The following is a 72089-nucleotide window of genomic DNA, read 5'->3' as shown; positions in this document are numbered from 1 at the left end:
CTGTAACCCCTATAAACACCCACTGTGTAACTTATGTAAGCCCCATCAGCACCCCCTGTAACCCCTATAAACACCCACTGTGTAACTTATGTAAGCCCCATCAGCACCCCCTGTAACCCCTATAAACACCCACTGTGTAACTTAAGTAAGCCCCATCAGCACCCCCTGTAACCCCTATAAACACCCACTGTGTAACTTAAGTAAGCCCCATCAGCACCCCCTGTAACCCCTATAAACACCCACTGTGTAACTTAAGTAAGCCCCATCAGCACCCCCTGTAACCCCTATAAACACCCACTGTGTAACTTAAGTAAGCCCCATCAGCACCCCCTGTAACCCCTATAAACACCCACTGTGTAACTTAAGTAAGCCCCAACAGCACCCCCTGTAACCCCTATAAACACCCACTGTGTAACTTAAGTAAGCCCCATCAGCACCCCCTGTAACCCCTATAAACACCCACTGTGTAACTTAAGTAAGCCCCATCAGCACCCCCTGTAACCCCTATAAACACCCACTGTGTAACTTAAGTAAGCCCCATCAGCACCCCCTGTAACCCCTATAAACACCCACTGTGTAACTTAAGTAAGCCCCATCAGCACCCCCTGTAATCCCTATAAACACCAACTGTGTAACTCATGTAAACCCATCAGCACCACCTGTAACCCCTGTAAGTAACCCCCATCAGCACACCTTGTAACCCCTATAAACACCCACTGTGTAACTTATGTAAGCCCCATCAGCACCCCCTGTAACCCCTATAAACACCCACTGTGTAACTTATGTAAGCCCCATCAGCACCCCCTGTAACCCCTATAAACACCCACTGTGTAACTTATGTAATCCCCATCAGCACCCCCTGTAACCCCTATAAACACCCACTGTGTAACTTATGTAAGCCCCATCAGCACCCCCTGTAACCCCTATAAGTAACCCCCATCAGCACCCCCTGTAACCCCTATAAACACCCACTGTGTAACTTATGTAAGCCCCATCAGCACCCCCTGTAACCCCTATAAGAAAGCCCCATCAGCACCCCCTGTAACTCCTATAAACACCCACTGTGTAACTTAAGTAAGCCCCATCAGCACCCCCTGTAACTCCTATAAGCACCCAATGTGTAAGTTATGTAAGCCCCATCAGCACCCCCTTGTAACCACCATAAGCACCCCCCCAGGCACAGCAAGTCGGTGGCGCACAATGGATCACTGAGGAGTAGGGCTGTGTGCGCATGCGCAGCATTGTTTGCGAATGCGCATTGCAGATGACGGTCCATAGAATTCCTCGACCCATTCTTAAATAAGTTGCCTTAAACAGCTGTTTGTAGGAGGTTGGGCCTCTAGCGCATGCGCAGTGAGCACCACACCCCTCCAACAGCTGATTACACGTCACTGGAAGTGACGTGGTATACACATTCCTATGGTATACAACTTTTTTTAGAACACCGGTGTTCTAAAATAAGTTGTATACCGCATAGGAATGTGTATACCGCGTCACTTCCGGTGACGTGAATCAGCTGCTGGAGGTTTGTGGCGCTCACTGCGCATGCGCTAGAGGCCCAACCTCCTCAAATCAGCTGATTTAAACTATGCAACGGGTCGAGGAAATATATGGCACCAAATTCCTGAGCGCACGTAGTATTGGGACCTGTACAGTGTGATGTGGTGAACAGCTGCACACATAAACATGTAGTCTCTTTTCCTACAGATTATAAAATGCCTAAATGTGGAAACATTTATACATGTAAATATGTAATCATTTTAACCGCTATGAACACCCACTGTGTAACTTATGTAAGCCCCATCAGCACCCCCTGTAACCTCTATAAGCACCCAATATGTAAGTCCCATCAGCACCCCCTTGTAACCCCCATAAGCACCCCCCGGGCACGGCAAGTCAGCGGTGCACGATGGATCACTGAGGAGTAGGGCCGTGTGCGCATGCGCATTGCAGATAACGGTCCATAGAATTCCTCAACCCGTTGTTCTCAAATAAGTCCCCTTAAACAGCTGTTTGTAGGAGGTTGGGCCTCTTGCGCATTCGAAGTGAGCGCAACACCCCTCCAACAGCTGATTCACGTCACTGGAAATGACGTGGTATAGACATTCCTATGGTATACAACTTCTTTGAGAAAACCCGGCCGCACTCCGGGAGAAATGCGTTGAGCTACTTTTATTCCATTTGGGCTTCTGTAGGTAACCGCAACTAGAGGCGTGGGATTGGAGTCTTGAGAAGTACGGAACCAATTTGCTGTTTGGTAGCCGACGGTGAAACTGGAAGCGGGACCTTTCGAGTTTTAAATAAAGGCTTAAAAGAACTTATGTCTAGTAAGTAGGTTTTTATATATGCATGATTGACTGATAAAATCTACTTTAAATCAGGCTTTTTCTGGCTTGTGAAGGAGGAAAACACAAGTTTAGAGAGTGGCAGCAACTGGAAAGGAATGTCATCCTTTATTGGATTTGTTCATCTGACGGTCTCTAGGATCTCCTTTGGGACTCTATATGTATTTTTGCTACTAGTAAGACTTTTTATGGCTCTATGATTTCATGATTTTTTAACATTCACAAGCGCTGCTATTTAACTCGGTGTTCCTTGAGTATATGTGTGTATTATTTGTTAGTTATGCAATTCTACTGCATTCACTGGTCCTTTAATCTCGAGGAGTAAAAACGACAGGCAGCTGTCATTAAGGGGTGAAACACATGGTTAAAACACTGCTTGAGAGCAGCAGATTACGGCTAGTCCAGAACAGAAGCTAAATAATGTATTGATGAAAAATATATAAGGTTTGGTGAATGGATGAATGAATAATGCATAGACAAATGAATAGATTTTTCCTCCAGTGCCAATTACTCTTCCAGCTGTGTGCGTATTCTCTTGGGAATGTCGGTCCAACAAAAAATAATGTAGTTACCATATCGCTGCCACAATGTATCAATGGAAAGAATACGGTGGATATAGGGATAATGGATGGCTACATAGAGAAAAGGACAGTAAACGTATTGCAGAAGGACCCTCCATTAAAGGGACATGAAACCTAAAATTCATGAAACAGAGACAGGTACCTACAATGTCTGATCCCCCTGCCCTTTAGTAATATGAGACAGGTACCTATACAAGCGGATCCCCCTGCCCTTTAGTAATATGAGACAGGTACCTAAAATGTCTGATCCCCCTGCCCTTTAGTAATATGAGACAGGTACCTATACAAGCGGATCCCCCTGCCCTTTAGTAATATGAGGCAGGTACCTATAGAAGCTGACCCCCTGCCCTTTAGTAATATATGAGACAGGCACCTATAGAAGCTGACCCCCTGCCCTTTAGTAATATATGAGACAGGTACCTATAGAAGCTGACCCCCTGCCCTTTAGTAATATATGAGACAGGTACCTATAGAAGCTGACCCCCCTGCCCTTTAGTAATATATGAGACAGGTACCTATAAAGTCTGATCCTCCCTACCCTGTACTAATATATGAGACAGGTACCTATACAGCCTAATCCATTAGTAATATATGAGACAGGTACCTATACAGCCTTATCCATTAGTAATATATGAGACAGGTACCTATACAGCCTTATCCATTAGTAATATATGAGACAGGTACCTATACAGTCTGATCCTCCCTACCCTGTACTAATATATGAGACAGGTACCTATATAGTCTGATCCCCCTTCCCTGTACTAATATATGAGACAGGTACCTATACAACCTTATCCATTAGTAATATATGAGACAAGTACCTATACAGTCTGATCCTCCCTTCCCTGTACTAATATATGAGACAGGTACCTATAGTCTGATCCCCCTTCCCTGTACTAATATATGAGACAGGTACCTATAGTCTGATCCCCCTGACCTGTACTTATATATAAGACAGGTACCTATACAGCCTTATGCCCCTGACCTGTACTTATATATAATACAGGTACCTATACAGCCTTATGCCCCTGACCTGTACTTATATATAAGTCAAGTACCTATACAGCCTTATGCCCCTGACCTGTACTTATATATAAGACAGCTACCTATATAGCTGTATCCCCCTGACCTGTACTTATATATAAGAAAAGTACCCATATAGCCTTATGCCCCTGACCTGTACTTATATATAAGACAAGTACCTATACAGCCGTATGCCCCTGACCTGTACTAATATATAAGACAAGTACCTATACAGCCGTATGCCCCTGACCTGTACTTATATATAAGACAGCTACCTATACAGCCTTATGCCCCTGACCTGTACTTATATATAAGACAGGTACCTATACAGCCTTATGCCCCTGACCTGTACTTATATATAAGACAGGTACCTATACAGCCTTATGCCCCTGACCTGTACTTATATATAAGACAGGTACCTATACAGCCTTATGCCCCTGACCTGTACTTATATATGACAGCTACCTATACAGCCTTATGCCCCTGACCTGTACTTATATATAAGACAGCTACCTATACAGCCTTATGCCCCTGACCTGTACTTATATATAAGTCAAGTACCTATACAGCCTTATGCCCCTGACCTGTACTTATATATAAGAAAAGTACCCATATAGCCTTATGCCCCTGACCTGTACTTATATATAAGACAAGTACCTATACAGCCGTATGCCCCTGACCTGTACTTATATGTGAGACAGGTACCTATACAGCCTTATGCCCCTGACCTATACTTATATATAAGACAAGTGCCTTATGCCCCTGACCTGTACTTATATATGAGTCAAGTACCTATACAGCCTTATGCCCCTGACCTGTACTAATATAGGAGACAGGTACCTATACAGCCTTATCCCTGTACTAATATATAAGACAGGTACCTATACAGTCTGATCCCCCTTCCCTTTACTAATATGAGACAGGTACCAATACAGCCTTATCCCTGTACGAATATATAAGACAGGTACCTATACAGTCAGATCCCCCTTCTCTTTTCTAATATATGAGACAGGTACCTATACAGTCAGATCTCTCCTTCCCTGTACTTATATATAACTTATAGATAGGTACCTATACAGCCTTATGCCCCTGACCTGTACTTATATGTGAGACAGGTACCTTTACAGCCTTATTCCCCTGACCTGTACTTATATATAAGACAGGTACCTATATAGCCATATGCCCCTGACCTGTACTTATATATAAGACAAGTACCTATATAGCCGTATGCCCCTGACCTGTACTTATATGTGAGACAGGTACCTTTACAGCCTTATGCCCCTGACCTGTACTTATATGTGAAACAGGTACCTATATAGCCATATGCCCCTGACCTGTACTTATATATAAGACAAGTACCTATACAGCCTAATGCCCCTGACCTGCACTTATATATAAGTCAAGTACCTATACAGCCTTATGCCCAGGACCTGTACTAATATATGAGACAGGTACCTATACAGCCTTATGCCCCTGACCTGTACTTATATATGAGACAAGTACCTATACAGCCTTATGCCCAGGACCTGTACTAATATATGAGACAGGTACCTATACAGCCTTATGCCCCTGACCTGTACTTATATATAAGACAAGTACCTATGCAGCCTTATGCCCAGGACCTGTAGTAATATATGAGACAGGTACCTATACAGCCTTATGCCCCTGACCTGTACTTATATATAAGTCAAGTACCATACAGCCTTATGCCCAGGACCTGTACTAATATATGAGACAGGTACCTATACAGCCTTATCCCTGCACTTATATATAAGACAGTTACCTATACAGTCTGATCCCCTTCCAGCCCCTGCTGTACCTGCAGTCTGACATTCAGCATCATGGAGGCGATAACGTACAAATAAGGGAATTTGATCCGCAGCCGCCAGGCCAGGTTGAAGAAGATAAGCAAGGTGCGGGTCAGGCCCTTGGAGAACACTCCGTATGAGCGGACAACAGCGGACTGTGAGAGCCAGGCAACCAGCTGGGACAGGGCCGCCATACACCCCGTGGCTGGGCCCGGGTTAACATTCAATGCGAGGCCTCTGAAGCAGGGATCTGGTAAACTAAGCTGTCCCGGGAGGTTGCATGATATGTCCCGGCCTCGGGGACTTGCTAAGCCGGCGATCAGCTGCTCACAGTAACCGGAAGCCTCTCTCTGAGCGCCGCCTTCTCTGACAAGGCCTCGGCGGGGGAGGGAGAAGGCCCGAAGATGGCATTAGGCGGTTGTAACCTCGTTAGACTGAGGCCTGGGGTTACATTAACCGTAAGCCTGGCTTTGTATTAGTTATCCGGCTGCATCAAACACAGATCCCCGTGCTTCGTTTGTCTCTATATTGCACATAGGCCCATGTGAACCCAATATAGCTATAAGCCTACCTGTATGTAATGAGTCTGAGAAAGCTGTCTATATTATACATAGCAACCTCTGTTTGTATTGCAAATAGACTCTTTCATTGTATATAGCAACACTTGTAAAACTATACTGTATATAGCAACACTTGTAAAACTATACTGTATATAGCAACACTTGTAAAACTATACTGCATATAGCAACACTTGTAAAACTATACTGTATATAGCAACACTTGTAAAACTATACTGTATATAGCAACACTTGTAAAACTATACTGTATATAGCAACACTTGTAAAACTATACTGTATATAGCAACACTTGTAAAACTATACTGTATATAGCAACACTTGTAAAACTATACTGCATATAGCAACACTTGTAAAACTATACTGCATATAGCAACACTTGTAAAACTATACTGTATATAGCAACACTTGTAAAACTATACTGCATATAGCAACACTTGTAAAACTATACTGCATATAGCAACACTTGTAAAACTATACTGTATATAGCAACACTTGTAAAACTATACTGTATATAGCAACACTTGTAAAACTATACTGCATATAGCAACACTTGTAAAACTATACTGCATATAGCAACACTTGTAAAACTATACTGCATATAGCAACACTTGTAAAACTATACTGCATATAGCAACACTTGTAAAACTATACTGCATATAGCAACACTTGTAAAACTATACTGCATATAGCAACACTTGTAAAGCTATACTGTATATAGCAACACTTGTAAAACTATACTGTATATAGCAACACTTGTAAAACTATACTGCATATAGCAACACTTGTAAAACTATACTGCATATAGCAACACTTGTAAAACTATACTGCATATAGCAACACTTGTAAAACTATACTGTATATAGCAACACTTGTAAAACTATACTGCATATAGCAACACTTGTAAAACTATACTGCATATAGCAACACTTGTAAAACTATACTGTATATAGCAACACTTGTAAAACTATACTGTATATAGCAACACTTGTAAAACTATACTGCATATAGCAACACTTGTAAAACTATACTGCATATAGCAACACTTGTAAAACTATACTGCATATAGCAACACTTTTAAAACTATACTGCATATAGCAACACTTGTAAAACTATACTGTATTTACAGACATCCCAACTCTCCCTGATTGTAATAGCAGCGCCCTGATGCCAGCAAATGGAATGAAATCTCCCTGAAATTCCAAGTACTATGATCCAATCCAATGTGGCCCAAATCCGTAAAAGTGGATGCCTTTAGTTGCTGGGACGTTATAGAACCCTTAAAGGGATAGTATAGTCAAAATTAAACTTTTATGATTCAGATAGAGCAGCAATTTTAAGCAATTTTCTAATTTACTCCTATTATCAATTTTTCTTTGTTTTCTTGATATATTTATTTTAAAAAGCTGGAAAGTAAGCTTAGGAGCAGGCCCATTTTTGGTTCAGCACCTGGATAGCGTTTGCTGATTAGTGTCTAAATGTAGCCATCCAATCAGCAAGCGCTACCCAGGTGCTGAACCAAAAATGGGCTGGCTCCTAGACTTACTTTCCAGCTTTTTTAAAGAAAGATACCAAGAGAACAAAAAAAAATTGATAATAGGAGTAAATTAGAAAGTTGCTTAAAATTGCATGCTCTGTCTGAATCATGGACGTTTATTTTTGACTAGACTATCCCTTTAAAGCATGCATCAGTAACCAAAAAGCCCCCACGGATTTAAATAAAATAAAAACACAAATACTACCTTATTTACTGCACGTAATTAAACTTCGTATTCTAAAATATTTAAGCATTCAACAAGCATACGGTCACTGAAAAATAGGTTTGCTGTATGTGGTTGTGCACTAAAGCTACTTTTTTTAATGTGACTTTAGTGGGAAGCTACTTTAATGATAAGTCTCTATCTTATTTAGGGTTTCAAGGTGTCCAATATATAACTGGGGGGGCCGCGGCGCAGTAGCGGGTGAAGCCATTTCCCTGAAATGAGTTTTTGAAGGTTGGGATGTCTGCTGTATGTAGCAACGTATTTGTGTAATAAAAAAAATCTTTACATTTAGGGTTGCCAGCTGTGCTCTTAACATGGGATGTAGCCGCGTTCACACAGTGGGGTCAATTTTTTAAGGGCCAAATGGCCCCTGAGGCCCCTGTTTCCGTGTGAGCCTTTAGGCTCGCTGGAAACAGCTGTTATAAAGTTATAAGACCACTGCTCTTTAACTGGTCTGCTGCCTCTGAGGCTGCAGACATCAATCCGCCCGATCCTATACGATAGGGCTGATCGTCACCCCCTGCTAGTGGCCGATTGGCCGCGAATCTGCAGGGGGCGGTATTGCACAAGCAGTTCACCAGAACTGCTTGTGCAATGTTAACCCTTTTATGACAGGGTCATAATGTCTACATTGGAACAACGTTCCGATGTAAACAAATTGAAATCCCACGATCATGCACGCGATTGCGATATTTCAAATATGGAAATGTCCCTATGACGCTACGCATGCCCTCCAGACCACGATCACATCCAGGAAGCGCTGTGGGCTTCAGGACAGTCAAACGTCTATGACATTGCAACAGTATGATATATATAGGAGCGCCACAGGGGGCTAAGGTATATCACAGGGCTAATCAAAATCAACTAGTACCCAGGAGAATAAACTTAGGAATCTAAGTGCAACAAATATCCGTTAAAATTCTGAAGATTCACATAGTTGACTGAAAGTAGTCCAAACCTGGACCTGTAGCTATAAGCTCAGTTTTAATACCGTATGAAAGATAGAATCTTGAGATTACAATTTTTTATTGTATTTTTATTGTATTTTATATTGTATTGTGATGACATGTATGTGATGGATTTGATTGTTTACAACCCATATTGATTAAAAGGAATTTTAACGGATATTTGTTGCACTTAGATTCCTAAGTTTATTCTCCTGGGTACTAGTTGATTTTGATTAGCCCTGTGATATACCTTAGCCCCCTGTGGCGCTCCTATATATATCAAACTGTTGTAATTCCTTCAAGATCTGATAGGGGATCTTCTTTATAGTGTAGCAGGTATATTATCAGTTAAGGCGCTGGAAACTTAATTTCTGTTGCTAATAGTCTATGACATTGCAGTCAAACGGCTATGACATCCCAGCGCTGTTTGGCTGGAATACAATCCATAACGGCGGTAAAAGGTTAAATGCTGACAGCGTATGCCCCAATGTCCCCACAAAAGCTCAACCTTAGGCCCCACCTTGATCCCACCACATATATTTTCACAACTAAGCTGTCATTTTATCCCCTTAGTTGCCAGTAACACATGTACATAGTAGTGATGTGACCCCCTTGGCTGCCTGAAGTAAACACCTAGCAATGATTGAAGGTGCTTTACAGCTATCACATATGACAATCCCCCATGGACTTCTGACCCATTCAGGCATCACACTTAGGGCGGCTAATGCTATTTAGGAGGAGCAGCTATGAAAGGAACACAGGTATTTGTTACTGACCGGTGGAGTTGGCCGATGGCGGTCAGCCTGTTGATACGTGTTACAGTGCACCTCCTTTACAGTGAGTGTGTCTTAATTGCCTTATAACATTTGGGTAGAAGCTTTGTACCTATTTGGATACCACTGGCAGTTTGTGCACACTTTTCATCAATCTGAACTTTATTATGCTACTACGCTGACACTTCCAACATCGTTGCAACTTTACAGAAACTGAGATCAGTGGTGCATCACAGTATGATCATTTATTGCTGGCTTTAGATCCAGGTTGTTACAATAGTGGGACCCATTATTATTTGTAATGTTATTTATTATTTATTAAATGTGTGATTTAGCAGACTAATGTCCTGTTTATCTCTTTATTTATCTATCAGTATGCATGCTATATCCTAGTCTTTTAGATAATCCTTATTTGGAATATCTACTCTTCTTTTTTTACTGTTTTAAAATGATTGAACACCCCATGGTTGCCTGTAACACATATAATAGAAGTTTCACTGTGTAACTTCTTTTTGAGCCATATTTCTAATGCATAAAGGCATAGAAGGCCCTTTACATTTAGATGACAGGGGTCTTTAAGTGTCCACTATTTTTAAACAGATTTTACTGTACAGCCTACTAAAATACTGGACACCCTATTGGTATGGTTCAGATCAACTATACTGTAATTAATATACAATTGATAGAGACATAAAGATTTCTAAATGTAGGGTATCTAGTATTAAATAATGACAGACCTAGCACCTGTAGTATCTTAGCTACACTGCATCATTACATATGGTAATTAGGACAGTAAACACATTGTAATTACAAGACATTTCTGTTACTGTCCTACAGAATAATCTATACACATAACAATGGCACTACAGGGGCAATCCCGTACAAAAATATTTGGTTTATAACTTTCAAATATGGAAGTGATGCTCTATATTATGTAAATGGGAGTGGTGCTCTGCATCTAAGAAACTAAAGCAATGTAGTGAACAAAAGAAAATCCACATAGGACGCATTAACAGCACTCTTAGCCCTGACTGATAGTGCTGTAAAAATATTTTTTCCGTCACTATAAGTCAGGACTGAGAGTGCTGTTAATGCATTCTACAGAATAACATATCAGCCGAGTGTAAACATCCTGTTTACTGCAATAGAAAAACCGCACCCAACACTCACCTTATTTGGAGGAGCCAAATAAGTTTGAGTTGGCAGACAACAAGGCTAATCATTGCCATTAAGTTAGTATAAAGTATATTGTTTTGCAGTTGTTATCTATTAAAGCCAATTAGTAAAATATGTGATGTAGAGTTAGCTCTGAAAAGTCAGAAAGATGCAGTTTCAACTCAATGTACAATTTTTAGAGCTAAATTACATGAAAAGAGCAAATAAAGACAAAAAAAATAATGAGTATATTACAAAGTTGCTTTATTATGCATAAACATCTTATGTTAAAGCTACACTAATAACAAAACTAAAGCCTAAGCTGACAGTCATGGTATAATGTTATGCCTGGTTGTTATGGTGACAGCCTTAGGGGAGTGGCTTATGTGATGCAGTAGTTATGTCACAAAACCAACTGACAACACAAAGCCACCACCCTCATAACTGCTGCTCACTTTACTATAGTTGCCAGACTGATCCTGTTGAGCTTCAGTAATCACTTACATGTAAATATTAGTTATCTAATATCTTTATTTCACAGCCAGCATATTACAGTTCAGCTAGTGCTTTAGAGCCACAGCTCTGTATATGTGCTGGTATGAAGAACAGTGACTAACTCCAACACAATGCAAATGGCATCCGGTGGGAGCTGCAGGTATGAACACCAATTGCTACAAGTAGTGTTACCATGATCACCCCAACTCAGTAACTGAATAATACTAAGTCACATTTATATACATTGTAAAATATTACAGATAAATTACAGACGTAACAGCTTAAACTCTGTAGGTTCCTATGGGAACCAGTACTCTGAGACAAAACATAGCATACAAACTGAACATAATAACGATCAATATTATCTTCACACTCTCTTACATATAATTTAATAACTATTTTAATTTTTAAAATAATTATTTTAAACATAGCATTATAAGTATTATAGCCATAACTATAGGACACACCAATGCCTTTCTGTGCTTCCTCTACATATCTTTATAAGACTTTCAGCTTGCAGTAAAGGCTTTAAACCAGCTTTAAGGCTGGTAAGAATTACTGCATCATTAATCTGCAAATGCTCTAAAACAAGGACTTTTAGTAAAGGCCCCACGGCATGGGTATGAAATTTATATGCTGCAAACTTACTGGTGTTGGGACCCTCATTAAACACTGTACTGTAAGGTGCAGCATCTGATGCAGCTGTTTTTCCTGCTTGACCCGGATAAAGAAAAGACAACCGGAGATCTGAAATAAATTCAAATCAAACTGATGCGTATCTGGCTAGCAGTATACTTGCTGATGGTAGATGTCCTTTAATTATTTTTATTTTACTGAACTGTAAGTATCTAAGGTAAGATTATCTGAGATTAACAAGCTTGTAAGCTCTTTGAGCAAGACATCTCATTACCACACTAGATTGTAAATACACATCCTGCTCCAAGAGCCTACAGACATGTGCAGTGAGATAATTTCTCACATTTCTATCATGCTTTTCCTGTACTTTCCCATTTCATAAAAATCTTTAGCTTTAATTTTGTTCTGTATATTTTAAGCTTTCTGTATATTTCAAGGCTTATTAATATAACATAGAAATCGATTCTATGACACTAGAACTTGAATCATAACACCAACAATAAAGAATAATTATACTTACACTGCTATAACTTTAATAAACGGATATTAAATCAAATTGAATGGCTTAAATCCACTCTCACTGCACACATCTGTATAATGTAATAATGTTAAGGATCTTGGCGAAGAGAATACAAATTGATTAATATGTTTGCACTTGTATCCTTAATGTAATGGCTTGGCATAGAGACATCAATACCAGCACTAGGTTATAAGCACCTTGCAGCTGGTTTACAATTTTATCTGAGAACTGCAGCACCCTGGAACAAGGACTACTATATCTGTGAAACTAAACTTGAATGTCTACAGTCACCGTGGGACAAGAACTACTGTTGGATTTTTGAAGCAGAGAGTCCTAGTGAAGCACAATATTTGATATGCCATGGGAAGGTCCTGTATTTTTTACCTCAGATTAGAAACTGAAAAAAATACTGCATTATGTGATACAGTGTGTCATGCACCTATCGTCTTGCATTGGATGAAAAATCCTTACAAGATGTGCATAGACTGATTCATATCTGGTAAGCAGTATAATAAAGACTGGAATACTCTATGGCAATGGCAAGAAGTTTGAAGATTTCAGAGGGACTAGTGGTATGTCACATGCTGAGTGTGGTCTTATATCAGGGATTTCTTTTATTTCTCTACACTGTAAGTACCCAGAGGTAAGTTCTCCTTAAACTAAACACAAGATTGTAAGCTCTTTGAGCAAAGCACTGAAACACTAGATTGTAAGCTCCTTTGAACAGGGTTTGCACTTACACCCATGGAAATCCTTTAGAGCAGGGACTCCCATTGTACCAAATAAATATATTGTTATTAATAGAGTGAGATAAACCCTCCATTTAATTTAGTTCAGCAAGGAATAAATATACAATGGCTAGAATATATAAATTATCCCACAGAGTGTATTACTAATTTAAAATGCATTTTTAATATGGCACCCCTTATGCTCCTGTCAGTTTAAACCAGTAGTGTAGCAATCTGTGAGATACATGAGGCTTAAATAACACAGCATCAACCATAGGCAGCCTGTTTCGCTACTTTGGGGCTCTTTCTCACTCAAGTCATTATGGTTGATGCTGATGTCCTCGAGCATTCCACCCTTTACTATGGGGCTGCCCATTATATTTAAATGGATTTTGAATTTTAAGTATTGCAATTTTGCACAGATAAGTATATATTTGTGTTTTGCTAAGATTAATATAATGGAGGGATGAGCCCAACAGGCTGTCTATGGTTGGTGCTGCTGTTCTGCTCAAGCATTTATTTGGAAGTGTGGTTACAAAATTAATGTATTCATCAGCAAAACTGGCATATAGCTGTAAACCTAAAATCAATGCTTGAGTCCAATAACATAAAACCTACATCATACTGAAGAGCCCCAAAGAGGGCGAAACAACATGCCTATAGTAAAAAAACACTTTACATTTGTTGTATTACCATGTATTATTCCCCTGCAAGACACCCCTCTTTTAGTACTTGGTTTGTATGTTAGCAGAACTAAAATAAATAGTGTAGAATACTATGGGTTCCATATATCATATGATTCGAGATTTTGCCTAATCTCCCAGTACCCGACATATTAAAAGGGTTACTATCTAAAACTATTAAATGGTCAGATGTTCTGCACATATTTGCAATAAATATGTTTGTATATTTATATATGGGGACACAAAGAATATATGTTAATGATAGCAGCAACTGGATCACCTGAAAACCCCATAGTAGTTATGTCCATGCTTATTTCAGTGCAGGCCTCCATTTGTCAAGTTGCCTATTTTCCTCATGTGTTAGTGCTGTAATGGTCTAGCTATCTATAATAAGACCACTACTGGGATAAACAGACAAGCCTATCTGTAAACTTCAAAATCCTCACATTTTCATATATAACGTAAAAAAAACAAGCTCATCATACTGTAACACACCTAGTGAGTAAACTTGAAAAAGAGCGCTTTTAATACCTAGAAATCAGCTATTTAAATATTTTAAATTGCACTTTTGATATCAAATATCTGGTTTTAGATCAAAGTAAATGCCAAAGAAAGAGAAGAAGTATGAATTTTTGCACATGTCTAGTAAATTCGCCCGTTTAAGGGCACACAATAAATAACCAGCCATTATAAGTGGCTGGTTAATGCTACTGTGAGCTCGCGGTAGCAAATGGCAATCCTAAAATTAACCGGAGATCAGATCTCTGGTTAATTTTAAAACTGTGCCACAATTGCCCCCAAACTTAAAGGGACACTAGACAGCTATGAAAGGCACTTTTCAGTGCTATTTTTTTTCTAACACCCCTTACCCGCTCACTTTAACCCCTAAAAACTGCTTTGTGCAGTTATTTTTACAAAAATTAAAGCTGGTCATATTTTTTTTCTCTTATTAATGATATGCACACTTAAAGGGACACTAAACCCATTTTTTTTTCATGATTCAGATAGAGCATGAGATTTTAAGCAACTTTCTAATATACTCCTATTATCAATTTTTCTTCGTTATCTTGCTATCTTTATTTACTTTCCTGTCCATCGATGCAAGACCTACCCCCTTCGCTCCGCTAGGTTCTCAGTCGTGTGTCTCATGGCATGAGAACAAAGCTCCCCATGGAGCCCATGTAAGCATGCTCTTGTGAGCGCAAAGCTTTCATGCAATGCAAACACGAGGCTGTGCTTGCATTGTGGCTAACTTATAATACCAGCGCAGATTTGCGTGCGCTGGTATTACTGAGTGGAGGGCAACTTTGCGCTCCGTTCGTAATATGGCCCTATATTAGCTAATGGTTGCCTCATATATATTTCTCTGAAGTAGAGGGCAGGGATGTGTGGAGGGAGGGGTCTTGCACCCAAACTAGATAAGGTTCACGGATTTGCAGTAAAGTGATTAAATACAATATTTATAGATTATATAGAGAATAGGAGTGTGAAAAAATACTTTTAAAGAATTACCCCATACAATCTGCTGCAGCCCTAGGATAAAATATACCTCTGTGTAGGAGTCACCTCTTCTGCATCAGTGTTACTGGATACATCGTAACAGGGTGAAAACTTCTTTTAAAGGGACAGTGAAGGCCAAAAAAACTTTCATGATTTAAATAGGGAATGTCATTTTAAACATCTTTCCAATTTACTTTTATCACCAATTTCGCTTTTTTCTCTTGGTATTCTTAGTTGAAAGCTAAACCTAGGAGGTTCATATGCAAATTTCTTAGACCTTGAAGACCTCTAATCTGAATGCATTTTGACCACTAGAGGGCCTTAGTTCATGTGTTTCATATATATATATATCATTGAGCTCATGCACCTGAAGTTACCAGGGAATGGGTAATAAATGGATTATTTTTCTTTTTAAACAACAAAAATTCTGGTGTTGACTGTCCCTTTAACCTTTTGCTTGCTTGAGAAGGCTGTAGCATATAAGTTAAAGGGATATTATACCCACGTTTTTTCTTTCATGATTCAGATAGAGCATGCAATTTAAAGCAACTTTCTAATTTATATATATTATATTTAGGGAGGAATACAAACAAAACAATGTGTAGAAAATCTACAATTTAATGGCAACTAAAAATATTGTAGGCAAAACATATAATTATAATTTTTCAAACCTTGAATTGTATAAATAAAAAGAGAGAAGCGCTCAACCTGGGAATGAACAATAGCATAATAGCTTGTTCTATGGCTAGTTACCACCCAAGAAGCAGCCTCTTTTTGCTCAACATGTGCCTTTCACAGAGAAGAACTTTCCTGAGGCATATCAGTCTGATCCTGAATTAACAGTACAGTCCAGCCCCGAAATACCAGGCAATCCCTCTCTGAACGAGAGAAACAGCAAAACCCCAGACGTACGTTTCGGCCTATTGTGGGCCTCGTCAGTGAGGTGCAGCCATATCCCTCTAGGCACACTGAGCAACGGGTCCATGTCTGGATTCCCGCATCACACTTAGGGAGACTTCCCTAAGTGTCATAATTTGCATAAATAAAAAGAGAAGCACTCAACCTGGGAACGAACAATAGCATACTATCTTGTTCTATGGCTAGTTACCACCCAAGAAGCAGCCTCTTTTTGCTCAACATGTGCCTTTTGCAGAGAAGAACTTTCCTGAAGCATATCGGTCTGATCCTGACTTCACAGTACAGTCCAACCCCGAAATACCAGGCAATCCCTCTCTGAACGAGAGAAACAGCAAAACCCCAGATGTACGTTTCGGCCTATTGTGGGCCTCGTCAGTGAGGTGCAGCCATATCCCTCTAGGCACACTGAGCAACGGGTCCACGTCTGGATTCCCGCATCACACTTAGGGAGACTTCCCTAAGTGTCATAATTTGCATAAATAAAAAGAGAGAAGCACTCAACCTGGGAACAAACAATAGCATAATAGCTTGTTCTATGGCTAGTTACCACCCAAGAAGCAGCCTCTTTTTGCTCAACATGTGCCTTTCACAGAGAAGAACTTTCCTGAAGCATATCGGTCTGATCCTGACTTCACAGTACAGTCCAGTCCCGAAATACCAGGCAATCCCTCTCTGAACGAGAGAAACAGCAAAACCCCAGACGTACGTTTCGGCCTATTGTGGGCCTCGTCAGTGAGGTGCAGCCATATCCCTCTAGGCACACTGAGCAACGGGTCCACGTCTGGATTCCCGCATCACACTTAGGGAGACTTCCCTAAGTGTCATAATTTGCATAAATAAAAAGAGAGAAGCACTCAACCTGGGAACAAACAATAGCATAATAGCTTGTTCTATGGCTAGTTACCACCCAAGAAGCAGCCTCTTTTTGCTCAACATGTGCCTTTCACAGAGAAGAACTTTCCTGAAGCATATCAATCTGATCATGACTTCACAGTACAGTCCAGTCCCGAAATACCAGGCAATCCCTCTCTGAACGAGAGAAACAGCAAAACCCCACTCGTAGGTTTCGGCCTATTGTGGGCCTCGTCAGTGAGGTGCAGCCATATCCCTCTAGGCACACTGAGCAACAGGTCCACGTCTGGATTCCCGCATCACACTTAGGGAGACTTCCCTAAGTGTCATAATTTGCATAAATAAAAAGAGAGAAGCACTCAACCTGGGAACAAACAATAGCATAATAGCTTGTTCTATGGCTAGTTACCACCCAAGAAGCAGCCTCTTTTTGCTCAACATCTGCATTTCACAGAGAAGAACTTTCCTGAAGCATATCAGTCTGATCCTGACTTCACAGTACAGTCCAGCCCCGAAATACCAGGCAATCCCTCTCTGAATGAGAGAGACAGCAAAACCCCAGACGTACGTTTCGGCCTACTGTGGGCCTCTTCAGTGAGGTGCAGCCATATCCCTCTAGGCACACTGAGCAACTGGTCAATGTCTGGGGACCTGTTGCTCAGTCGGAGGCCGAATCGATTGTCTGGGGTTGTCATGTTCCTTGTTCAGAGGGGAATTGCCTGGTATTTCGGGGCTGAACTGACCTTACTTGGCGGGATCAGACTAATGTGCTTCAGGAAAGTTTTCCTCTGTGAAAAGCACACTGGTCTAAAAGAGGCTGCTCCTGGGTGGTAAATCGCCATAGAACTAGCTGATGAGCTGTTGTTCGTTCCTGGTAGAGCGCTTCTCTCTTTGTATGCAAATTAATATGACCCTGGGGAAGTCTCCCTATGGGTGATGGGGGAAATCAAACGTGGACTCCTTGCCCAGTGTGCTTAGAGGAATGTGACTGCACCTCACTGACGATGCCCATAGGAGGCCGAAATGTCATGTTCCTTGTTCAGAGGGGAATTGCCTGGTATTCCGAGGCTGGATTGACCTTACTTGTTGGGATCAGACTGATGTGCTTCAAGAAAGTTTTCCTCTGTGAAAAGCACACTGGTCTAAAAGAGGCTGCTCCTGGGTGGTAAATCACCATAGAACTAGCTGTTGTTCGTTCCTGGTAGAACGCTTCTTTCTTTGTATGTACTTGAATTGTATAAACCCCACAAAGAAATGTTCAGACTCCACGCTGGAACACTCATTCATGGATCACCGTATAATCAGTAGGTCATGTGCACATGAGAAGAAGGTTCCACAAAAGCTTTAAAGTATTTTTGAAGAAATTAGTATGTTGCAAAAATGCTTCCAAAAACAGAATTTTAAATGCATAGAAGTGTGTTTCAGATTTTGTTTTTCAGATTTTGACTTTAAAAGCAATTATTTATAGTACATATTTACCATTATATGCTCCAGATAGAATTTTAAGTACCCCTTAGGATTTTTTCCCATGGTAGAATGTATACAAATTAATTGCAAAGATAGTAAATAATGACTTCATATATGTGTTTGCAGCTGCATTAAACAGCAAATATTCTGGTATGAAACTGCTACAGTTTCCTACCATCCCACATACTGAAGTATTGCTACCACATTTTTCTTTCATGATTCAGAAAGAGAATACAATATTAAAAAAAGTTTCCAATTTGGGGCGTGTCCGAACAGAGATCCGGAGCGGTCAAACGCTGATTGATAAACACTTCAAATACCGAAAACATGAGACTACAACTGGAACACTGGACGCAATACCTCAAGAGTATGAGGAAGTGGCCACAAGCACTCCTGTAGTACCTCACCTTCAGAGGAAACTCACACATCAAGAGCACCCATCATCCTCTATGTAGCCACTGAAACACACAGCGATTCCCCAGAAAAGCAATTACACCTCATCGGCCAATATAACCCAGAAGAATTATTATATTCCATCGACTAGCAGTTTCAACCTGGCAAGTATACTACCGCATATCGATGCGACAAACACACCTACAGCTACACCTCTATCCGTGAGGCCTGGCAGTGTTTCATATGTGTGGACGGGCTGACAGATGAGACATCACTTGGTGTCGTGCCTTTGCAGGAGTTTGGGGGGCTCCTAGGTTGGTGCAGGTGCCAACAGGACTTACACATTATCTGCCTCTGCTAGCTCCTTACCAGCCAGACCTTACACTGATCTTCCTATGCACCTGGACTTTTCTCTCCTCATAGACGATCAGGTACCTTTTTAGTCAGCTGAAAATAGATAAACACCAGAAAGCCCTAATCTTACCGACTTGGTCTCTGTCTCATATTCATGATAAACCATGTCTTGATTTTGGGATAGCGCTCTATACAACTGGGCCAATAACTGAACACTTGGGTTTCATGAAACGCAATGAGAATGTGATACAGTGCACATGGTCTCAATTAAAACCTACAGAAGAGAATACTCGTATGTATCCCGCATGAAGGAGGTTATATCTTTGTATTAGGAGAGGCATAGCCTACAATTACCTATACAAGAAAGTTTTACTCTGTTCACATATTAATGTTTCAGTTTTTTCTTAAACTTACCCTCTTAACAAAGTTAGTCTATGTTGTTGTTCTCAGCAGGTCTCCTCAGATTCAGAATGTTTACTCATACAGTTAAAGGGACATTATACACATTTTTTCTTTTCATAAATGTTTTGTAGATGATCTATTTATAAAGCCCATAAAGTTTGTTTATTTAAATAAATGTATAGTTTTGCTTATTTTTAAATAACATTGCTCTGATTTTCAGACTCCTAACCAAGCCCCAAAGTTTTATGAGAATACCGTCAGCTACCTTCTTCAGCTTGCTCCTGTTTGTGTAAAGGGTCTTTTCATATGCAAAAGAAGGGGGAGGGGGGAGTGTCTTATTTCCCACTTGCAGTGGGCTTTCCAGCTACCTTTTCAACAGAGCTAAACTGAGAGCTTCTAAGTAAGTTTTTAAACAGTTTTATACTGGCTTTTTATATCAGTATCTGTGTATCTTATTCTTTATAGTAGTGTCTATTACATGCAGTTATATGAAAATGAGTGTATACTGTCCCTTAAATCCTATTTAATGGATGCTTGAAATATATTATACCATATGCCCTCTAGCACAGTACCCAAGCAAACCCAATCCTTATTAAAATACCATGGGAATATGGGCTTCTCCAACTATGAGGACAAGGCTCATATATCCTATCTTTAAGGGAGAATTTCAAAAACACTAGAAATACTAGCAATGGGCACTGGCATACCAATGACTACTGGACCTATTTTCTTGATAGGCTCTGACACTGTGGCCCACGACCGGGGCAACGGTTGAGAGCCGCATTATGATATTGCATATCAAGCGTCAACATATATACTCCATGCAGTAACTTCCTCACACCTCTCCCTTATGATTGCTAATTACTCCGGACTTAATCCTCATCATACATTAATGGGAATGCCCCCGTATGTATACACATAAATACTCTTATGGTAGCCTATCTTTCACTGGCCTTTAGCTGACTTCCTTAGCATAGTTTATGGATTGGGGATGATAGAATCAACTACACACCGGGGTAGTAAACCAAAACTCCCTAATACAGATATTATAGACACACACTATATAGACCAAACCCCTGTAAGATTTTCAAGATATCTCTACAGTATATACTGGCTAAATATGTTGACATACCTGCTTTGTTGCTTTTTGTATAATATTGTTTTATGTTCTATAATCTTGTCCAATTTTAAGCATATGCATCTTTATAACCCATTTGATCTATTCAATTTGCCTTTAACCTTTTCTTAGATGCAATTTTTCTTTACGTGTTTATATTATGTGTAATTTATACCCCTAGTCTTGGGGGACGAATTCGGAGCATGATACCCCTGTTTCAGCGTGAGCCTTCAGGCTTGCCGGAGGCAGCAGTTATGAAGCAGTAGTCTAAAGACCACTGCTCCATAACTTGTCCGTCTGCTCTAAAGCTGCGGACATCAATCCGCCAGATCCTATACGATAGGGCTGATTGACACCCCCTGTTAGCGGCATTGCACAAGCACTTCACAACAACTGCTTGTGTAATGATAAATGCAGACAGCGTATGCTGTTGGCATTTATTGATGTGCGGCGGACATGATACGCTACATTGTATCATGTCCGTCAGCACTTTAGTAAATCGGCCCCTTGGACTAAAGCAGTTTAATAGGTCCAAGAGTGGCCTACAATATTGCAATACGGGCAGAAAAAAAGAGGACTACATCCTTCCTTTTATGCATATCTCAGTTCAGATATGATGTGAATATTTGATATATTGTAAGGATTTGATGTTATTTGTAGTTATTGTCCTCAATAAAAATAATAAAAAAAAGTTTCCAATTTACTTCTATTAGGATTTTTCCCCCCCTCATTCTTGGTTGAAGAGATATCTAGATAGGTAGTGCACGTCTGGACCACTGCATGACAGGAAATAGTGCTGACATCTAGTGCTCTTGCTAATGTATAACGTTGCAAAACTTCTGCCATATAGTGCTGCAGACATGTGCACTCTTCTGAGCTTACCTCAATGTTTTTCAATAAAGGATAACAATAAAATAAAGAAAATGTGATAATAGAAGTACATTGGAAAGTTGTTTAAAATTGTTTGCTCTACCCGAATCATGAAAGAACAAATTTGCGTTTTGTGTCCCTTTAAGAGCAAGTTGATTTGTAACTAAACAGACCTTTTAAAGCAAGAGAAATACAAAACAGGAAAGGTCACCCAAAGGAGAGTTAAAACATATTGGTATTTTTGTTTAAATAGCACATAAACACCAACTCGATATTCACACTCTCTTTCTCACACACACTTGTACATGCTCACACACTAACACACGCATACTCTCTCTCTCTCACACACTTGCACATGCTCACACACATACTCTCTCACACATACTCTCTCTCTCACACACTTGCACATGCTCACACACATACTCTCTCACACATACTCTCTCTCTCACACACTTGCACATGCTCACACACATACTCTCTCACACATACTCTCTCTCTCTCACACACTTGCACATGCTCACACACATACTCTCTCTCTCACACACTTGCACATGCTCACACACATACTCTCTCACACATTCTCTCTCTCACACACTTGCACATGCTCACACACATACTCTCTCACACATACTCTCTCTCTCACACACTTGCACATGCTCACACACATACTCTCTCACACATACTCTCTCTCTCACACACTTGCACATGCTCACACACATACTCTCTCACACATACTCTCTCTCACACACTTGCACATGCTCACACACATACTCTCTCACACATACTCTCTCTCTCACACACTTGCACATGCTCACACACATACTCTCTCACACATACTCTCTCTCTCACACACTTGCACATGCTCACACACATAATCTCTCATACACTAACACACACATATTCTCTCTCACACATACTCTCTCATACACTAACACACACATACTCTCTCACACATACTCTCTCATACACTAACACACACATATTCTCTCTCACACATACTCTCTCATACACTAACACACACATACTCTCTCACACATACTCTCTCATACACTAACACACACATACTCTCTCACACATACTCTCTCATACACTAACACACACATACTCTCTCACACATACTCTCTCATACACTAACACACACATATTCTCTCTTACACACTAACACACACATATTGTCTCTCACACACATACTCTCTCACACACTAACACACACATACTCTCTCTCTCACACACTTGCACATGCTCACACACATACTCTCTCATACACTAACACACACATATTCTCTCTCACACACTAACACACACACATACTCTCTCTCACACACTTGCACATGCTCACAAACATACTCTCTCTCTCACACATACTCTCTCCTACACTAACACACACATATTCTCTCTCACACACATTCTCTCTCATAAACTAATACACACATATTCTCTCTCATACACTAACACACACATATTCTCTCTCTCTCACACACTTGCACATGCTCACACACATACTCTCTCACACATACTCTCTCATAAACTAACACACACATATTCTCTCTCACACACTAACACACACACATACTCTCTCTCACACACTTGCACATGCTCACACACTAACACACACGTACTCTCTCTCTCACACACACTTGCACATGCTCACACACATACTCTCTCACACATACTCTCTCTCTCACACACTTGCACATGCTCACACACTAACACACACATTCTCTCTCACACACACTTGCACATGCTCACAAACATACTCTCTCTCTCACACATACTCTCTCATACACTAACACACACATATTCTCTCTCACACACATTCTCTCTCATACACTAATACACACATATTCTCTCTCATACACTAACACACACATATTCTCTCTCACACACATTCTCTCTCATACACTAACACACACATATTCTCTCTCACACACATTCTCTCTCATACACTAACACACACACATTCTCTCTCACACACTAACACACACACATTCTCTCTCACACACACTTGCACATGCTCACAAACATACTCTCTCTCTCTCTCACACATACTCTCTCATACACTAACACACACATATTCTCTCTCACACACATTCTCTCTCATACACTAATACACACATATTCTCTCTCACACACTAACACACACATATTCTCTCATACACTAACACACACTTTCTCTCTCACACACATTCTCTCTCATACACTAACACACACATATTCTCTCTCATACACTAACACACATTCTCTCTCATACACTAACACACACACATTCTCTCTCATACACTAATTCACACATATTCTCTCTCATACACTAACACACACACATTTGCTCTCATACACTAACACACACATATTCTCTCTCACACACGTTCTCTCTCATACACTAACACACACACACACACACACACACATTCTCTCTCATACACTAATTCACACATATTCTCTCTCATGCACTAACACACACACATTCACTCTCATACACTAACACACACACATTCTCTCTCACACACATTGTCTCTCATACACTAACACACACACGTTCTCTCTCATACACTAACACACACACACACACATTCTCTCTCATACACTAATTCACACATATTCTCTCTCATGCACTAACACACACACATTCGCTCTCATACACTAACACACACACATTCTCTCTCACACACATTGTCTCTCATACACTAACACACACATTCTCTCTCATACACTAACACACACACATTCTCTCTCATACACTAACATACACATATTCTCTCACACACGTTCTCTCTCATGCACTAACACACACACACATTCTCTCTCATGCACTAACACGCACATATTCTCTCTCACACACAAATTCTCTCTCATACACTAACACACACACATTCTCTCTCACACACATTCTCTCTCATACACTAACACACACACATATTCTCTCTCACACACAAAGACACTAACACTCTCACACGCACACACTAACACACACATATATACTCTCTCTCACACACAAAGACACACTCAAATACCCTCACTCTTTCACACACAGACTCACACACACAGAAAGACACTGACAAAGACACACACTCTCTCACACACAAAGACACTTACAGACACACACATGCAAGAAAGAAATAACTGTAGACATGTGCAGTATGTTGGCTGTTTTCCACCAAACCCAGACATTTTCATGTCCAAGCCTGACTCGGCTTCAAAACCCGGACACACAAACAGAAACCCCAACTGTCCAGGTCATTCCCAGACAGGTGGCAACCCTACATATTGGGGTAGATTCTAACCCTTTAGAACACAGATGGCCCAGCTGGTGGTCCACGGCCTATATGCGGCCCTTGGCACTAGCTTTTGCTTCCTTTTAGGAAAAGCAGAACTAACAATATGTGCCAGTTTTTGAGGCCCTAGGAAAAAGTGTAACTGAGGATGTGTGCTTTGGGGTGACCACAACTTAGAAGAGCCCTCATCAGATAAAAGGTACCCTGCAACCTTTTCTAAATCTATTATATCATTTTATATTATTTATTAAATACCCACATTTTATTTATGCCGCCCTCAAGGCTACTAAAATATTGATCTGTGGCCCCTGTGTGCTAGGAAGTTGGCCATCACTGCTTTAGAAGAGCTTATCTAATCATTTTCTACAGGAAATCACAATTAAAGTCTATGTGGATTTTTGCAGATAAATTAGTTGATACTTGTAGGATTAAGTATATTAAACATGTAATAATTTATTAATAACAAAAGATAAAATATTTAACACTCTGTGTCAGTATAATACAATACCAAACAACAATTTTTATACATATATTTATTTATTTTTTTGTCAAAAGGATTGTGCTGCCTGGTCTGTGTTTGCAACTACACTTATCTTTGGGAATAGCTTTACTAATTATCAATTATTTATTGTAACCCCTTGTGCCACATGGACACAGGTAATACGTCACCCAGCACTGTACTTTGCCCAGTGTACTGTGTTGACGTAGTACTTACATCCAGTACAGAGGTGCATGTTGCGGCCCCAACCAGGGGGCAGAAGGCATCTGCCTTCGTATGGTAATGGAGGACTAATTGTGCTTCCTTACCATATGAAGCCAAATCTACAATTGTTACAGAGAGTGACACTGTCTGTGTTACTCTCTGTAAAGATCACCCGTTGGTACCGAGTGGGAGCGGAGTCTGGATGTGGAGGGGAAAATTATTTTGAAAAAAGAGAGAGGGATGGGGCCCTGCACTATGGAAAATGGTTTTGAAGAGAGAGAGATGGATGGGGCCTTACACTACATAACAATTTGATCTTGCAGAAGGGAGGATGAGGGGGTCCCTACACTACAAAAAAAGAAAGATATTAAATAAAAAATAAATAAATAAAAAATAAGAATAATGTGTCACTGGCAGATTAACTGCCAGTAACAAACATGGCGAGGAGCAGTGGAAGGGGGGGAATAATAAAGAGCTGTTTGGGGGGGGGGGTCAAGGTGGTGGGAGGATGAGGAGGGGGATCCATAAACTTCAAAAATGTTTTCAAATATATTATTAAAAACAGGGGCACTTTCATTGATGAAAGTTTACATTGCACCGTATTTTACAAATACATTACCTTTCACTTCAAAGTCGGATCGGCATCCCTTGCCTGCAAGCCCTCTGTAAATACATCACCAATGACGAAACCGGCTTCCTCCAATCATGGCAGGGCCTCACAAGATGGTATGCTCGGGGGGGGGGGGGGGGAGAAGCCGTGTTTGGAGGAAGCCGGTTTCGCCATTGGTGACGTATTTACAGAGGACCTGCAGGCGGGAGATGCCAATCCGGCTTTGAAGAAGCGGGAGATGCCGATCCGGCTTTGAAGAAGTAAAAGGTAAGTATTTGTAAATATATGGTGCAATGTAAACTTTCATCAATGACAGTGCCCCTGTTTTTAATAGTATTTTTAAAAAACGGGCACTAATTGATGAAAGTTTACATTCATTTTAATTTATATTATTCTCATTACGGATGCTCCCCAAACCAGCTTTTGTAATTTAAATAGGAACAGTGATTATGAACACTTACACTTCCCATCACTGAATATTTAAATACGCCTTGCTATGACCACAATCACATGACCAGAAATCTTGATTCTACTAAGATTTTACTTCAGCAGAGGTTCTAACTCATATAATTTGGGGTGCTAAACATTGACTACAAAGCTAAATATAAATTTACCACCCAACCATCCCTGTCCCAGATATTGTGGTATTGTCATGGATTAAAGGTCTTCTCATTGTCCCTCCTGCCAGTGGTTTCTCCAGAAATTACAAATAGTGTGTGTGTGTGGGAGGGGGCACTTCACTCGTGATCTGTGGGCGGAGCTGAAATTGGATAGACGATTCAGGGCGTGTTATGGGTGGAGTCATGTACTTACTAATTACTATGTAGAATGAAGACATGTGCAGAAATTCGTATTTGGCATTCATTATAGAAACTAATACCAAATATGGCCGCAGGCAGCGCCATTCGACCATATTTATTAGTATAAAAGTGCAACACGCAAATATCTGTGCAAATCCAGATATTTATGTGTTGCTCTTTTACACTAATATATCTGGCACTGAAAACAGCCAAATGCAGCTGCTGCAGCCATTTCCAGCTAATGTTTCTATACCAAATGCTGAATAACACGTTTGCACATGCTTAGAAGAATAAAGTATTTGTCATCATAATTAAAGAGATTTTGTACTTTAAAGTGATGGTAAACTCTCCCCTTTTAAAAATCAGATCTGGAATGTAAGCTCTATTTTAGATGGGGTTTTATTCATCATGTGCAATGAAGATGCGCTATAACTTAGTTTTTAATATAGATATGAAATTCAAATACCCCACTTTACACCACCCACTTCAAAAGTCAATTTTCCTGTCAGCTAAATGATTGAATTACACTCCAATCAATGCTCTAGCTACAACAAAAGTGCCATATGGGGAGAGCGCTGATTGGACAACAATTCAATCTGTTAGCTCACAGAAAAGTTTACTTTTGAAGTGGGCGGAGGAGCATGCAGTATTTGAATTTCATATCTATATTAATAACTAAGTTATGCTGCATCTTCATTACAGCTAATGAATTAAACTTCATCTAAAATAGCGCTTACATTCCAGATCTGATTTTATAAAGGGGAGAGTTTACCATCACTTTAAGATCGGCAAGGCTGAGCATGAGTGGTGTGCGGCATGGGTATTCTTGGGTAGGGTTTGGGCAGTCAGATGTATTTTTTAGAAAATAAAAAAGGGGAAGGGGGAGATTATAGATGTTGTGACAGCTCTCATCTGGCCTTCATTTTTCAGTCCTAGTTTGGAAGCTCTATTTTACGGCCCCTCCTCCTTCACTATGTGTATCAGGGTCCACCTAACCCCCCATCCACTCCATCAGAACCCCCAGGCATTGTCTTGGCATTTCTCATTGTCACCCGTGAGCTGCCTGGCACCTCTGTGACACCATCTCCAGGGCACTCATCCCTGCCCCAAAACTCCCAAGTCCCATCCACCTATTAAATAAAATGCGGGGGGCTCACACATTTGGAAAATCCCTTAAATCATGGACAGTTAGAATTATGTTGCTAGTGGCCAGATTTGGCCAGTGCACATGCAGAACTATCTGGAAAATATCTTACACAGCCAAATATTTAAAATGGTGGATGATTTCAGTATTTTTTATTTGTGGATCTTAAAGAGGATATTTTAAAATGTATTATTAGTATTTGACCCAGCTGTTCCATAACTAAGAAAACACATTTTTTTTGCATGTGAGGCGTCATTGTCCACCAGTAAACCAGTGGGAGTTGTTAGCAGTCAGTGAGTCTTATAGGGACACAAAACCCTATTTTCTTTACTTTCATGAATCAGAAACAACTTACCAAATGAATTCTATTATCTAATTTACTTTGTTCTCTATGTATCATTTGGTGAAAAGCATACCTAAGGAGGCTAAGGAGAAGCCATGCACTGCTGGGAACTAACTGCTGATTGGTGGCTGTACTTTATGTCTCTTATCATTGGCTCACCCCATATGTTCGCCAATAGAACTATTCAAATTTGATAACAGAAATAAATTAGAAAGTTGTATAAAACTATGCTCTGTCTATCTGGATCATAAAAGAATAATGGTGAGTTTTATGTCCCTTTAAAGACTAGTTGTGCTTAGCCAAAAGCTTTCTGAAAATGGAAATAAACACCTTTAGTAAAATATTTGTTCATAAACAAGATATGATACGTCCCTTTAAAGTATCACAGACAACCCTGCTCTGGAATGTCCTGAGTGACTAACAATGGCTGCCCATCCCGCGCTCCCTCCCCCCTTACGTCACTCGCGCGTCCCCGAGCACAGCAGGGCGCGCCCCCGGCCATTTTCGAGGCGAGGCCGGTAGTGACGCGAATACGGCGGCTTCCTGTATCTTCCTGAGGTGTTTAGAACTCGGGCGTTGGGTGGTGGCCGTCTCCGTGCGCCGCGGGATAACCGACAGTTTACAGCACATTTCCTTTTATTGTCATTATTTTTTTATTAAATCACCTGACGGGCTGCCGGGAGCTGCGACGCCAAAACAGCCATGCAGGCCATAAAATGCGTGGTGGTCGGGGACGGGTAAGTGCTTTATATCGTATCCTGCAACTGTGGCCTTGGTTGTTAACCCCTTGTCTCCCAGCTGCAGCATATTGTAGTGTTATCAGTTGTTTGTCCATTCACCGGGGTCTTTTTATTCTCCAGCTTCTAATCATCAGTACGGCCCCCGCAACAGGGAGCAAAACACAGAACCGCTATTTGCTTGTGGTAGTACAGTAAATTGTCATAGTAAGTCCCAAAGGGCCTCTTGTAATAGGTTTATTAGGAGAATACTAACGGCATAAGGTGACACTGAAGGCATCATAGTAGCGCTGTAGGGGCCTCATATATATCTGTGTGTGTGTATATACGGTATGTGTGTGTGTGTGTGTGTATATACGGTATGTGTGTGTGTATATACGGTATGTGTGTGTGTATATACGGTATGTGTGTGTGTATATACGGTATGTGTGTGTGTATATACGGTATGTGTGTGTGTATATACGGTATGTGTGTGTGTATATACGGTATGTGTGTGTGTATATACGGTATGTGTGTGTGTATATACGGTATGTGTGTGTGTGTATATACGGTATGTGTGTGTGTATATACGGTATGTGTGTGTGTATATACGGTATGTGTGTGTGTATATACGGTATGTGTGTGTGTATATACGGTATGTGTGTGTGTATATACGGTATGTGTGTGTGTGTATATACGGTATGTGTGTGTGTATATACGGTATGTGTGTGTGTATATACGGTATGTGTGTGTGTATATACGGTATGTGTGTGTGTGTATACGGTGTGTGTGTATACGGTGTGTGTGTATACGGTGTGTGTGTATACGGTGTGTGTGTATACGGTGTGTGTGTATACGGTGTGTGTGTATACGGTGTGTGTGTGTATACGGTATGTGTGTGTGTGTATACGGTATGTGTGTGTGTGTGTATACGGTATGTGTGTGTGTGTGTATACGGTATGTGCGTGTGTGTATACGGTATGTGTGTGTATATATTTATATATTCGCTGTTTCACTATTAATTTAAAGTAAATGTTACATGGTTTGTCCTCCTACTCCATCTTATGTACATACCAGTTTTTATAGTAATTGGGGAAAAAGAAAGGCCACGGATACCTATAACTTGAGGCAGTGAACTATCCAGACAGTGATTTGTTGTGTGTATGTAGGAAAGATCAGCAAGGATGGCAGTCACAAGTATATGTTGAAGACATGGTTCCCATGATATCTATCTATATATATATATCTATCATGTTTTTTTTGTATCCATACTACCTAAAATCACTTGATGCTTCTTTGATTACATTGAAATCTGTTTTCAAAAGTGAAATGTGTTTGTGTATTTCTGATTTTTCGTCCCTTTAACCTTTTAAGGCCATTATGGCATTCTATTCCGTCCTAACCGCTCTAAACTTTAGCGCAGTTAGGACGGAATAGAAAGTACTGGCCGTTTTTCGTGAAGCCAACTGCGCTTCCTAGATGCGGTCTGGAGGGCGTGCCTAGCATCATAGGGACACCCCCCTGACCCAATCCCATAACTTAAATCTTGCGATCACCGTAAGTGAAGCTTAATACAACATGATAAATCTTCTGAGTGCATCGAGTCGCTGCATCAAACACATATAATACAGTGTAATTCACACACATCTTAATTATCTTTTTGCCTCCACCTGGGGGGTTGAAGGGGGGGGGCAAAGCCCCCCTTGTAAACCTCATTCCCCAGTGTTCACTTGCGGTAGATGCCAGAGGATCAGCGGGGCGCCTTCCTTGAACCCCCAGACGGAGGCAAAAATAAATGGTGTAGATGGGGGAATTGCATTACATCAGGCTTTACACACAGCCGCTTGGGTAGTCAGGTTTACCTGGGTAATCCTAGGATCACCTGGATTTCTGAGTTTACCTGTAATCTCTCTCTATCTCTATCTCTCTACTCTTTAGAATAGATTAGCATATTCTTCCCATTTTTATACTCGGGCGGCCAGTGTTCTCCCCAGTACCTATTTATTGGGCACAAAGTAAAGGAGCGCCAATCACAGAAGTCGGCTGTACAGGAAGAAACTATTATGAATCTATAAACAGAATAATTGCCATAAATGTAGATTAAGTTTATGGCATTTATTCTTTTTATAGATTCACAAGTTTCTTCCTGTACAGCTGACTTTTGCGATTGGCGCTCCTTTACTTTTATCTTTGTCATTTTATTGATGTTTTGGATATCGCCTTATTGTAAAGAGTAGCTACGCTGTACTTAGTTATAGGGTTTCGCTTCTTTTATTTTATTAACTATTTAATGGGAACACCACACAGCTGATTTTACTGACCGTCTGGCTAAAATGTAAGATATTAAGATAAAATTAGCCATTTGTTTTCAATGTTTGCTGCACAGAATATTGTAAAATTTGTTAAAATATGCAATTAATTTGTGCTTTGGATAGCTTAAGCTGCATTTAGCAGTAACATAATGCAACCCCCCCCCCAAGCTACTTCATAATGCCACTTAGCTGGTAACATTTTCTGTCAAACACTGAGCTGCAATGACTTAAACTAGATATGCAACTCTTTACCACCCTACATTTAAATTATACATCCCTTGCCAGAATAAGGCTTTTTTCTCTTGTATTTATGGATGTTAATTGAAAATATGAGTTTGTTAAACATATTACATGAACACAGTGTGTGTATTACAAGGAAAACCTGGAGTAAGTTGGCATGTAAACCTTAAATGGACAGTCAACACTTTAACATGTTTTGATATTGAAAATAAAAAAACGGAGGTCCGCCTACACTATACCCCTCCTGCCTTGATTCTGTCCTAATCAGCGTCGCTAACTACTCTAATACCCAGTAAATATGTATGCCGAACTCCCCCCACCATTACGTAGCTGCCTTCTTCAACTGATAAGCAAATCAGAATCCAGTCCTCGGACAGAAATTGCACACACGTTATTTTCAATATCAAAAAATGTTAAAGTGTTGACTGTCCCTTTTAATTAACACTGCAACTGCTGTGAACGGCATCAATCTTTCTACATTATGCATTGCAGCGCTCTTGTAGCCTAAGGGTTAATGATTTGTTTTTTTTTCTGTCTTTTGGATGGAACAAAACAATAATTGGCACCCATTGGATAAACATCCTTCTAAATTTCCAGTAAGCTAAACATGTTTCCTTGCCCTGCCATTTTGGTAAGGTACACATGGTTTGTATGTAAATGTGTTGCCTTGGGCTATGATGTTTAGGGAATGTTTCCTGCTGACAGGCAGAGCCCACCCATCCAAAGAGCTCTTTACGCCTACTACAGCATTTTCCTGCTTCTGATTAGAGCATTTCTTTTGTTTATTAGCTCATCAATATATTGCAAGTATTGTATACAGTTAGATTTCCTAAATGTTTATACATTTTATCCAATTTCTGCTAATCATATGTAATAGTGTGCGTGTCACTTGCATAATTTCTTGGAATGTTAAGTACATTTCCTTCATTCGTAAAAGATCTGGTTCCTATCCCGGGTTGTTGCTCTTATCTGACTTATTGTCAACAAACCGCTACAAGTGCATTTTGATGATTACTGGTGCACAATTATTTGCGACACTATACTTCAGTAGTAAGCTACCTTTGCAATAGTTTTTTATTTTTGTTTTTCTTCTTTGTTTTTCCACTCTTTACGCTTTATTTTATACTGCCTGCTTTTTACAGCACTGCTTTCTGCAGTTTTGTTTTTATCTGCAAAGGAATTGCATTTTTCCTCAAACAAATGCAGCACATTTTATTTTAAATCTTCTGGACTTTATGAAAAAAGAAAAAACTACCATTAAACTTTGAGGCCTCTCACATTTGCTTATCCATAGACATGAGCCATGTGTCTCCACCATCAGATTTAAACTTGTTCTTTTTCAAGTGGTTTTGTGTAGAGAATTTTTGCTAGGGGGAGAATTTTGCCAAGGGTAGCTTGGCTTTCAACATCTGTTTTATAGTGACGTGTATTCCCCCTAATGCATTTTTCTTTTCCTATGTCTCTTTATACATCAAGCAGGAAAGAACTGTTCTTAGAGCTGTTAAATGGACATTAAACCCCAAAATATTATTTCATGATTCAGGTAGAGAATACAATTTTAAACATTCCTATTTACTTCTATTATCTAATTTGCTTCATTCTTTAGATATTTTTTGTTAAAGAAATAGCAATACACATGGGTGAGCCAATCACATGAGGCATCTATGTGCAGCCACCAATCAGAAGCTACTTAACCTTTCTAGATGTGCTTTTCAGGAAAGAATATCAAGAGAATTAAGTAAATTAGATAATAGAAGTACTTTCGAAAGTTGTTTAAAATGGTATTCTCCATCTGAATCATGAAAGAAAAAAATGTCCCTTTAACGTCTTGACAAATCTCTCTCAAACATATGTGCTTAACCCCTGCTAAAGGGTTAAATACAGAGGTAAACATGTGCAACTGGCACAAAACTGTGCAGCTGTAGGAAATGACACCAGTTAGTGTTTGTATCTTTTTTTTTTTTTTTGTCCAGTGAGTAATAGCTCTTGAACTTAGTTGGGTATCAGAAGTAAATTTTATGTACCTTGTTTATTACATTCACTGGTTTCCGAAAGGGACAGTCAACACCAGAATTTTTGTTATATAAAAATAAAGATAATCCCTTTTATTACCCATTCCCCAGTTTTGCATAACCAACACTTATAGAAATACACTTTTTACCTCTGTGATTACCTTGTATCTATGCTTCTGCAAACTGCCCCCTTATTTCAGTTCTATTGACGGACTTGCATTTTAGAAAATCAGTGCTCACTACAGGGTAACTTCACGTGCATGAGCTCAATGTTATCTAGATGACACACATGAACTAATGCCCTCTAGTGGTCAAAATGCAGTCAGATTAAAGGCAGTCTTCAAGGTCTAAGAAATTAGCATATGAACCTCCTAGGTTTAGCTTTCAAGTAAGAATACCAAGAGAACAAAGCAAAATTGGTGATAAAAGTAAATTGGAAAGTTGTTTAAAATTACATTCCCTATTTAAATCCATGAGGTTTTTTTTGGACTTGACTGCCCCTTTGAGTTACACTCTAGTTAATTATGCCTGTCAATGTCTGCTGTAAGACTGTATACACTTCCTTTCATATTTAAAGGGGCATGAAATGCAAATTTGTCTTTTGCTATTCAGATAGAAGTAAATTGGAAAGTGGTGTAAAATTGTATTATCAAATTTGCTTCATTCTTTTGGAATCCTTTATTGGAGTAGCAGCAATGCACTGTTGGGAGCTAGCGGAACAGATCAGTGAATTAAAGGGATTCTAAACCCAATTTTTTTTTCTTTGATTCAGATAAAGCATGCAATTTTAAGCAACTTTCTAATTTACTCCTATCAATTTTTCTTAGTGTTCTTGCTATCTTTTTTTTTTTTTTTTTTTTTTTTAAAGCGGGAATTTAAAGCTTAGGAGCCAGCCCATTTTAGGTTCAGCACCCTGGATAGTGCTTGCTTATTGGTGGCTACATTTAGCAAACCAATAAGCAAGCATAACCCAGGTTCTCAATAAAAATGGTCCGACTCTTTAAAGTGAAGGTCAATTTCAGGCCAATGGACTACTGACATCTATTGAATAATATATCCGCATTCTAGTCGCTAACTTTATATTTGTCTTTACATTTTATAAAAAATTATATATTATAATACTCTCCGTTTGCAGTCCGACTCCTCCCCTCAACTACTTCCTTATTATTTGTGCATGCGTCAAATGAGATCAGTTATTGACAAATTATAAATTCAAATATTCAGTGCAGGGCATATTCCATATTGGCAAACATGATTACAGCAGAGTTATCAAAAGATTGCTGTAACTTGTAACACAATCGTTCTGAGTAACAATACAGGTATACCCCGCTAATACAGCGGGTTAGGGACCGGAGCCCCGCTGTAAAGTGAAAACCGCCTTAAAATGAAACAAGGCAGTTTTAGCTTTCTTTTCAGTGTTTGAACTAACATATATTAGGGGTGCAATAGTGCTACGTTTAGTTTAACACTAGCACAGCAAGTATTCAATTAATATTCAATAAATACTGTACCTGTAAAATTGTGACAATTACTGTAGTAAAATTTGCCAGACTATAGGACTGAGACACAGATTGCACTGCAATGCTATAAGCAGAGTGAACTAAGCATAACAAAATGGTGCCATTCACTTTTCTAGCAATCTCACAATGAGTACAGCACTGTTTCAAAATCCTTGGAGGTTGAACTTCAGCTCCACAAAGCGCTGTATTAGCGAATCGCTGTAAAGTGAGGTATACCTGTATGTAGCCAATTAACAAGCAGGAGGCGGAATATGCATGTGCGTCTCATGAACGAGCATTACAGATTTATGATACTATTGAGGGATTAACGCATGCGCATAACTTTGTGATGATGTTGCAAAAAAGGGTCTGAACGCCCCGGGGTGGAAACGGACATTGGAGAATTGAAACTTACATTGCTGTCAATCAATGTAACGAAGATGGCAGCCGAAGAAAGTGTAACAGGAAATGAATAGAAGGTAAAATATTGACTGTAGGATTCAAACGTATGCAAAATGATGAATAAACATCATTTCTAATCAGCTGCAGATTGGCGTGAGCGAGTCACCCGGACTTGATCTTTTGCATTCCTGCTTTTTAAATAAAGGTAGCAAGAGAATGAAGAAAAATTGATGAGTAAATTAGAAAGTTGCTTACAATTGCTGCTCTCATTTATAAAAGAAAAAAATTGGGTTTAGTGTCCCTTTTTAATTACAAAAATTGTGTGCAGCCACCAATCAGCGGCTAGCTTCCAGACTCCTGGGCCTACCTAGGTATGCTTTACAATAGCGGATACTAAGAAAACAAAGCAATTAGATGACAAATTGGAAAGTTCTTATCTGAGTTGTAAATGTTTAATTTTTACTTTACTGTCCCTTTAACTTCAGATATTTGCTGGTTTAGTTACACGATTGCAACACCTTTTTTTCCTTTTTCAGTTTTTTTATTTTACATACTTTAGCATAGATCTCTTTAAAGGGACATTGAAACCATATTATAAAACACAAATCTTTGTAAAACAACTTTGCAATATTCTTTAAAGGGATATTCCAGCTAAAATTGGAATCCACATGAACTTTTTTTAGTTTTGAATAGAAGCATTTTTGTAATATTCATGTATTAGCAAAAATACTTCTAATTAAAGCTAATATCTGTTTCAGGTGTATTTAAGTATGCTCCGTGCACCAGTATTTTAAACATAGCACTTGGTCAGAGAGCCTAAGGTGCTTGTACCGTCTCCTAATGATTCAATGTAATTGCTGACATAAAAGCCCCAATGATGCCCGGGGCATTTGCAGTACTTAAAATGCAGGTGCACAGAGGATATCTAGCTATGCTTCACGTGCAGAGAATGTTAACACTAAAACAGTGATCTTTTACTAGAAGCATTTTTGCTAATACATTTATATTTCATTCAAAGTAATTTATCTACGTGGGTTTACATTTTGAACGGAATATCCCATTTAATTTTCTCTTTATCCCCTCATGTAACTTAAAGGACCAGTCAACACAGTAGATTTGCATAATCAACAAATGCAAGATAACAAGACAATGCAATAGCACTTAGGGCTAGATTTATCAACCCTGAGGCGTACAAGGGCGCATATACGCGCCCCTGTACGCCTCAGCTCGCCTGTGGCGGGGTGCAATTACCCGCAGGTAATTAACATTGCACACGAGCGCAATTTTGCGCTCGTGTGCAATTCCGCCCGCGCACAGCCAATCACGTGCGGGCAGGAGCTGTCAATCTCCTCGGTCTGACTCGACAGAGGAGATTGAATTTCGCCAGAATAAATGTGGCGAAGATGTTATGGAAGCAGCGGTCTGGTGACCGCTGCTTGATAAATCGCGGCGAGCAAGTTCTTGATAAATCTAGCCCTTAGTCTGCACTTCAAATGAATAGTAGATTTTTTTTTTTTTTTTTGACAATTTTAAGTTATTTTTTTCCACTCCCCCTGTACCATGTGACAGCCATCAGCCAATCGCAAATGCATACACATACCATGTGACAGTTATCAGCCATTCACAAATGCATACACACTTATTCTTGCACATGCTCAGTAGGAGCTGGTGACTCAAAAAGTTTAAATATAAAAAGACTGCACATTAACCGAACTGCGTACTTTGAAAGACAAATGGGACTATACTCACATCTCATGGATAGGTAGGTTAACAGCCCTTAAGATGTCCTTTCTACCTAAAATTACTTATTTATTTAGATGTCTCCCTCTCCGTATCCCGGGATATCTCCTTCACCAATTTCAGAGTGAATTTACAAAATATATATGGCAGCACAAACCCCCCAGAGTGGCGCACAAAATCCTTCAAAGCCCCCTTAGTAGAGGAGGTATAGCCTCCCCATCAATAACTAGGTATTATGAAGGAGCCATGCTCACCCATATTTCACAATGGGGTGCTAAAGACTCCCCTAGTAAATGGAAAACCATAGAACAAGCCTCCCTCCCAAATCCATATATTTTTGCCCGACTTAATTTGGATTCCGGCCCACCTAAGACGTACCACAGACATTAGCAATAACATAATACGAGAATGCCTCGCCATGTGGGACAAGCTTAGACACTATCCACACATCGCCCCACATCCTTCACCTATTACTCCCTTGACAGGTCTCCTACGAGGCTTACCTGACTCTCATCCTTATGGCTGGACTAGAATTGGAATACAAACAGTAGCTGACCTTTGGGTTACTTCACCAACCCCGCGCTTCATGACACTCTCAGAAATAAAGGCAGGCTCCAACTTACCCAGGTACATGACGTACGAATACACAAGACTAAAGAGCTTTCTTACTAGCTGGGGATTCCAACCTGAGCTACACCGACCCCGTACACTCTGGGAAACGACTTGGCAACAAGGTAACAAATTACACAGACCTTTATCAATGCATTACACTTTAATAGGAAACACAGACCCTGAGAACAAACTTCCTCACTTACTCACTTGGGAATCAGTTCTGAACCTGACTCTGACCCCACAAGTATGGCAACACGTAATTTCCCTCACTAAAAAAGCACTGCACTGTGTCACACTCTTTGAAACATATTACAAACTCTTAACGAACTGGTACCTTACCCCTGCGAGACTTAATAAAATGTTTGTCTCTGCCTCTCCCCTATGCTGGCGCAATTGTGGCAAAAAAGGAGACTCCCTACACATATGGTGGGAATGCCCCAAGTTAAAACCCTTATGGAGTACATGCTTCCGTACGCTAGGGAGATTAGGCATAACACTTCCTATAACTCCTTCTAATGCCCTCTTACACATAGGCATCACTAAATTACCTAAGCATCAAGCATATCTAGCAATCTATTTGCTAACAGCTACTAAAGCGACAATAGCCAAGGCATGGAAAACTGTGACGCCCCCAAAATGGTCATGCATTCTAAACTATATGGCATATATCTACAATATGGAGAAACCTATCTTTTCCTCTCTAAATAATTCAGACCTATTTGAATTAGTATGGGCAGATTGGCAATCTAACCACACCACTACTTGGGCCCCGAACACTAGAGTAAACACACACTAGGTAACCCTCCCCAAGTACCATCCGCATATGAACCAAATCCCTGCCTCTAACAATTACCCTCCCGTTCCTTTTTCCCCAATCCCTCCACCCCCACCACAATTAACCCACCCCATTTGACTTGAGCTATATTTCGTTCACTTTTTCATTTTAGGAACGCATTCTAACCTGACATATTTTTGAATGTTCCAATTTTTCTGTTCATACTCTCTGTAGGAGCCTACGTGCTCCAAATTATTTAATATGTCACTGTTGTATTTGAGAAATCTTTACTAATAAAAACTTGAAATTAAAAAAAAAAAGACTGCACATTTTGTTAATGGAAGTAAATTGGAAAGTTGTTTAAAATGGCTGCTCTATCTGAATAATGAAAGTTTAATTTTGATTCAGTGTCCCTTTAACTGTCGGCTTTCCAATTCATATTAGAAGTGAAGACGAACATTTGTTTTGTTGCTTTATAATAACATATTAGACAAGTTTAACCGTTTTAAAGCAAATGAGCATCCTTTTTACTTCAATTATTTTTTAAAGGCTAAACTCCGCCCATCAGTTTCCTTATTTGGAGGAGCCAATCTCTGCTATAGTTCATAGACAAGTTTAGCTACTGTCAGTTATAAAGTGCATTGTTTTGCTGTTATCTGGTAAAGCCATTTAGGGAATAATATGTAGCAGCGTTGGCCTTGATAAGTCAGCAGGTTGTATTTTAGTACCTACATCCAACACAAGTGTGTTTTGTGGTCCCTGCACTACGGCAAGTAGTAGCCTTGCAAGCTAACTGATTAACCCATTAACCGCCGGGAATTTCAGAAGTGTTTATGCGCAGCTGCAATTAGTGGCCTTCTGATTACTAAAAAAACAATTGCAAAGCCATGAATGTTACTATTTCTGAATAAAGGGTAACCCAGAAGTTTTTACAACCATTTGTGTTATGATTGCAGTAGTGTATACATAAGTTCAGCGAGAAACCCAAAGTTTTCAAAAGGGCACATTTTAAATAACCTTGAGGGGAAAAAATTACCATCCTGCTTCCTTGTTTGACAAGGTGATTTCCCATGGAACAATTGTCAATACAAAAACCCACTTAACACATAAATGGTTTACGGAGCAATCTTTTAAAAAAGGAAGATGGAGTAATAGTCAAAATGTGGTTAAATAATATCAGCATTTGTAAAGACGACTTAGTTAATCAATAGATGTCTTTACGTAACTAATATATTACTATTATTTTTACTATTAAAGGGATACTAAACCCATTTTTTTTTCTTTCATGACTCAGACAGAGCATGCAATTTTAAGCAACTTTCTAATTTACTCCTATTAATTTTTCTTCTCCTCTTACTATCTTTATTTGAAAAAGAAGGCATCTAAGGTAAGGAGCCAGACAATTTTCCAGTTTAGAACTGGACAGCACTTGTTTGGTGGTTAAATGCCAGCCACCATTAATCAGCAAGAACAACCCAGGTTGTCAACCAAAAATGGTCCGGCTTCTAAACGTACATTCTTGCTTTTCAAATAAAGATAGCAAGAGAATGAAATAACTTGATAGGAATAAATTAGAAAGTTGCTTAAAATTGCATGCTCTATCTGAATCATGAAAGAAAAAAATTGGGTTCAGTGTCCCTTGAACCGATGAGTCAGGTTTCTGTGATGTAAAAAAATGAGACACAAGATAAATCATTTCAGAACTTTTTCCACCTTTAATGTGACTTATAAACTATACAACTTGATTGAAAAACAAACAAACTTCTAGGTGGAGGGAAGTAAAACTAAAAAACTAAAATATGGTTGCATAAGTGTCTTATAACTTGGTATGTAGCTGTGTTTAGAATTAAGCAATCACATTTAAAATCATGTTAAATAGGAGTCAGTACACACCTGCCATCATTTAAAGTGCCTCTGATTAGCCCCAAATAAAGTTCAGCTGCTCTAGTAGGTCTTTCCTGACATTTTGTTAGTCGCATCCTACAGCAAAAGCCATGGTCCGCAGAGAGCTTCTAAAGCATCAGAGGGATCTCATTGTTAAAAGGTATCAGTCAGGAGAAGGGTACAAAATAATTTCCAAGGCATCAGATATACCATGGAACACAGTTAAGACAGTCATTATCAAGTGGAGAAAAAATGGCGCCACAGTGACATTACCAAGAACTGGACGTCCCTCCAAAATTGATAAAAAGACGAGAAGAAAACTGGTTTGGGAGGCTGCCAAGAGGCCTACAGCGCCATTAAAGGAGCTGCAGGAATATCTGGCAAGTACTGGCTGTGTGGTACATGTGACAACAATCGCCCGTATTCTTCATATGTCTGGGCTATGGGGTAGAGTGGCAAGACGGAAGCCTTTTCTTACGAAAAAAAACATCCAAGCCCAGCTAAATTTTGCCAAAACACATCTGAAGTCTCCCAAAAGCATGTCGCAAAAGGTGTTCTGGTTTGATTAAACTTTTTGGGCATAATTCCAAAAGATATGTTCGGCGCAAAAACAACACTGCATATAACCAAAAGAACATCATACCCACAGTGCCGCATTTTGGTGGCAGCATCATGCTTTGGGTTTGTTTTTCTTCAGCTGGAACTGGGGCCTTAGTCAAGGTAGAGGGAATTATGAACAGTTCCAAATACCAGACAATATTGGCACAAACCTTCAGGCTTCTGCTAGAAAGCTGAACATGAAGAGGAATTTTATCTTTCAGCATGACAACTCCCCAAAGGATACATCCAAATCAACAAAGGAATGGCTTCACCAGAAGAAGATTAAAGTTTTGGAATGGCCCAGACCTGAATCCAATAGAAAATCTGTGGGGTGATCTTAAGTGGGCTGTGCACAAAAGATGCCCTCACAATCCGACAGATTTGGAGTGTTTTTACAAAGAAGAGTGGGCAAATCTTGCCAAGATGTGCCATGCTGAAAAATTCATACCCAAAAACTGTTGAAGCACCCTTTGATTTTATTACAGCACTCAAAGTATTAGTTTAAGAGTGTGCACACTTATGCAACTATATTTTAGTTTTTTATTTCTACTTCCCTCCACCTAAAATATTTTAGTTTGTTTTGCAATTGAGTTGTACAATTTATAGGTTAAATTAAAGGTGGAAAAAATTCTGAAATGATTTATCTTTGTCTCATTTTTTTTTACATCACAGAAACCTGACATTTTAACAGGGGTGTGTAGACTTTTTATATCCACTGTGTGTGTATATATATCAGGGCCGGACTGGGACCAAAAAGAGGCCAGGGCATTTTAGGGCAAAAAGGCCCACTTCCCACCCCCTCCGCTCACCATTTCTTATACCAAACATGGTGTCCTCCACTTGGGTGCTAGCATACAAAATACATAGGTAAGAAGGTAGAAAGCACTTCTCAATTCCAAAATGAATTGTGATGTTTTGGGGATAAAAAATTACCCCTTCTTCTAAATCTATCTATTTCTGCCTCTCACTCTGGCTGTTATTTCATGGGACTATGATCATTTTAGCAATCTTCATAGTCACACAATGTCCCCCTTAAAGCTCAACCTTCGGTTATGCCCTTGATCCCACATATGTTTCACAACTGAACAGTGATTTTATTCCCTTGGTTGCCAGTAACATATACACAGTAGTCCTTTTACTCCCTGATTTGTCTGGAGCACAAACATAGAAATTATTTAACACTTCCATGGCTGCCTGTAATAAATAGAAAATGCACAGTGGGTGTTACTTCTTTTTTTGGCCATATTTGTAATGAATAGAGGTATAGGAGGCCCTTTACATTTAGCCGACATCCAGGGGACTATAAAAAAAATACTGGACATTTAAGTGTCTGGTATTTTTGTATAGCTTTTACTGGACAGCCTTCTAAAATACTTGACTGTCCTTTTAAATAATAAACACCTGGCAACCATAAAATTGTCCCTTTAATAAAGGTGCCTGGGTTCTCAGTTATATAGAAAATATATCAATACATCTCACTGTTTCAAGTAACAACAAAAATAAAAAGCATGAAGTGAACTGAAAATAAACATGGTAGGTGCTTCCCAGTGTACATTTAAAAAAAAAAAAAATGTATCTCTATTTGTAATGCACCAATAGATCCTGCAATACTATACAGGCCATGGGGTAAACAAGACAGGGTTAAACAGAATGACAGAGGGAACTACTCCATAAATATACACACAGTTACTGCATTACAGTCAAATTACTGAAGAAATATGTCCCTGCTACTGTCATTGTGTGTTTGGTATTAACCCCTTGGATGAGTGTGCACAATGGTAGCAGCCCTCTAATACAGCCAGTGGTTTAATACATCTTTTTTTTTTTTTCTTCCTTAAACCAAATATATTACTAATAATAAACAGCACTATGGGAGATTCCACATTAAATTTACCTTACATTTTAATACAGGGACATTTGGTAGACTAGCATAACAATGGCTGAATTTGTATTTGCACAGTAATTATAAACTGAAGAAAAATTGTCAAATTTATAGATCCCTTTAAGTGACTGGTCATTGGCCATAAAAAGTTCACACATACCATTTGACCTTTTATGGAGCTCAAATATTTGAATCTGCTGTATGCAAGGGGTTATATATGAACTAAGAATGTGAAAAATTCTGTTTTTGAGATGCAGTGAGTGTGGCATATCTTGTATATGTTTTTGGAAATGTAATAGTCAATTGGTGGCACGTGTAATGCCCATATACGGCCTGGCCGCAGCGGAGGAGGCGGCGGCCGGCCCAGGCCTAGTACTACTAGGCTAGTGTTATGTGTGTTATATTTATTTTAATTATGCAACAACACTCACTGACTTGCTCCAAAAGAAATAGAAAAGGTCCTCTCTCTCTGAGACCAGACCGTCCTCACCTGCTGAGTCGCAGCCTTCCGTCTCGGCCCTCGCTTCATCGCACAGCCACAGTGCACTGTGCAGTTCTCCTCTCCTCACAGTCTGGACTCTGTCTCTGGCAGTTGTTGAGCCTGGCACCGCACTACTTCCCGGCCTCACTGAATGCCATCCAATATGCCATGATGCCTGGACATTGGCCCAGGCCGGCTGCAGCATCTTTCCGGCCTGAGGCCTCCCTCCAACCACAGTCACACACATGTGACACAGGCAGCAGCACTAGTCTGCTGTCAACCGCTGCCTCGCAGCCTCTCTGTCACATGGACCCGGCACGCGGCATTCCGGCATCAGAATAGTGCAGCCGGGTGTCTGTGTGTGTCTTCTGCGATGAGTCGACGTCGCTCACAGTGCGACTGTGCACAGACCTCCTCCTGTCAGCTTAGCCGCATTTGCAACAACTGCAGGAAGAACTGCGTCTGTGCGGCCGAGGCAGCGATCAGAATGGGGAATGTGTTGGTTCAGTTGAATATGGCGGCGGCCTAAACTGATGCGGAGGAGCAGCTGTGCATTTGCAATATAGTTGAATAAATAGTATATATTTATACAGACAGTCGAAAAACATTAGTTATAATTTATTAATAACATAAAATGTAATAAATATTTGACAAAAAATAGTTAATTTTTTTTTGCCGTGAGTTCACAGTGGGCGGGGCTAAAATACCATGCGGCCTACTGGGCATTTGCCCGATGTCGAGTGTGTGTGTATATATATAGGCCTCTGATGAAGCGTGTGTGTGTATGTGTATATGTATATATGTGTATATATATATATATATATATATGTATATATATGTATATATATGTGTGTTCTCAATCATATCATATTTGGTGACCAAATAGTGTCATAAAATATAAACTAAAATTGGCCTACATTGACTTGTTTACTTTAAAAGTATAGTTTTGGGGGGTAATTTCAAGATTGTGCGCTGTTCTGCGATACACAATTAGTTACCCAAGTGGTCAACAAATTGGATCTGTTTAAAACAACCTACCTAGGTGTCTCCAACAAAGAATACTGTGGGAACTAAGCAAATTTGGTAATAGAAGTAAATTGGAAACTTTGAAAAATGGTATGCTCTGTCTGAGTCACAAAAGAACATTTTTGGGTTTCATATCCCTTTTAAATATATGAAAAGGGCAAATTTCTAACTCGTCTGCTGCAATTTCTTTCTAGTCCATGACTGATTTGTACTGGTGTGGTGGCCTTGAAAAAGTCTCGAGTGGGCCGAAATGTCGACCTTTGTTTATTTCTTTAAAGGAATAATAAAGAAACTTTATTTTTTGGTAAGTTCAGTGAGTGCATTTTGCTTGCACTGTTTTTTTTTTTTTTTTGTGTCTGTTTTCAGGCACGTGTTTGTGCGTGAGACATGTCAGGTCTTTCTGCCAATAACCTTAATTTTGCTGTTGGTTTGTACCAATAAACCCAACCATTGACTTTGCACTAGAACTGTCTGGGATTAGTTATTTTTGTGGATTCCTGTTTTATAAAATTATCATACCCCTACTTTTTTTTTTTTTTTTAAAGCAAAAACTTGATATTCAAACCTAGTGTGCCTCTTGAGGAAGTGCATCTTGTGTTCTGACATTTTATCCTCCCCTTCCCCCATCCTCTTTCCTTGGCAACGCTACTCTATATAGGAAAGCTTTTAGCTGCTGGCACCATTTCCCCTTTATTTTGCAGAAATATAAAATGTGTATTTTTGGACATACATTGTTCAAAGTCTTATTTAATAAGACTGCAAATAACTAAAAGGGACTCTCTTGACACTGGCCTAGGTCTGATAGAGAATGATGAAATTAAATAACAGGTATGTTGTGTGCCTCAGAAGGGAGAGTAAAACTGAAAAAGAAATAGAATATATTGGACCTAATATATCAACCTAAGTAAATTAAACATGCAGACTATCATATCATTAATATCTATATATAAATGCCACTGCCTGGCTCCTAAATAAAATTCTTACTAGCTCCTAAATTTTAAACGTATGTTGACCCCTGATCTAAGGTATTAGCAGTCCTTACTTCCTTGGGCAAGGTTGCTCTTACTATGAAAAAATGTTGCTGGAGATTAAAATCTCCTTTCCTCTTAAAGGACAACTAAACACAATAGAAACAAATGCATAATAAGACAATTAACGAGCTCTTTCATCCATCCATCAGCCAATAACAAAATGCATTTACATAGATTGTCAATTCTTGCACATGCTCAGTAGGAGCTGGTGCCGTACAAAGTGTGCATACAGAGACTGCACATTTTAGATAATGGAGGTAAATAGGAAAGTTGTGTTAAATTGTGTGCCCTAGCTATAGCATGGATTTTGACCTTTGTGGTCCTTTTGTGTCACACACAACTGCCTTTTTCTTACAGTATGGTAAGATTACAGATATTAGTATAGTAGCTGCCAGTTGTAATTTATTTCAATACAGCACTTGATAAATTTGGTCAAACTCTAGGATGCTGCAGCCCATTATTTTTTTCCTCTAGGTGACCATACAAGAGTTATATAAATGTAATATAATTAGGTGCGTATGATGGTAGTTTTTTTTTTTAATATATAAGTTCCTCTAAGTACATATCTATTTAATGATTCATATACAGCATGTCTTTTTTAAGACTGTTTTAAATTGACTTCTATTTTCAAAAGTGCTTTTTCTTGGTATCCCTTGTTGAAAAATACATATATCCTACACTAGTGGGAGCTAGCTGCTGATTGGTGTCTGCACACATTTGTCTCATGTGATTGGCTATGTTCAGCTAGCTGCCAGTAGTGCAGTGCTGTTCCTTCAGCAAAGGATAACAAGAGAATTAAGCGAATTTGGTAATAGAAGTAAATTGGAAAGTTGATATAAAATTGTATGTTGTATCTGAATCATGACATGTTTTGTTCCTGTCCCCTTAAAATTATTCCCTGACAACCCCTGCAGTATAATCCAGAAAGATCCATCGACAACTACCACTGAAGTTTCTGCTCAGGAACTTCAAAAATTAAAGGGACATTATACACTACATTTCTTTGCATACATGTTTTTTTTTTTTTGTTTGTTTTTTTTTAGATTATCCATTTATATAGCCCATACAGGTTTTTGTTTTTTTTTTATATATAAATAACATTGCTCTGATTTTCAGACTCCTAACCAAGCCCTAAAGTTTTAGAATACAGACGTATACCTACTCCAGATTGCTCTTGTGTGTGTAAAGTCTTTTTTTTTTTTTTTTCATATGCAAAGGGGGGGGTCTGATATTTCCTACTTTCAGTGGGTGTTCCAGCTACCTTTTTAACATAGCTAAACTGGGAGCTTCTAAGTAAGTTTTTAAACTGTTTTATACTGGATTTTTAGAGCAGCATCTGTGCATATTATTCTTTATAGAAGTGTCTATTGCATGGTTATATGAAAATTGGTGTATACTGTCCCTTTAACCATTTCTGGCTGTAGTGGGCGTGTCTTGTTTTTTAATTGCTTATTCTCCTTGAATGCTTATGCTTAAAATAGTGTGAATGGTGAAGTGGTAACGTGCCTTGTAACGCAGGGGTTGACAAATCTGTTTAAAATTTAGGAGCCAGACAGTGGTATAAAGATATATGGAAAATAACCCAAAAAGTTAGAAGTAGGCTATTTTGTATTTCGTTTTTTTTGCCTGTTTTCGGTAAAATTATTGTGTAGCATATTTCAAATTTGATGCTACCCTAGAGCTGCTGTTTGAGTTCAATTCTTGACTTACTGTTTCTCATATAATAGTTTTCTAGGACTATACTTTATTTGGATAATTGGTAAAAAAAAATACTGTTAAATCTGATTCTGTTACACAGAACTAAATACAGAATAATACAGTATATTGGTATTTATTATGGTTTTAAGTAGGAATGCACCGAAATTTGGTCGCAGAAACATTTTGGCCGAAAATGGCATTATCGTTTTTTTGCCTGTTTTTGTTTTCTTGGTAAAATTATTGTGTAGCATATTATTGTTTTAAGATATTTTTGTCCAATTTTAGTGTTACTTTCAATAAAAGTGTGGTTATTTTATTGGCTTGCAGGTTTTCAATTCTGATTCATTCATAAGTCTAATTATGCAAAAAAAAAATATTTTAAAATTTGGAATAAAAAGACATTTTTGGCTAAGTGCCTCCTGGATTTTCGGTTTCGGTCCAGAATTTCCATTTCGTTGCATCACTAGATAGAAGCCAGGGGTAAAGTTCTAGGAGCTAATGGCTTCCTGAGTTTGTCGAGCCCTGTTGTAACGGATATGCAAATACCAGGATATAAGCAAGATAAATGTTAATTCAGCCCCAGAGTTTGTTATACTGAATGGTAGTTAATGTGTGAGCGGTTTCTACAATTTCAGATAGGGGAAATATTAGCATATAGCTACAATCCCTTTACTTTGTATCTAATTTAAAAGTTCATCCACTGCTACTCAATTATGAGCACGATAACAGGCAATTGTATTACCGATTCAATACGTTTCTCTCTGCTGTATACATTTTATCTGTCCTATTTATACAGGATTTACCTCACATTAACACATTTGAATACTTTTTTCATCCTGGAGAGTTTAAGTGTTTTTAAACTAGTATGATTGTATAGTGATCCAATAAAGATACGGTAGGAATGTATATTCAGAGAACTTTCTTGTACTATGATTTTTTTGTTTCTATTTTGAATCTCTCTATATATAATTCAGGGGTAAGCACTTTCTTTTATTCTTACGCACCCTGTAACTCATCTACCTGTTCTTCTCAACTTTGCCATCTTCATGAATGAGTCACATTTGGGTATTGCAGGGCTCGACAAACCTGGGAGCCACTGGCTCCTATATTTTTACCCCTGGCTCCTAACTCTTTGGGTTATTCTCCATATATCTAATATTCAAATCCAACTGTCTGGCTCCTAAAAATATGCCTGGCTCCTAATTTTTAAACAGATTTGTCAAGCACTGGTATTGTACACTTTGTAATTGGATGTGGTGAGTGCTCACAGTTGCCCTGGAAGATACCCTGTCCCTGCTTCTAAGAAGAAATGAGCAGGATGATCCTTCGGTTTTGTGTGTGCTTTACCACATATTAGACAGGGTAACAGGCAACCTTTTAAAAAGCCAACTGTGCATGCAGGACAGCTTAGGGGATCAGAGAGCAGCTGGGTAGAGAAGAGATCTGCAAGGAGAGGCTCCCTCCCTGCACTCTCCTACGGCTGCCGGGACTGGCTCCCTCCCTGCACTCTCCTACGGCTGCCGGGACTGGCTCCCTCCCTGCACTCTCCTACGGCTGCCGGGACTGGCTCCCTCCCTGCACTCTCCTACGGCTGCCGGGACTGGCTCCCTCCCTGCACTCTCCTACAGCTGCAGGGACTGGCTCCCTCCCTGCACTCTCCTACGGCTGCCGGGACTGGCTCCCTCCCTGCACTCTCCTACAGCTGCAGGGACTGGCTCCCTCCCTGCACTCTCCTACGGCTGCCGGGACTGGCTCCCTCCCTGCACTCTCCTACGGCTGCCACAGTAGCCGGCTCCCTCCCTGCACTCTCCTACGGCTGCCACAGTAGCCGGCTCCCTCCCTGCACTCTCCTACGGCTGCCACAGTAGCCGGCTCCCTCCCTGCACTCTCCTACGGCTGCCACAGTAGCCAAAATGGAGGCCGTGCTGCCACCAGCTTACTTCGTAGCATGAGCTTGGATGAAGAGATCACATTTACACTGTTTCTTGCTGTTCTGCTAGTCTATTCTGTCTAGTATTGGCTTCCTTCTGCACTGATAGAGGTCCATGAGAATTGGAGTGCACTACTAGTGATTATCTCCTGCGGTTGACCCTTGTAGGCATAAAACTTCTCCGGCAGCTTGAAGGCTTAGGGAGTAGCCTGGGTGCAGATGCTGTGAAGCATGTCGTTGCCCTTTCATTAACATATCAATATGTTGCATGCATCGTGATGAGGCTAATCTGAGAGGATCTACACCAATACTGTGCAATCACTATTTGCTTCTCATTTCAGATGGTTGGACACCCAAAATGTAGATCCTTTCTCGCACTCTTTCATACAAAGTAAAATGCGTAATTGCATTAAATATATACATCATGTGAAGATAGAGATATATAGATAGTTTTATTTATATATATATATATATATATATATATATATATATATATATATATATATATATATATAAATAAATAAAACTAACTAACACTCTGCTAATCCGCATCTCCAGACCATATGAAAAAGAAGAGTATATGTCAAATTGTTAAAAGTTGAAAAATACAGCTTTATTTGGTACAAAAAATGTTAAAAATCAGTTGCATGTAAAAACATGAAAGAAAAAACAAAAGGGAAAATCAGCTACAGTCCTGTAACTGACATAGAGCAACAGCAGCCAAACATGTTTCGGGCCTAATGTCAGCCCTTGTTCACTGGCAATATATATATATACACACACACACACACACACACACACACCAAATTCAGTCTCCCACATTTTGTGCAAATTGGTTGAGCCCTGTATTATATACTATCAAACCACTTCTATAAATCGATGCATCTTGTCTTTTCCTAGATCATTATGACTAAACCAAGAATCCGATCAATTTGCTTTCTGTTAAAGTGATCGTAAATCATAGCGTATTAAAAACACTAGGATTTACCATCACTAAAAAAAGTCCTCCATTCATCAGTAAAAAACAAACAAACAAAGGGGGTAAAAAGGTGCCTTAATTCACTGCAGCTCTGGCCGGCCCCGACACTGCTAATTTTTTCAATAAGGTGAGGTTTGCACCTCTTGGCCAATAGATGTGTGTCTACAGCATAATGCCAATTGGCCTGCACAGCTTTTGGCTAAGAGGTGGAAACATCACCTCATTGAAATAATTAGCAGAGCTGTGAGCTGCTAAATGATGGGATATGATTCCCTAAAGGCTTGTATGCACATTTTCATTGTTGCATCATGCAATTAGTGTTTTTGTAAACATTAATTAAAAATAGATGCCTAAGTAAAGGTAGAATGCATGATGGAAGATCTCTACATTTAATTATTGATAAACAAAAAACTTAGATACATATTGTTTCCAGTTCTAAGTATAACCATATCTGTGTTCTACACAGTGGGACATTGTAGTGATTTTGCATTCACTTATTTTGAATTTTTCATCATCATTTGAGCTGCAAACATTGAAAAATTAGCGAATTTTAACTTGTCTTAAATTTTAGCCAGGTGGTCCGTGAATACTGCATATTTGTGTTTTCCTTTGCCTGCTCATTGTTTTTACTTTCTTTTTATTTTTTCCCCTTCAGGGCTGTAGGTAAAACTTGTTTGCTGATCAGCTATACCACCAATGCTTTCCCTGGGGAGTATATCCCAACAGTGTAAGTATATTTGTTTTATTTATTTTCTTGTGTATTTAGTTTCACTAATACCACAGAATAATTTTTTTCTTTTATACTATTCGTTTGTTCCTGGCTCTTCAATACATTTTATCTCTAACAACCAGCTCACCTCCCTTTTTGGCTAAGGGCGGATTTGATTTAAATCAAATCAGTTTAAATAACTAGTTAGTAAGACTGTATTTAAAGTGAAGGCAAACTTTGGTAAATGAGAGTCCGTTTTTAAAAAAAAATACTATTAAAAATGAAATGAAAAAAAACTGATGAATGAAAGCCCGTTTTTTAAAAATACTATTAAAAACAGGGGCACTTTCATTCAAAGTTTACAAAGCAGCCGTTTTGATTAAAAACTTACCTTTTTTTCTTTTCACAGCCAGAGCAGCTTCCCCTTCCTGGAAATCCTCTCTTCACACGTCGGCAATGACTAATCTGGCTTCCTCCAATCACGGCTTTCCCCCGAGGGTGGTTATTGCCTGAGGCTATGCTGTGATTGGAGGAAGCCGGATTAGTCATTGCTGACGTGTGAAGAGAGGATTTCCAGGAGGGGGGAAGCTGCTCTGGCTGTGAAAAGAAAAAAAGGTGTGAAAAGAAAAAAAGGTAAGTTTTTAATCAAAACGGCTGCTTTGTAAACTTTGAATGAAAGTGCCCCTGTTTTTAATAGTATTTTTAAAAAACGGGCTTTCATTCATCAGTTTACCTTCACTTTAAATCGTGGTTTTCTACATAGACTCATTCTTGCTGGTTGTTATCTTTATATTTACAACAAGATGAAGATTTCATTTTAAGAATAACGTCTCAAATTAGTTTTACAGTTATATCAGAAAATTAAAAATGAATCATTTCACAATGAATAACTTTTTGGCTTTAATGTTAAATAGAAAACTATTTTTAGATTATTCCTCAAGTTTTTTTTTTGTTTTTTTTTTATCCTTAATCTGATTAAATGCAGTGCTGATTGGTTGACAGTTTACATCGGTTATGCCTACAACAGCTATACACAGTTCATTACTTGAATAGTGTGGACATGCTGCATATTGAGATTAAAATAATGCTTGGGACATGTTTAACAGCTGTTGGTATATTTTTAAGTAACCACTTTTTCTTTAATACCTAACCTTTAGGTTTGACAACTATTCTGCCAATGTCATGGTAGATGGAAAGCCAGTTAACCTGGGCTTGTGGGATACAGCAGGTCAGGAGGATTATGACCGATTACGTCCATTGTCTTATCCACAGACGGTAAATTCCACCATAACTGCTGCTAATTTAAAATGTTTTAATCTATTAGTTTGATATAATAATTTGATAAAGCCTTATTTGCACCCACTGTGGTTTTACACACAAATCCTTTGAAGGGGGAATTCAAAATAATTTCCCCTGAGCATTATATTAAAGGGACATGAAACAACATTTTTCTTTCATGGTTCAGATTATAATTTTTTTTTTATTTATTTTTTTTAACTTTCCAAATTACTTCTGTTTAAAATTTTGCTTAAATTTCTTGGTATCCTTTGTTGAAGGAGCAGCAATGCACATTGGTAAGCCAATGATGAGAAGTGTATATGTAAAGTCACCAATGAGCAGCTAGCTCAGACTTCTACCTAGGTGTTCTTTTAAACAAAGGATACCAAGAGAGCTAAGCAAACTACATAATATAAGTAAATTTGAAAGTTAGTCACAATTCTCTATCTGAATCATTAAAGTGAATGTAAACTTTCATGAATCGGTGCAAATCAAATAATTATAGCGCACAAACAGTCTCTATGTGAAAAAGGATTCATTGTCCAAAGAGCGACAACTTTGTATGGAGGCTCCACCTTTCACCAAATTCCACACGCAAAAGTGTCAGGCTAAATATTTTAAACCTGCTTACCAGATCTCACCTCAATCGTATGAGGTAAGAGTAAAGCTCTATATCAGGGGAGAGGAATCTGTGTCCACCCTTCGTTCTTAGTGCAGAGATGTCTTGTGATGTGATCCAGATTACTTGAACAGTGGTATCCTCATAGTAATTCCCAAGTTTGTCAAATATAAGCAGGAAACAAAAGAATCGCATAGCGTAACACTGTATAGGCTAGTGAGAATTTGTGACAAATGTACACTTACAATATACAACCTCAATCCATAATGAGGAAAGCTTAGAGGCATAAAACCTTTTTTCTCCAACATTGGTGTGTCCGGTCCACGGCGTCATCCTTACTTGTGGGATATTCTCTTCCCCAACAGGAAATGGCAAAGAGTCCCAGCAAAGCTGGTCACATGATCCCTCCTAGGCTCCGCCCACCCCAGTCATTCTCTTTGCCGTTGCACAGGCAACATCTCCACGGAGATGGTTAAGAGTTTTTTGTAGTTTTATTCTTCTATCAAGTGTTTGTTATTTTAAAATAGTGCTGGTATGTACTATTTACTCTGAAACAGAAAAGGATGAAGATTTCTGTTTGTAAGAGGAAGATGATTTTAGCAGACAGTAACTAAAATCGATTGCTGTTTCCACACAGGACTGTTGAGATGAAGTAACTTCAGTTGGGGGAAACAGTTAGCAGTCTTTTCTGCTTAAGGTATGACTAGCCATATTTCTAACAAGACCATGTAATGCTGGAAGGCTGTCATTTCCCCTCATGAGGACCGGTAAGCCATTTTCTTAGTTAAACATAAAAGAATAAAGGGCTTAAAAACAGGTAGACATTTTTCTGGGCTAAAACAATTGCTTTACTAGGCATATTATGCAGATTCTAACTAATTATTGGTATTATAATCTTGGGGAACGTTTAGAAAAACGGCAGGCACTGTGTTGGACACCTTTTTCAGATGGGGGCCTTTCTAGTTATAGACAGAGCCTCATTCTGGGACTGTATAGGGGTTAAATGTAAAAACGGCTCCGGTTCCGTTAATTTAAGGGTTAAAGCTCTGAAATTTGGTGTGCAATACTTTTAATGCTTTAAGACACTGTGGTGAAATTTTGGTGAATTTTGAACAATTCCTTCATACTTTTTCACATATTTAGTAATAAAGTGTTTTCAGTTTGAAATTTAAAGTGACAGTAACGGTTTTATTTTAAAACGTTTTTTGTGCTTTGTTGACAAGTTTAAGCCTGTTTAACATGTCTGTACCATCAGATAAGCTATGTTCTATATGTATGAAAGCCAATGTGTCTCCCCATTTAAATTTATGTGATAATTGTGCCATAGTGTCCAAACAAAGTAAGGACAGTAATGCAACAGATAATGATATTGCCCAAGATGATTCCTCAAATGAGGGGAGTAAACATGATACTACATCATCCCCTACTGTGTCTACACCAGTTATGCCCACACAGGAGGCCCCTAGTACATCTAGTGCGCCAATACTTATTACCATGCAACAATTAACGGCTGTAATGGATAACTCCATAGCAAATCTTTTATCCAAAATGCCTACTTATCAGAGAAAGCGCGATTGCTCTGTTTTTAAACACTGAAGAGCAAGAGGACGCTGATGATAACTGTTCTGACATACCCTCACACCAATCTCAAGGGGCCATGAGGGAGGTTTTGTCTGATGGAGAAATTTCAGATTCAGGAAAAATTTCTCATCAAGCTTAACCTGATGTTGTGACATTTAAATTTAAATTAGAACATCTCCGCGCACTGCTTAAGGAGGTGTTATCTACTCTGGATGATTGTGACAATTTGGTCATTCCAGAGAAATTATGTAAGATGGACAAGTTCCTAGAGGTTGCGGTGCCCCCCCGACGCTTTTCCTATACCCAAGCGGGTGGCGGACATAGTAAATAAAGAGTGGGAAAGGCCCGGCATACCTTTTGTTCCCCCCCCCTATATTTAAGAAATTATTTCCTATAGTCGACCCCAGAAAGGACTTATGGCAGACAGTCCCCAAGGTCGAGGGGGCGGTTTCTACTCTAAACAAACGCACTACTATTCCTATCGAAGATAGTTGTGCTTTCAAAGATCCTATGGATAAGAAATTAGAGGGTTTGCTTAAAAAGATTTTTGTACAGCAAGGTTACCTTCTACAACCAATTTCATGCATTGTTCCTGTCACTACGGCAGCGTGTTTCTGGTTCGAGGAACTAGAAAAATCGCTCAGTAAAGAATCTTCGTATGAGGAGGTTATGGACAGAGTTCAAGCACTTAAATTGGCTAACTCTCTTTTTTTTTTTTAGATGCCGCTTTGCAATTAGCTTGATTAGCGGCGAAAAATTCAGGGTTTGCTGTCATGGCGCGCAGAGTGCTTTGGCTAAAGTCTTGGTCAGCGGATGTGTCTTCCAAGACAAAATTGCTTAACATTCCTTTCAAAGGTAAAACATTATTTGGACCTGATTTGAAAGAGATTATTTCAGACATCACTGGGGGAAAGGGCCACGCCCTCCCACAGGATAGGTCTTTTAAGGCTAATAATAAGCCTAATTTTCGTCCCTTTCGCAGAAACGGACCAGTCTCTAATTCTGTATCCTCTATGCAAGAGGGTAATACTTCACAACCCAAACCAGCCTGGAAACCAATGCAAGGCTGGAACAAGGGTAAGCACGCCAAGAAGCCTACCACTACTACCAAAACAGCATGAAGGGATAGCCCCCGATCCGGGACCGGATCTAGTGGGGGGCAGACTTTCTCTCTTTGCTCAGGCTTGGGCAAGAGATGTTCAGGATCCTTGGGCGCTAGAAATAGTTTCTCAAGGTTATCTCCTGGAATTCAAGGAACTACCCCCAAGGGGAAGGTTCCACAGGTCTCAATTATCTTCAAACCAAATAAAGAGACAGGCATTCTTACATTGTGTAGAAGACCTGTTAAAGATGGGAGTGATACTTCCAGTTCCAATAAGAGAACAAGGAATGGGATTTTATTCCAATCTGTTCATAGTTCCCAAAAAAGAGGGAACATTCAGACCAATTTTGGATCTAAAGATCCTAAACAAATTTCTCAGGGTACCATCGTTCAAAATGGAAACTATTCGAACGATCCTACCTACTATCCAGGAAAATCAATTTATGACTACCGTGGATTTAAAGGATGCGTACCTACATATTCCTATCCACAAGGAACATCATCAGTTCCTAAGGTTCGCTTTTCTGGACAAGCATTACCAGTTTATGGTACTTCCATTTGGATTAGCCACTGCTCCAAGGATTTTCACAAAGGTACTAGGGTCCCTTCTAGCGGTTCTAAGACCAAGGGGCATTGCAGTAGTACCTTACTTGGACGACATCCTGATTCAAGCGTCGTCCCTGTCAAAAGCAAAGGCTCATACGGACATCGTCCTAGCCTTTCTCAGATCTCACGGATGGAAGGTGAACAAAGAAAAAAGTTCTCTGTCCCCGTCAACAAGAGTTCCCTTCTTGGGAACAATAATAGATTCCTTAGAAATGAGGATTTTTCTGACAGAGGTCAGAAAATCAAAACTTCTAAGCTCTTGTCAAGTACTTCATTCTGTTCCTCGTCCTTCCATAGCGCAGTGCATGGAAGTAATAGGATTGATGGTTGCAACAATGGACATAGTTCCTTTTGCACGAATTCATCTAAGACCATTACAACTGTGCTTGCTCAGACAGTGGAATGGGGATTATACAGACTTGTCTCCGACGATTCAAGTAGATCAAAAGACCAGAGATTCACTCCGTTGGTGGCTGACCCTGGACAATCTGTCACAGGGAATGAGCTTCCGCAGACCAGAGTGGGTCATTGTCGCGACCGACGCCAGCCTAGTGGGCTGGGGCGCGGTCTGGGAATCCCTGAAAGCTCAGGGTCTATGGTCTTGGGAAGAGTCTCTTCTCCCGATAAACATTCTGGAACTGAGAGCGATATTCAATGCTCTCAGAGCTTGGCCTCAACTAGCAAAGGCCAAATTCATAAGGTTTCAGTCAGACAACATGACGACCGTTGCATATATCAATCATCAGGGGGAACAAGGACTTCCCTGGCGATGAAAGAAGTGACCAAGATAATTCAATGGGCGGAGGATCACTCCTGCCACTTGTCTGCGATCCACATCCCAGGAGTGGAAAATTGGGAAGCGGATTTTCTGAGTCGTCAGACATTCCATCCGGGGGAGTGGGAACTCCATCTGGAAATCTTTGCCCAAATAACTCAATTATGGGGCATTCCAGACATGGATCTGATGGCGTCTCGTCAGAACTTCAAGGTTCCTTGCTACGGGTCCAGATCCAGGGATCCCAAGGCGACCCTAGTAGATGCACTAGTAGCACCTTGGACCTTCAACCTAGCTTATGTATTCCCACCGTTTCCTCTCATCCCCAGGCTGGTAGCCAGGATCAATCAGGAGAGGGCCTCGGTGATCTTGATAGCTCCTGCGTGGCCACGCAGGACTTGGTATGCAGACCTGGTGAATATGTCATCGGCTCCACCATGGAAGCTACCTTTGAGACAGGACCTTCTTGTTCAGGGTCCATTCGAACATCCGAATCTGGTTTCCCTCCAACTGACGGCTTGGAGATTGAACGCTTGATTTTATCAAAGCGTGGGTTTTCAGATTCTGTAATAGATACTCTGATTCAGGCTAGAAAGCCTGTAACTAGAAAAATTTACCATAAAATATGGAAAAAATATATCTGTTGGTGTGAATCTAAAGGATTCCCATGGAACAAGATAAAAATTCCTAAGATTCTATCCTTTCTACAAGAAGGTTTGGAGAAAGGAGTATCTGCAAGTTCTCTGAAGGGACAGATCTCTGCTTTATCTGTTTTACTTCACAAAAGACTGGCAGCTGTGCCAGATGTTCAAGCATTTGTTCAGGCTCTGGTTAGGATCAAGCCTGTTTACAGACCTTTGACTCCTCCCTGGAGTCTAAATCTAGTTCTTTCAGTTCTTCAAGGGGTTCCGTTTGAACCCTTACATTCCGTAGATATTAAGTTATTATCTTGGAAAGTTTTGTTTTTGGTTGCAATTTCTTCTGCTAGAAGAGTTTCAGAGTTATCTGCTTTGCAGTGTTCTCCGCCCTATCTGGTGTTCCATGCAGATAAGGTGGTTTTGCGTACTAAGCTTGGTTTTCTTCCGAAAGTTGTTTCCAACAAAAATATTAACCAGGAGATAGTTGTACCTTCTTTGTGTCCGAATCCAGTTTCAAAGAAGGAACGTTTGTTACACAATTTGGACGTAGTCCGTGCTCTAAAATTCTATTTAGAGGCTACAAAACATTTCAGACAAACATCTTCCTTGTTTGTTGTTTATTCTGGTAAAAGGAGAGGTCAAAAAGCGACTTCTACCTCTTTCCTTTTGGCTTAAAAGCAATATCCGATTGGCTTATGAGACTGCCGGACGGCAGCCTCCTGAAAGAATCACAGCTCACTCCACTAGGGCTGTGGCTTCCACATGGGCCTTCAAGAACGAGGCTTCTGTTGACCAGATATGTAAGGCAGCGACTTGGTCTTCACTGCACACTTTTGCCAAATTTTACAAATTTGATACTTTTGCTTCTTCGGAGGCTATTTTTGGGAGAAAGGTTTTGCAAGCCGTGGTGCCTTCCATTTAGGTGACCTGATTTGCTCCCTCCCTTCATCCGTGTCCTAAAGCTTTGGTATTGGTTCCCACAAGTAAGGATGACGCCGTGGACCGGACACACCAATGTTGGAGAAAACAAAATTTATGCTTACCTGATAAATTACTTTCTCCAACGGTGTGTCCGGTCCACGGCCCGCCCTGGTTTTTTAATCGGGTCTGATGAATTATTTTCTCTAACTACAGTCACCATGGTATCATATGGTTTCTCCTATATATTTTTCCTCCTGTCCGTCGGTCGAATGACTGGGGTGGGCGGAGCCTAGGAGGGATCATGTGACCAGCTTTGCTGGGACTCTTTGCCTTTTCCTATTGGGGAAGAGAATATCCCACAAGTAAGGATGACGCCGTGGACCGGACACATCGTTGGAGAAAGTAATTTATCAGGTAAGCATAAATTCTGTTATTCCACGATGACTATGGTGCAGTACTATCTCTCTCGTGAGAGAAATGCAGTCAATGTAAAAAAGACAAGTTTAAAAACTCAAATTTTGCTAAGAATAAAAAGCACTTAAAAATAAAGACTGCCGGTCTATATGTAATCTGAACGCCCCCTCAGTATATCCTTATGCGTTTAGAAGTTTTTATCTTTCACGAATCAGTGCCCTGTTTTTAAAAATACTATTAAAAACAGGGGCCTGTTCATTCATGAAACCTTTACATTGCAGCATTTTTTTAAAAATACTTTTTCTTCAGCCAAGCCGGACCAGCAATCCCCTGCCCTCAGCTCCTCTATACTTTCGTCAGCAATGGCGAAACCAGCTTCCTCCAATCATGGCGTGCATCCCAGAGCAACCATTTTGTGAGGCCATGCCGTGTTTGGAGAAAGCCAGTTTCGTCATTGCTGTGCTAAGTATACAGCATGAGAAGCGGGTGGGGGATCGCTGGTCGGACTTGGCTGCAGAAAAAGATAAGTTTCATGAGTAAAAGTGCCCCAGTTTTTAATAGCATTTTTAAAGTGAAGGTCAATTTAAGAATATTGCCCCACGGCATTGCATAGACATTTAAACAATTAAGGGTTTAATTCATGAAAAGTTTTTATATATATATATATATATCCTACTTACCGCTGCGACGATAAGCGCAGCTCTCCCGTTCTCCATTTTGTCAAATTTGATTGAAAGATGACGATTCGTAAAAGAACCAATGCTTGTTTTCCCCCAGGCCGTGACGTTTAAGCAAAGGGGCTGAACGCCCCGGGGGGGGAAACAAGGATTTGTTATTTTACAAATTGTCATCTGTCAATAATTTTTACAATATGGCGGGCGGGAGAGCTGCGCTTATCGTCGCAGCGGTAAATAGGTAAATCTTCAATATATATAAATTTAAAACTTTTCATGAAGTAAACCCTTAATTTTTAAGTGTCTATGCAATTCCGTGGGGCAATATTAGTAACTTAACCTTCACTTTAAAAACCAGGCACTGATTCATGAAAGTTTACATAATTTTAAGGGAACATTTTGGGTTTCATATCCCTTTAATGGAAAGTGTACAAGGAGAGAGTTGCTTATTATACAATTGTTTAACATTGTTGCTCATTCACATCAAGAGTGAACAAATATGGTACTTATGTCTGGCTACAAGGGGCAGTATTCCAGGCATTTGCCTTGCATGCAATTTTCTGTGTGCAGCTTATGATCAACCTTTATGCACAAGTGTATTGTTATATATGTGCTACAGTGGTGGGAGACGCATACAAATAAAAGGTTTTTTACCAGATCTTATAAAACATTGTGTATTTATCTGTTTGTCTTTCTAGATCTCTCCCATAACATTGTAGCCATTTAGCAATAAAACCTCTGCATTCACAAGTCTACCAATTAAAGGGTCATAAAACAGCTTGAGATTGTAACATAAAATGTTCTATGCATAGTCTAAAAATGCCTAAAACGTTGCAATCTTCTTCCATTATTATTTTGTCCCCTTTTCTTGTAAGTCAACTTGGCTTGTATATTTATTGCAGGACAACAGGAATGTCTAGAAATCACAAGGTGTTTTATGTCCATTAACTGTGTGACTTTAGATTGAAATCTATATGACAATGCTAGGGGTAGGACATTTTACCAGACTATAACAATCTTGCTTCAGGGTTTTGTATTAAACAGAAAACTTTAGACAATTGTCTATCCATTTTCAATTGTTATACCATGTATCCCGCCCCACTTTACAAACTGAAATTGTGTGTGTATAAACCATTGCATAATAAATTGTCTATTGCACTCGCACAATGGGCAAATGGATAAAGACTATAGCAATTTATGTAGCTTTAAAATCTGCATTTGATCCTGAATATTTTTTGTTAGGCTCTAAGCCCGAGTCCCCAATCTGCAAATGTTTTGGTGAGTTAATCCCCATTGCTAGCCGAGTGGGTTGCGTTGTATTACTTTTAATGCAAACCACTTTCTGTTGGTGTGGGCTATAATTGGCACAGAGCTTTTTTCCTCGCATGCAGAGTACAATTAATGCTTTTACTGTCATTTTGATCTCGCAGTATGCCACAATTTGGTCGAAATTCTGAAGCAATAAATCCTTTCAATGTTTTGTGTTTTTTGATCTATGTCCGTTTCACGGTTATGGTTTGTAGCTACTCTTTCTTTAATTGGCCATAAGTGACCTACATTTTGACTTCCTTAATTGAATAAAATGTAATTGAAAAAAATCAGTTGTGCAAAATCAAATTACAGTTTTTTTTTTGTTTTTTTAGGACGTGTTTTTAATTTGCTTTTCACTCGTCAGCCCTGCCTCATTTGAAAATGTTCGTGCAAAGGTAAACCTCGTTTTCTATTTTGGCTATTTTTATTTTTTATTATGTATATAGTATGATTGCAAATAGCACTGTTGAGAATAGTGTGGTGTTTGATAAGAAATTGCTCATTATAGATCACTTGAAATTCTTCTGTGATTTCTGGGCAATGACACGCAAATGACTCTTGCTGTGAACCAATTTACTTATCCTGGTTTAGAAACACAACAACCCCTCAATGGATTTCTCTGTACTGGGTTGGTTTCTGATAACTGAGGTAAAGCTGGTCTGCTTATATAAAGGGACATGAAACACAAATTTTTAAATGGAGCATTCAGCTATAAACCACTTTCCAATTTACTTCTGTTATCTAATCTGTTAAATTCCTTTTGTACCCTTTGTTGAAAAGCATACCTAGGTAGACTAGAGTAGCGGCTAATTGGTGGCGGCACATGTATGCCTCATGTTATTGGCTTACCCCTGTGCATTGCTGTTCATAAAAGATACCAAGAAAATGAGGAAAATTAGATAATAGAACACAATTTTAAAACTTTAAAATTTATTGCAATCTGAATCATGAAAAAAAAATGTGGGTTTCATGTCCCTTTAACACCTTAAAGGGACACTGAATCAAAATGTTTTATTTTGTGATTCGGATAGAGCATGACGTTTTAAGCAACTTTCTAATCTACTTCTATTAAATTTTCTTCGTTCTCTTGGTATCTTTATTTGAAATGCAAGAATGTATGTTTAGATGCTGGCCCATTTTTGGTGAACAACCTGGGTTGTTCTTGCTGATTGGTGGATAAATTCATCCACCAATAAAGTGCTGTCCAGAGTACTAAATAAAAAAACTTAGATGCTTCTTTTTCAAATTAAGATGGCAAGAGAACTAAGAAACATTGATAATAGGAGTAAATTAGAAAGTTGCTTACAATTGCCTGCTCTATCTGAATCGCGGGGAAAAAAATTGGGTTCAGTGTCCCTTTAATCCCTGGAGAGTGCTGCTGCATACTACTGTATGTTCTGTCAGCCAATTGATTAAAGGGACACTAACCTCAGAATAATTTAGGGCATTTTCATTAGATGATTTTGCTCAGTTTGTTTTGAAATCTGAAAATATTTTTTTTCACTGACCCATAGTCTGAAGTGCATCTTGCAGAAACATTGACCATTTTACATGCCACATAAGTATTTGCTTTATTCTAGGTGCTAATTTATTTCCCTAATTCACACCAACAACAAAAAAGTTTTCAAGGGATTTGGTCACCAGCCTGCAAGATCATGCAAATCTTTGACAATATTATAGCTTTAAAGGGACAGTGCACCAATTTTCATATAACTGCATGCAATAGACACTACTATGAAGAATAAGCACTGGTACTGATGTAAAAATCCAGTCTAAAACCTTTTAACAACTTTCTAGGAGCTCCAAGTTAACCTCTGTTAATGAGGTTAGGCTGGGGCACCCAGTGGAAGGAGCTGGGAAAGCAGAACAAGCAGACAACCTTCCCTGCATATGAAAAAACAGATTACACAAGAGCAGCAGTAGTATGTGGCTTTAGTACGTGTTATAGGAGTTGTGAAGTGTGGTGCTGTTGTGTGATGAGATTGTCATGGGGTGAGAAGTTCAGAGCGCCTGATGAGATTAATGCACATTAGCAGTGCATTGACCTAGATAGACTGCCACTCAATGCAGTTATTTCTGTTTCTAACATCAGTACAGTTTGTCGTTCATATTTATCACTTTTTTTTTTAAATACCATTAGATATCCAGTGTTATCCATGCCGGTTTGCCTTATGAATTAGCTGAGTGCGGGCCGTAAAATACTTTATATTATAACCTTTTTTGCTATCTAAAGCACAAATGAAATGCATATTTTAACATAAATTGATCTAATGATAATTTGTACAATAAACATTGAAAACATATATTAGCTATTTTTACCTTAATATTGTCTATAATTTAAGCTGGGTGGTCAATTAAAATCGGCCTGGTTGGTGCACCTATTAAAACAGTTCTGGAGATAACACTGGATATTTATCTATTGTATTAGCAAGTAAAGATTAAAGGGACATTCAACTCTAAAATGTTTGTTTAAAAAGATAGATAATCCCTTTATTACCCATTCTGAGTTTTGGATAACCAACAGTTATATTAATACACTTTTTACCTCTGTGATTACCTTAAGTATCTAAGCCTCTGCAGACTACCCCCTTATCACATGACTTTATTAGCTATTGTCTTGCATTTTAGTAAATTAGTGCTGTCCTGCACAACTTCATTGGCACGAGCAGTATGTTATCGATATGGCACACATGAATTGGCAGTGTCTTGTGAAAAGCTAATAAAAATCATGTGATAAGAGGCTGTAGTGGTTTAGAAACAGGAAAATGTTATAAAGTATATTGATATAAGAATGTTGGCTGTACAAAGCTGGGGAATGGGAATTAAAGGCGTTATCTATATATCTATTTTTTTTTTAAATCATAACCATTTAGGTGTAGACTGTCCCTTTAATTGCTTATATAATATAGATTCAAGAAGAAAAGATGAGCACTACAATTGGTACCAATAAAAACAAACCGTATGGCAGTTGCCCAGAAGCAGAATACCAGCAAATTTTTAGTGCCATAGGTCTGCTGTCCCTGTAGGAACCCTTGTTGCTTGAAGTGACACTACTATAAATGGGTGTCCTGCGTGTGTTTTTGTTTTAAATGTATTTTTGTTTCACCAATAGGTCTGTCCCTTTTAAAAATGTTGTTGCAGGTGCACAAAGTATTATCTTTATAAATACTTGGTTTATTTTCTTTTTATTGCTTCTAAATGTCTGCATATTTCTGTGTAGTGGTATCCAGAAGTACGACACCATTGCCCAAACACTCCTATTATTCTTGTGGGCACAAAACTTGATCTGAGAGATGACAAAGACACCATTGAAAAGCTGAAAGAGAAGAAACTGACACCCATTACTTACCCTCAGGGACTTGCCATGGCAAAAGAGATTGGTATGGAAAATGTAGAATTGCTGGCGTCTGGTTATTTCTAACTTTTGTTCTTGGATTTTTTTTTTATTTAATTTTTTTTTTTTTTAGCTTTCGCTTCAACATGTGGAAGGGACTTTTAAAGTGGGGGCAAAACAATATTTAATTTTATCCTCATCCACTTTTTACTTTACATTTTCTACAAGTAAAATCGTTTTTACTGTTATGACTTCAAACCAATAACAGTGCTGTAGGAAGGGGCAGGGGCTTTCGTTGTACTCTAAAAGGAGCCCTAGTGCTTAAATGAAGATGTGTATCCTGGAAGTTTATAGTACATGTATTACATGAGATGTGTTTCATAAAGCAATTTAATAGATCATATGTTTAGTTTGGTAAATGTGAACCAGATTTTACCACTTTAATTTAAATGGCTTTCTATTAATAGGTGCAGTAAAATACCTGGAATGCTCCGCACTTACACAGCGAGGTCTGAAGACTGTTTTTGATGAAGCAATTCGAGCAGTTCTCTGCCCTCCCCCAATTAAGAAGAAAAAGAGAAAATGTCTGGTTTTGTAAACTCTCGCCATCCTGTGTCCAATCTGAGTTTACAAGCTCAAATGGGATTATTGAGACTCAAAATGCCAACTCCCAGCCCTCTTTGTAATACTTCATTTTCTGCCTATAAAGTAATCTTGAATCCACAACAACAAAAATAATCTCATGGTTTTCTTCATCCTAAGTGACAAATTATTTCCAGATTCTACTAAATGCAATTCTGAATATGATCAATCTACTAGCCTTATTTTTTCAGAAATTGTTTGCTTAGACTAATCATGTTGCCAAAATACCCACACAACTCAGTAAAAATGTGTGCTACAAACATGAGCCATTAAATATATATATATATCTATATTAAAGACACATGTCTTTATTCTGGTTTAATAAAATGTATCTATTAGATAGGAAATTGTTCAGATATCCACAGTGCGCTAGGTGTGCTTGCTGCATATATTAAACACTTAACCTAAAATCACTGTATTGCATTGTAAATCAAACGGTTATTTAGGAATGTTAGAATATTATGCATCTTACTTGCTTGGGTTAAAATAAAAGTAACTGGTTAAAGGGTACTAATCTGCTCTTATTGACACCTTTGTGTTAAACTCGAAGTGTAAAAACAGGTTAAGTCTAACTTGTGACTAAGCAACAGTATTTAAACATTTGACACTACAGCTCTGTACCTTGTGGAGAGGATTTATATGTTTTGTTAATGCAGTAGTGAGAAAAAAAGTTTGCTAAAGGTAAGTATTTGGTTTCAGACATTTTATTCCTTTTTCTTTTAGGGCATTTATATTTTCCCTCTGATTTGGGGATGCCCCAAATAGTCAGGAATTTTAAGTTCATATGATAATAGGAGTATCTCGCATGATTCAGGTTCTTGGCAGTTGAGGCTGGTTTAGGGTGCAATACTTTACATTGCTTGTTGACTCCTAGCTTTTTGTGCCTTTCCGGCGAGATAAGGGGTAGGGGGTTCATATGGTTTATTGGTCATTCCCACAGATTCGAAGACTTAAACGCTTTCCATGTTATCTATTGTAGAATATCTTGTATTTTAATATCCCTCTGATTATTGTAATTTGCATTTTTGTAGTTTATGAAGTTTAAATTAATATGGGTTTTCCATGTTACTTTGCTTAAAGGTATGCAATTAATGGCCGCCTTATAACACTAGGTGTAAAAATTATGTGAAGCTGCTCTTCAATTATAGTAATTTTTATACTTGTGCCATCCTTTTGACGCATAATCTTTACATTTCTAACACACCAACACTGTAATATTACTAATTTACTTCTGCTTTCTTTACCATCAGCTTTTTGTGAAATCATTAATGTTTTTATTGGTTCTTATCTTGGGTCTGTGAGGTTCTATTAATTATAGACCAAGTTTTAATAATGTGATGTACATCCAAACACTGGCAAAAAAAGGAGAAAAAAAACCTATAGATAAACCTTTGTATAACTCGAACAAATTTAAAGAGCATTTGAGAATGTTGCTAAATTGTGAACAGTGTTTTTACATTGATCTTTTGCTAATGCAATTTAGTGTTTTACATGCATGTCTGAATTAATAAAACCCTTTAAACTACAACATTCTGGGTGTGACTTTTTTTATATATATATATATATATTTGCTGTGTATAAATATTAGGCATTTTCTTTGATCATAGCATTGTTTTTAGACATTTTGTACTACTGCAGATCTTTTAGTACAGCAGAGTGTGTGCTGTAAGTGAACTGTGTGCATTATGTATGAATGCATTTTCTTTCATGTAATTAGCAAGAGTCCGTGCGCTAGTGACGTATGGGATATACATTCCTACCAGGAGGGGCAAAGTTTCCCAAACCTCAAAATGCCTATAAATACACCCCTCACCACACCCACAAATCAGTTTTACAAACTTTGCCTCCCATGGAGGTGGTGAAGTAAGTTTGTGCTAGATTCTACGTTGATATGCGCTTCGCAGCAGGCTGGAGCCCGGTTTTCCTCTCAGTGTGCAGTGAATGTCAGAGGGATGTGAAGAGAGTATTGCCTATTTGAATTCAATGATCTCCTTCTACGGGGTCTATTTCATAGGTTCTCTGTTATCGGTCGTAGAGATTCATCTCTTACCTCCCTTTTCAGATCGACGATATACTCTTATATATACCATTACCTCTACTGATTCTCGTTTCAGTACTGGTTTGGCTTTCTACTACATGTAGAAGAGTGTCCGGGGGTAAGTAAGTCTTATTTTGTGACACTCTAAGCTATGGTTGGGCACTTTTGTATAAAGTTCTAAATATGTGTTTAAACATTTATTTGCCTTGATTCAGGATATTCACCGTTCCTTATTTCAGACAGTCAGTTTCATATTTGGGATAATGCATATGAATAAATAAATTTTTTCTTACCTTAAAATTTGACTTTTTTCCTGTGGGCTGTTAGGCTCGCGGGGGCTGAAAATGCTTCATTTTATTGCGTCATTCTTGGCGCAGACTTTCTTGGCGCAAAAATTGTCATTTCCGGCGTCATACGTGTCGCCAGAAGTTGCGTCATTTTTTTGACGTTTTTGCACCAAAAATGTCGGCGTTACCGGATGTGGCGTCATTTTTGGCGCCAAAAAGCATTTAGGCGCCAAATAATGTGGGCGTCTTTTTTGGCGCTAAAAAAATTCGAGCGTCATTGTTGTCTCCACAATATTTAAGGCTTATTGCTTCTGGTTTGCTAGAGGCTTATTCATTGGCATTTTTTCCCATTCCTGAAACTGTCATTTAAGGAATTTGACCAATTTTGCTTTATATGTTTTTTCTATTACATATTGCAAGATGTCTCAGGTTGACCCTGAATCAGAAGCCACTTCTGGAAAATCACTGCCTGATGCTGGATCTACCAAAGTTAAGTGTATTTGTTGTAAGCTTGTGGTAACTGTTTCTCCGGCTGTTTATGATGAATGTCATGACAAACTTGTTAATGCAGAAAATATTTCCTTTAGTAATGTTCCATTACCTGTTGCTGTTCCATCAACATCTAATATTCAGGGTGTTCCTGTTAACATAAGAGATTTTGTTTCTAAATCTATTAAGAAGGCTATGTCTGTTATTCCTCCTTCCAGTAATCGTAAAAGGTCTTTTAAAGCTTCTCATGTTTCAGATGACTTTTTAAACTAACATCATTCTGATTCTGTTTCCGATACTGATTTTTCTGGTTCAGAGGATTCTGTTTCAGAGATTGATACTGATAAATCTTATTTATTTCAAATGGAATTTATTCGTTCTTTATTTAAAGAAGTCTTAATTGCATTAGAAATAGAGGATTCTGGTCCTCTTGTTACTAAATCTAAACGTTTGAATACGGTTTTTAAATCTCCTGCAGTAATTCCGGGGGTTTTTCCTGTCCCTGATGCTTTTTCTGAAGTAATCTCCAGGGAATGGAATAATCTGGGTAATTCATTTACTCCTAAACGGTTTAAACAATTATATCCTGTGCCATCTGACAGATTAGAGTTTTGGGACAAAATCCCTAAAGTTGATGGGGCTATCTCTACTCTTGCTAAACGTACTACTATTCCTACGGCAGATAGTACTTCCTTTAAGGATCCTTTAGATAGGAAAATTGAATCCTTTCTAAGAAAAGCTTACTTATGTTCAGGTAATCTTCTTAGACCTGCTATATCTTTGGCAGATGTTGCTGCAGCTTCAACTTTCTGGTTAGAAGCCTTAGCACAACAAGTAACAGATCATAATACTCATAGCATTGTTAATCTTCTTCAACATGCTAATAATTTTATTTGTGATGCCATCTTTGATATCATTAGGGTTGATGTCCGGTATATGTCTTTAGCTATTTTAGCTAGAAGAGCTTTATGGCTTAAAACTTGGAATGCTGATATGTCTTCTAAGTCAACCTTGCTTTCCCTTTCTTTCCAAGGTAATAAATTGTTTGGTTCACAGTTGGATTCTATTATTTCAACTGTTACTGGGGGGAAAGGAACTTTTTTACCACCGGATAAAAAATCTAAAGGTAAATTTAGGTCTGCTAATCGTTTTCGTTCCTTTCGTCACAAACAGGAACAAAAGCCTGATCCTTCCCCTACAGGAACGGTTTCAGTTTGGAAACCATCTCCAGTCTGGAATAAATCCAAGCCCTTTAGAAAGCCAAAGCCAGCTCCCAAGTCCACATGAAGGTGCGGCCCTCATTCCAGCACAGCTGGTAGGGGGCAGATTACGTTTTTTCAAAGAAATTTGGATCAATTTGATTCACAATCTTTGGATTCAGAACATTGTTTCACAAGGATACAGAATAGGCTTCAAGAAAAGGCCTCCTGCAAGAAGATTTTTTCTTTCCCGTGTCCCAATAAATTCAGTGAAGGCTCAAGCATTTCTGAAATGTGTTTCAGATCTAGAGTTGGCTGGAGTAATTGTGCCAGTTCCAGTTCTGGAACAGGGGCTGGGGTTTTACTCAAATCTCTTCATTGTACCAAAGAAGGAGAATTCCTTCAGACCAGTTCTGGATTTTAAAATATTGAATCGTTATGTAAGGATACCAACATTCAAAATGGTAACTATAAGGACTATTCTGCCTTTTGTTCAGCAAGGGCATTATATGTCCACAATAGATTTACAAGATGCATATCTGCATATTCAGATTCATCCAGATCACTATCAGTTTCTGAGATTCTCTTTCCTAGACAAGCATTACCAGTTTGTGGCTCTGCCGTTTGGCCTAGCAACAGCTCCTAGGATTTTTACAAAGGTTCTCGGTGCCCTTCTATCTGTAATCAGAGAACAGGGTATTGTGGTATTTCCTTATTTGGACGATATCTTGGTACTTGCTCAGTCTTCACATTTAGCAGAATCTCATACGAATCAACTTGTATCGTTTCTTCGAGAACATGGTTGGAGGATCAATTTACCAAAGAGTTTGTTGATTCCTCAGACAAGGGTAACCTTTTTAGGTTTCCAGATAGCGACAGAGTCATGGACACTGAATCTAACGGACAAAAGACGTCTGAAATTGGTTTCAGCTTGTCGAAACCTTCAGTCTCAATCATTCCCTTCGGTAGCCTTATGCATGGAAATTCTAGGTCTTATGACTGCTGCATCGGACGCGATCCCCTTTGCTCGTTTTCACATGCGACCTCTTCAGCTCTGTATGCTGAACCAGTGGTGCAGGGATTATACAAAGATATCACAATTAATATCTTTAAAACCGATTGTACAACACTCTCTGACGTGGTGGACAGACCACCATCGTTTAGTTCAGGGGGCTTTTGTTCTTCCGACCTGGACTGTGATCTCAACAGATGCAAGTCTGACAGGTTGGGGAGCTGTATGGGGGTCTCTGACAGCTCAAGGGGTTTGGGAATCTCAGGAGGCGAGATTACCAATCAACATTTTGGAACTCCGTGCAATTTTCAGAGCTCTTCAGTCATGGCCTCTTCTAAAGAGAGAGTCATTCATTTGTTTTCAGACGGACAATGTCACAACTGTGGCATGTGTCAATCATCAAGGAGGGACTCACAGTCCTCTGGCTATGAAAGAAGTATTTCGAATACTTGTTTGGGCGGAATCCAGCTCCTGTCTAATTTCTGCGGTTCATATCCCAGGTATAGACAATTGGGAAGCGGATTATCTCAGTCGCCAGACATTACATCCGGGCGAGTGGTCTCTTCATCCAGAAGTATTTCTTCAGATTGTTCAAATGTGGGGACTTCCAGAAATAGATCTGATGGCTTCTCATCTAAACAAGAAACTTCCCAGGTATCTGTCCAGATCCAGGGATCCTCAGGCGGAAGCAGTGGATGCATTGTCACTTCCTTGGAAGTATCATCCTGCCTATATCTTTCCGCCTCCTAGTTCTTCTTCCAAGAGTGATTTCCAAGATTCTAAAGGAGCGTTCGTCTGTTCTGCTGGTGGCTCCAGCATGGCCTCACAGGTTTTGGTATGCGGATCTTCTCCGGATGGCTACTTGCCACCCGTGGACTCTTCCGTTAAGACCAGACCTTCTGTCGCAAGGTCCTTTTTTCCATCAGGATCTCAAATCCTTAAATTTGAAGGTATGGAGATTGAACGCTTGATTCTCAGTCATAGAGGTTTCTCTGACTCTGTAATTAATACTATGTTACAGGCTCGTAAATCTGTATCTAGGAAGATATATTATCTTGTTTGGAAGACTTACATTTATTGGTGTTCTTCTCATCATTTTTCCTGGTATTCTTTTAGAATTCCTAGAATTTTACAGTTTCTTCAGGATGGTTTGAATAAAGGTTTGTCTGCAAGTTCCTTGAAAGGAAGGACAAATCTCTGCTCTTTCTGTTCTTTTTCACAGAAAGATTGCTAATCTTCCTGATATGCATTGTTTTGTACAGGCTTTGGTTCGTATAAAACCTGTCATTAAGTCAATCTCTCCTCCTTGGAGTTTGAATTTGGTTCTTGGGGCTCTTCAAGCTCCTCCGTTTGAACCCATGCATTCGCTGGATATTAAATTACTTTCTTGGAAAGTTTTGTTTCTTTTGGCCATCTCTTCTGCTAGAAGAGTTTCTGAATTATCTGCTCGCTCTTGTGAGTCTCCTTTTCTGATTTTTCATCAGGATAAGGCGGTTTTGCGAACTTCATTTAAATTTTTACCTAAGGTTGTGAATTCTAACATTAGTAGAGAGATTGTAGTTCCTTCATTGTGTCCTAATCCTAAGAATTCTAAGGAAAGATCGTTGCATTCTTTGGATGTGGTTAGAGCTTTGAAATATTATGTTGAAGCTACTAAAGATTTCCGAAAGACTTCTAGTCTATTTGTTATCTTTTCTGGTTCTAGGAAAGGTCAGAAGGCTTCTGCCATTTCTTTGGCATCGTGGTTAAAGTCTTTGATTCATCATGCTTATGTTGAGTCGGGTAGAACTCCGCCTCAAAGGATTACAGCTCATTCAACTAGGTCAGTCTCTACTTCCTGGGCATTTAGGAATGAAGCTTCGGT

The 72089-nt window shown here is 39.2% G+C and overlaps 2 protein-coding genes across 3 annotated transcripts in view; one reads left to right on the top strand and one right to left on the bottom strand.

The window, feature by feature from the left end:
• The window catches only part of LOC128642241 (small integral membrane protein 10-like protein 2A), a 10373-nt gene extending 4022 nt beyond the window's left edge, over nt 1-6351 (bottom strand). Inside the window, exon 1 of one of the 2 annotated variants that reach the window (XM_053694940.1) lies at nt 5733-6351. In XM_053694940.1, the coding sequence (XP_053550915.1) occupies nt 5733-5951 (219 nt within the window). In that variant the 5' untranslated portion in view covers nt 5952-6351. The remainder of the gene's footprint in view (nt 1-5732) is intronic. The other variant, XM_053694941.1, reaches the window with a different exon arrangement.
• Nucleotides 6352-29313: 22962 nt separating this feature from the next.
• On the top strand, nt 29314-66728 carry RAC1 (Rac family small GTPase 1). The gene is made up of 6 exons (XM_053694637.1): nt 29314-29514; nt 51252-51323; nt 52463-52580; nt 61557-61619; nt 64445-64604; nt 65026-66728. Exons 1-6 carry the CDS (start codon nt 29480-29482, stop codon nt 65154-65156), a joined length of 579 nt encoding a protein of 192 aa, XP_053550612.1. The 5' UTR covers nt 29314-29479; the 3' UTR covers nt 65157-66728.
• The last annotated feature ends 5361 nt before the right edge of the window (nt 66729-72089 follow it).

Source organism: Bombina bombina, chromosome 11, assembly GCF_027579735.1.
Source record: "Bombina bombina isolate aBomBom1 chromosome 11, aBomBom1.pri, whole genome shotgun sequence".
NCBI lineage: Eukaryota > Metazoa > Chordata > Amphibia > Anura > Bombinatoridae > Bombina > Bombina bombina.
The sequence above is the reverse complement of the archived record's forward strand: the minus strand, read 5'-3'. Positions and strand labels throughout refer to the sequence as shown.

Coding starts and splice junctions, on each gene's coding strand:
- RAC1 (XM_053694637.1), top strand. CDS start 29,480: ATGCAGGCCATAAAATGCGTGGTGGTCGGGGACGG. Junction 29,515..51,251: donor TGCGTGGTGGTCGGGGACGG/GTAAGTGCTTTA, acceptor TTTCCCCTTCAG/GGCTGTAGGTAAAACTTGTT. Junction 64,605..65,025: donor TGCCATGGCAAAAGAGATTG/GTATGGAAAATG, acceptor TTCTATTAATAG/GTGCAGTAAAATACCTGGAA.